At 55.8% G+C, this 70,708-nt stretch overlaps 1 protein-coding gene across 1 annotated transcript; it reads right to left on the bottom strand.

Annotated features, from left to right (window-relative positions):
- Positions 1–36,733: 36,733 nt before the first annotated feature.
- Positions 36,734–56,956, bottom strand: FOXO6 (forkhead box O6; the record flags this gene model as incomplete). Its single annotated transcript, XM_079697935.1, has 2 exons — positions 36,734–37,999; positions 56,543–56,956. The coding sequence occupies 2 exons, from the start codon at positions 56,954–56,956 to the stop codon at positions 36,734–36,736; spliced, it is 1,680 nt and encodes a 559-aa protein (XP_079554061.1).
- Between the last annotated feature and the right edge of the window lie 13,752 nt (positions 56,957–70,708).

Genomic DNA, 70,708 nt, shown 5'->3' with positions numbered 1-70,708 from the left:
GAATAAAATGAGATAGTGCATAGTAACAGCCGGAAGAGCGCCTGGCACTCACTAAGTGCTCAGTAGAGTTTAGCTCCTATTGGTGTGCCCAGCGCCCACTGCCCACTGTCGCTCAGCAAGGCCCTGGAGTCCACATCAGCGACCAGTGGGTGGAGCCAAGCGTGGCAGCAGTATCTACCTGGTGCCACCAGAGGGCACTATGACGCAGCCAAAGCTGCCCAGGTGCGCCAAGGGCTCCCTGACATCCTGCGGGGCAGTGCCGGCCAGAAGCCTGCCAGCTGGGAGGGCAAGAGCAGAGCCCCGGAGACCCGTGCAGTCCTTTCTCCAGGTGATGCCCCACACCACCTTGGCTTGATATTCTGTCCATTTCTAGCACAGTCTGTGACCAATAGCAACCCAAAGGGCACCTAAACCTTCCCAACAGGGTCGTCAGACCCATTCAACAGATGGGGAAACTGGAGCCTGAGAGAGAGAGAGGCCAGCTCCAGGTCATGAGATGACCTCTGGCCTCCCTGCTCAGACTGACCTCCCTGTACATCTCACTAAACATCATGGGTGTGACCTCCCCCACCCGCCCACAATCAAGGCTGGGAGCCAGCACCCATGTCCACCTGACACTCCTTGGCCAGGGGAGACACACCAGGGGAAGAAGCACATGTAATGGTGGGGAGACCTCAGGGATGGGGGGCTGGAGAAAGTGCTGGAGGTGCACAGAGAGAGAGAGACAAAGAAATATGAGGGGAAACGGGGGCAGGTGGGCATGGAAGACAGGGAGAAGTGGGAAAGACATTTGAAAGAGACAAGAAAAAGTGCCTGGGATAGAGAGAAAGAGATGGGCATGGGAAGGAGGGGGACAGAAAGAAAGAAGGGAGAAGAAAGAGAGATGCAGAGGCAGAAGGATGGAGAGAGAGGCAGAGAGAAGAGAAGTGGCGGGGGGGTGACAGAGAGAGATGGGAGACAGACACAGGAAGAAAGAGCTGTGGGCAGGGAAGCAGAGACCCATCCTCCTCCAAGGCCACCCGAAGCAGCTTCACTCTGGGCTGGAGCACGAGAAGCCCCCGTTCCCTCCCCCGGGCACTCAGCCAGAGCTTTTGCCCTCGCCCTTCTATCCCACCGCCCACCCGGGCAGGGCTTGCCCGCCAGACACCCCCTCTTGGGGGTCGTGGTTGAGCTGGTTCCCAAGGGCAGCTAAGGCAGACAGGCAGGGTCCCTGGGGCTGTGTTGCTAGGAGATCCAGCCAGGACCCCAGCCTGTCTCCTGAGCCTCTCCCAGGGTGAGGCTCAGCACTCACCTGTGGCAGGGCGGGGGCCTGGGTCCCCCCAGGTTTCACCCCACCTGGCGCTGGCAGACCTCTGCCCTGCATTCTCTTGGCAGAGGGAATGCACACTCGGTGACCCCACCATTTGCCAGGCCTCCCTGGCTCCTGCCCCAAGCCTCAGGCCTGCTGTGCTCCCGAGAAGCACTGGACTCCGCGGCTCGGGTTCAGGTTGCAGGAAGGCTTGTTCAAATCTCAACCTGCCTTTTTACCAGCTGTGTGCCCCTGGGCAAGTGACTCTCCCCCTCTGAGTCTCAGCTTCTCATCTTTAAACAAGGATAATAATAGTATCCATTTCATAGGGTCCTCCAGAGGAGGAAGAGCCGTCATGGGGGCACAGAGTGGGGGCGATGGGAGGCTGGTTTCAAGCTCTGTCCCTGAGCCGCCCGGGCTGCAGCTGGGAGCACCTCTCTGCAGTCCCCAATTGGCCCTGCCCTTGTTCTCCTTTGAGCGGGCTGGAGTCTGATTCACAGCAGCCTCTGGGGAAGAGGTTGCCCTGAGCTGAGCCCTCCCCCAGGGATCTCAGACAGACACCAGTAGGCACGAACCCCAGGGCCCAGGCAAAGCCATTCCCACATCCCTGTGTGCCGCTTTGGGGCCTTAGGTTAGAGCAACTTACCTCCCAGGCCCTGTTCCAGGCACCTTAGCAAACCCACAAGGGCCCCTGTGCAGATACGACCATTATCTCCATTCTACAGATGAAAACACAGAGGCACAGTGCTATGCCTTTGCCCAAACTCCCACAAACAGGTATGCGGGAGTTGGCAGCAGGCAGGCGGCTTCCAGAGCCCAGCTCTTAACCTCCAGCCCAGGTGTCAGCCTCCCCAGGGACGGCAGAGGGCCAGGGCTCCTCCCTGGTGCCCCTACCCCAGCTCTGGAGCCTGGCTTGGGCGGGGCCAGTGAGGAAGCCTTGAAGGCAGCAGAGGAGGGCCAGCCCCAGGCCAGGCTGCAGCTTGGGCCACCCAGCTTTGATTTACCATCTGCCTTCAGGCTGCTGCTCACTTCAGCCATAAATCTGCGGCTGCAGTGCTGGCCTGGCCCCTGGCAGGCTGCAGGGGGCAACTCCAGGGAGCGTTAGAACATGCCACCCAGAGAAGTCCCTTCCCCAGCCTGCCCTGGAGCTGCCTCTTGGGGGAGGTCTAAGAACCAGGCCTCCCTTACCACCGGCTAAGGCCTGGCTTCACCAGGATGCTCTGGGGTTCCAGGACCTGTGGCCATACAATGGGCATCTGGCCCAAAGCCCCTTCCCCGGGGCCTGTTCCCTGCCTGTGTCACCTTGCTGCCTCGGGCCTCAGCAGAGTCAGTCCGAGGCAGTGTGTGGGTTGGGGGACAAGGGGCCACTCCAGGCTCCATGCCTTCCAAGGCAAGCCCATGGCTTTGTGGAGGTAGACGCCTGACGTCAAGGCCAGCCCTCTCCCACTCTGGCCCCAGGAACACTGCAAAACCCTCGACCTTTCTCTTACAGTGTAATGAGATGAAAGAAGCCAGCATTGTGCCAGGCACCCAGTAGGAGCCCGTCCACTGATGCCAGCTCCCTTCCATTCCACCTCTATCCCCCCGTTGGCACTAGGCACAGAGTCAGGCTGGTCAGGAGACTTCTGGATACTTTTCCAGGACACTGGGCCCTTGGCCGGAAGCGCCTTGCCTGGGCTTCAAGAGATGGGTCCAGGGAGCTGAAGAGAGAGAGAGCCCGAAGGGACATGGAGTGGGATGGGGATGGGGGTGGGGCTACATGGAGTAGGGGGACACACATGCCAGCCGTGTGTCTAGGTAGTTTCCTGGGTGAACTTTCTACCAGCATCTCACCCCGCAGCTCCTGCTCTGTGTGTGGGCCTCTGGGGGCTCCTGGATTCCCCTTCCACTACTTGGCCTCCCTGGCCCCCATACAGGCACACCCTCCAAAGTGAGCTCAGACCCTTTCTGGCTACGCGACATTGTGCAAGTCACAGGGCTGTGAGTGGGACTGATGTAAGATAAAGGAGCATCTGAGATGCAGTTATGGTCTGGAGACCGGTGAGGTCTTGGGTCTCAGACTGTGTGTGAGAGACGGTGGGAGAGCGTGGGAGGGTGTGGCCAGGCCAGCTGAGGGCGGGGGGATGTGAGTATGCACATGTGTGCATGTGTGCTCACATGTGTGTCTCTGTGCACACACATGTGCTGTGTGCATTGCTCACGTGTATGCTCACACATGTGTGTGCGTGTGTACACACATGCATGTGCGTGCACATGTGTACAGTAGTGTGTATGCACATGTGCTTGTGTACGTGTCATATGAGTACACCATGTGTGTGCTCTGTGCACACGTGTGTGAGTGCACGCGTATATGTGTGGGTATGCACGAACATGCTGGGGCCGCAGCAGGTGGGTCTCCCTGGCTCCCCTGAACTCCTCCCCTCTTTGGTTCCTTGCCTCCTTTTCCCTCCATCCCTCTTCCTCAGCATCCACCTCTCCTTGCTTCCTTCCGACCCAGAGGCCCAGCTGCCCGGTATCCAGACAGCAGCCATGATCACGCTGTGTGCTCATGAGGACCCTCTAATCCTCTTAGCTCCCACTTAACCCCCCTGCCCCCAGGTGGAAGCAGCTCCTGCCCGCACTCAGCTGGCCTGGGGGCAACAAGGCAAAGGCTAATGGACTCCCAAGCCGGCCCTCAGCAGGTTAATTGGTAACAATGAACCCCAAATCCTCACTGGGGATTGAGAGGGACACTTGTCCATGAATAAGCCCCTTTCCTAGCCATGATCCCTTTGATCCAGGCAATCTCTTTTGAGATGGGGATTTGAATTGCACATTTGACAGTGAAGGGCATTGAGGCCTTGGAGAGGGAGGGGGCCTTTCTTGAGGTCACACAGCAGGTCAGTGGCAAAATTCACTCTGCTCGGGTCACTCCCATACCTGAGGCCTCAGGGAAGTGCATTGGGGTGCTCCCTGGGGGACACTCAAAATCCTAGGGCTCTGACATCTTGGAGGTTTCCTCCCTACCAGATCTCTGCTGAGCTCCTGGGGCTCCAAACCCCCAAGGCAGACCCCTCTCTTCCCTCTTGGCTCCACCCACCATCCCAAGGTTCCTGGCAGCCACCTCCTGGCAGACCTACCTTGCCTCCGTCCATCCCCTGGGGCCATGGGTTCTGTTCAGGACCACCGGGGTGACAGTCCAGCCTGCATGCCCGTCTCCCATGTGTCACCTTTCCGGAGCCCCAGTGGCTCATTTTGTACACAGCAGTCAGACTGGCATTCATCTGGTCTTGCTGTTGGGATCACGGAGAGAGCCAGCACTGCCCAAGCCACACCCCACCTGCCCCCGCCCCCAACCCACCCACGTCAGCACCTCTGCCTTCTCTTCACTCACGGCCCTCAGACACTCAGACCACCCTGGTTTCTTTCTGAGTTCTCATCACTCCCATGGTTTTCCTCTCCTTGTAGACCTTGCCCCCTCGGATCCCTGTGCCTAGAATGCTCCCTCCCTAAACTCTTTGCCTGCCAGACCCCTCAGTCCTAGACCTCAATGTCCCTGCCTCAGAGAATCTTCCCTGACTCCCCAAGCTAAACTAAGCATCCCTGTTATTCAGTCTCCAGGCACGTTTCACCCTTTGCCTGAGTATATCCCTTTACGTCTTTATTTGCTTCATATCAGTCTCCCCCACTAGAGTATAAGCTCCTTGCCGGAGGTCCATGGGACACGTAGGTCCCTGTATGTCCAACACAGGTCATAAAGAAGCCAGGCACATAGTAGAGTGTGGGTAAATATTTGGTGAATAAATGAAGGGTGGAGAGATGAACAGGCAAGATGTACCCCCACCACGCCTGCATGAATGAAGAGCTGGGTGGTGGAGAGGGTGGAGAGAGCTGTCCAGGTCCGGCAGAAGCAGCCCTACTCCCAGGGGAGGTGGGGGGAGGTACCACACACACCCCCAAAGCCAGCTCTCAGAGGAGTCGGCCAGTCCCGTGGCCTCCCATCCCCACCTTCCACCCCTGGTTCTGGGTTGGATGCCTGGCATCTGCCTCCTCAGGGCTCTCCTCCTTCCTCCAGGCCCCCCAGGGGACAAGACCCCTTTCCCCTAGACCCACGTAGACTCTGATTCTAGCCCAGGCCCTGACCCTCACTTGCTGTGTGGCCCCGGCACATCCCTGCCCATCTCAGCCTCGGCTTCCTCACCCACAGAGCAGGGGAGTTAAAAAGGATGATGTCTCTCTGTCTACCAGCTTCCACGGAGGCCCCCAATTGTCACCTCTTGGTGTTCACAGCCCTGGGTAATCACTGAAGGGGGCTGATCAGTGTAAACAATGGGATAACATGAAAATGAGAGTGTGGCTCCCGAGGCACAGAAAGACAGGGAGGCTTCAGCTGCTCCTTCTCGAACCACTCTCTCTGAGGAATCCAGCCACCATGTTGTGAGGACTCTCAAGCAGCCCACTGGAGAGGAACTGAGGCTTCCTGCCAACAACCAGCACCAACCAGCCGGGTGAGGGAGCTAGTCACCTTAGAAGCAGATCCTTCAGCCTCGGACAAACCTGCAGACGACCCCAGCCCCCGCCAAGACCTTGGCTGCATGAAAGACCCTGAGCTAGAACCGCTCAGCTAAGCCAACTCCAGATTCCTGATCCATAGAAGCTCTGTGAGATAATAAATATTTATTGTTTTAAGCCACAAAGCTTTAAGGTTACTGGCTACACAGAATAAAGTAACGAATACCCCTCCCATCCTCCACCCTCTGCTGCCTACCCTGATGGTTTGACTCACTGGCCTTTCAGAAAAGCCCCAGATTGATGTCGCCAATGTCAGACTCAACTAAGTTCAGGGGGGAGCTCATCATATCCCCCCATCTCTCTATTTCCACACTTAGCCATTGCCAACCTATTTCCCCCAGAATCAAAGACAGACACATGGGTGTGCCTTAGTGCCTTCCTTATCCCCAGCACCCAGTCACTGACAAACCTGGTCTCTTTTATCTCCTGCATATCCCCAGAATCTTCCCTCTCTTGGCCATGCCCAAGTGCCCTGGCCCAGCTCAGGCCATGCTCTCTCTCACCTGTTCAGCAGCCCCTCTCTGGTTTCCCTGCCTCCATCCTTGCTACTTCTACCAGGCAGCCATCCCCCACGCTGGCCACTAGCGGGAGAGACTTTCTAAAACATAGATCTGACCCTGTTGCTCACCTGCTCTGTAACTTTCTCCGAGTCCCCTGTTGCTTAAGGTCCAGACTGCTCAGCCTGGTGTTGAAGGCTTTTTATCATCTGCCCTTGCCCTTTACCTCTCCAGGCTCATCTCTAATTCCACTTTGTTTCAAATCAATGTTCCACTGATACTGAACCACCTGCAATTCTTGGAACACAAGAGTTTCATGCCTCCATGCCTTTGCTCACACTGCTTTCTCCACCTGGACTGCCCTCCCCTTCTTTACCTGGAAAACACCTACTAATCTGTCAAGCCCCAGCCATCTGATCTTCCCTGAAGAGCTGGTCTCTCTCTCGGCCCGCTGCATTTTGTTGGATTGCAACAATCCATTTACATGTCTTGTCTCCCATGGAGTGGCAACCTCAAAAGCAGGACGTGTCCTTTTCATCTCTGTATTCCCAGTACCTTGCTCAGAGTCCAGCATACAGAGTCCTTAAAAGTTCTTAAAATGGAAGAACTCTAGGTTGACCTTTAAGGTCAACACATTTAAAACCCACTTTGGATGGGAATATCTCTAAAAGGTATTACAGACTCCCCTGCCTTTTTTAAAATAGTTTTGGGGACATGATTGAACCTTGCTCAAGTGTATGATTTGCGTCAATACAGACACAGCGTTTTTCAGAAGAAGCCTTGGAGATCACAGTAGAGGAAGGACCTCAGGTCTGGAAAGATCAAGTGACTTGCCCAAGCACCTTGTGTGATAAATGTTAATGAATGTCTGGCCTGCAAGACGGTGACCTCCCTGCTTTCTTGAAGGATTTTGAGCCCTTGCCTCGCCCCTGAACTAAATGGCCCCGAATTCAGTGTCCTTTGAGATTTTTGCATGTTTTATAATCTTCCCATTTCAGCACTGTGCCAGTGTACCTGTTCCCCACTTTACCCTTCTAATTTTTTCCTTCTGATCCACTGGAGGCAGGAGAACCACGTAACCAAGCTTGATGGAGCCACATGGAAAGGAAGAGTTATGGCCCTGGCCTGAAATCTGGGAGCACCGCTCCCCTGGGGAGCGTGGCGGGATGATGGGGCTTTGTGATGCCTTCCTGCCTCCACTGTGCCCCAGATATGACAGCTGTCGAGAAAAAAGACTGAAAGGGTTGGGGTGGTTCTAGCTGAGTGAAATGTCAGCGTAACTAAGAGATCCTGCAGGCAACCCCCTCCCTGGGCAGGTGACTCCACAGGGGAGGGAAAAGAGGCAACTCCTGGACCCTGGGCTCCACCTAAAGGAAACTGCCTTCCCACACTCCCTTATCGGAGGCAAACCGCCTGGTGTGAGAGGTAAAAGGAAACGGTACCACTGGGCCAGGTTGGGGAGAGGGGGACTGGACAGGTGGGAATAGCTCTGCTTTATCCTGGGAGCAACCGGATGGGGGCAGAATGGGAGCAATGAACTAAGAGATGTGGATTCTGGTCCAGCTCCACCATTAACTGGATGCATGTCAAGGGGCAACTCAATTAACCCCTCTGGGTGTCAGTTTCAGAATGTGTGACATGGGGATATTCCCCACATCATGGGGCTGTAGTAGGATTAACAAAAATAACGTGTAAGAGGGCTTCCCTGGTGGCGCAGTGGTTGAGAGTCCACCTGCCGATGCAGGGGACACGGGTTCGTGCCCCGGTCCGGGAGGATCCCACATGCCACAGAGCGGCTGGGCCCGTGAGCCATGGCCGCTGAGCCTGCGCGTCCGGAGCCTGTGCTCCGCAATGGGAGAGGCCACAACAGTGAGAGGCCTGCATACCGCAAAAAAAAAAATAATAATAATAACGTGTAAGAACTTAGTAAATTCTAAAGTGCAGCACAAGGGAACATGGCCTTCATTCATTCATTCCACAGATACTTACTGATCACCTACTATGTGCCAGCCAGGCAAAGTTCCAGGAACTGGGGATGTAGCAGCGAACACGACAAAGCCCCGGTTCCCATGGAGCTGACATTCTGCAGAGGGAGACACATGATCGAGTAATAATGTACCAAGCGGTGTCTCAGTCAGAATGGGCGCAGTTATGCTGCCATCAGTGCCTTAAAGCCACTGAGAATCATTTCTCACTCACACTGCATGCTCTTGGAGGAAATCCCTGCAGGCCCACTCCACACTGTCCTCATTTGGGGACACAGGCTGAAGGAGGCTCCATTCCCAACTTCCACAAAAGGGAACATGGCAAATTGCATCAAAGTCCCAAAGCCCCTGACCCCAGTCCTGGGAGTGCTACAGGACACTTCTGTCCCATTTCACTTCCCACCAGCAAGTCACATGGTCACATTCATCTTCTCCAAGGGGTGGGGAAGTGCAGTCCTACTCTGTACCCAGAAGATTTAAGTGCAGCGTATTTGGTGGAAAGCATCAATGCCCACTATGGATAGATTCATGGCTAAGTACCAGGAAAAACATAAAGTAGTGTAAGGAGCTGGGTGGGTGGTGATGAGGGAGTCTAAGAAAGGCCCTCTGAGGAGGTCACATTGGAACAGATAAAGTCCAGAGCAATCCTGTAGGAAGAACACAGGACACGGGAAGGAGGAGCAAATGTCCTGGGGCAGGTGGAGAGCCAGGAGCCCAGTGGGCTGGAGCCATGAGCCAGGGGCAGGGCTGGAGAGAGAGAGGCATTCAGAGAAGGAAGAGGATCATTTGCCACTTTGTCGGTCTGGGTTTGGCCTTTCCTGAGAGAGATAAGATGTTACAGGTGGCTGCCAGCAAGCAGTACCCTTAGTGGATAAAGGGTAAACAGTCCCCGGAGCCAGAATGCCTGAGGCCAAGGCCCAGCTCCATCCCCTGCTAGCACAAGACCTTGGGCAAGTTACTTGACCTCTCTGAGCCTCAACTTCCTCTCCGTAATAACTGAGGGCAATAAAAAGACCTGCGTCACAGGGCTATTGTGATGATAACGTGCTCAAAACAGGGCCAGCGCATTGTGAGTACTATAGCAGCACTGGCTATCATTGCAATCGCTTTCCTCCTCAGCCTGGAGAAGTCCCTCCCTTCCGCTTTACCCCATCTCCCGGTCACCACCAGCACCCATCTCTAACAGGGATCTCATCTTCCCTCTCTTGAGTCCCAGAGCCTGTGAGACCTGAGTCCTTCCCCACCTCTCTGTCCTAGTGATGCTCTCCTCAGCTTCTGCATCTGCTAGGTGGGACCAATCCTCCCCTGCTCTCCAGGTGATGGACCCCCCCGCTCCCCAGTGAGCACAGACTCTCCCCCTGCCCCACAGCAGGTGGGTGCTCCTGCATGGCTGCTGGATGGATTCCTAGCTGCCTGTGTTTTCCGCCACCCACCCTAGGGGGGCTGGGAAGACTATGGGTCCCTCCCCTTCAGTCGCCCCCCACTAACCCAGCTCTGGCAGCCAAACTCTCTCGTGGGCAGGAGCTGGCACCTCACCCAGGAGGGGAGAACAGCTGCAGAGATGGTGGGAGAATTCCTCCCGCTGCTGGATTTGTAAAACAATTGATTAAAGACAATGCAATTAATTATTCCTTGATGAAATAGTGGAAATTACCCAAGAAAACGAAGATTTCAGCAGCAGAACATTAAATCCCTCTAATTATGTCATTCCTAAAAAAGGGGGAGGGGGATAAAAAGAATAGAAATGGTGGGTCAGAGGGAGGAAAAGAAGTGTAAAAATAGATGGGGTGACCCTGGGGCTCATGCCAGGTGAGTGGGTGGGGGGATGGAGGGGGTCACCACCCTGGTCTTGACCACATTGTTCAAGGGAAAAGTCTGAGGTGACAGAGCTCTCTGCAGGGGGTGGCGAGCACCCCCTGGCAGGCCAGACGCTGGGATACATGCCCTGGTGCATTAGCTCATTCTCACACTGAATCCTGGTGCCTCATCCCCATTTTACATAGGAGAGCATGAGGCTTGGAGAGGGCACGTGACTTGTCCAAAGATGCACAACTACTAATTAATAGAGGCAGGACTTGAACTCGGGTCTAACTCCAGAACCTGTACTTTTTCAACCCCACACCTGCTGGAGTCTACAGCAGTAGCCACTGCAGCTGCCCTTGGCAAAAGTGGCTCTGACTGCTAGCCCCCTGAGAATCTCAGTGGCCCCCTGAATCTCAGGGCTGGGTGTGGGGGGAAGGGTAACTGCCAGGTGCTGATATCTCTGCCAATGGGAATTTGGCCTGAGGTCCCCTGGGAAAGGATCTTTCTAGACTTCCATCCCCTCTGATCCCTCTGGATGTGCTTTTGCAGGCCAGGGAGGGGTGGCAAGTGGGACCTGCCATGGGCCTGGCCTGGCTCTCTCTCCCTGGGAGCTCCAGATGCTCCACTAGGGAGCTGATGGCCTAGATTCCAATCTAGGAATGGCTGGGGTTGCCATATAGCCTTGGGCAAGTTCCCTTGCTTTCCTGGACCTCAGTTTCCCTATCTGTAATAGTAGATATGGAGCCAGTGGATATATGGGTCCATTTGAGGATACTGGACCCAGCCCCGCCCCAGCTCCAATGGTGAACTCAGTTCCAAGAAACCAGAATCAGCTCTAGAGTGGGCAGGGGGAGGAGATGGACAAGGGAAGTCCCAGAGACAGCAGAGGAGGGGCTGTGGGTTCTAGCTTCTGGGGCTGGGCTAAAGGAACCAGGAGGAAGCCAGAGGCCCTGCAGTGGGCAGTGGGTGGGAGGCCGTAAGGGAGGGAACTGGGGTCGGGGTGGGAGGAGGGAAGAAGAGGAGCCTGGAATGCAGTCAAACCACTCACCCCCATTCCAGCCTCTGGAAACCAATCAAGGGGACCGGTTGTCGGGAATGGCCAGGTCCGGCAGGGCCTAAAGCAAAGGGCACTTGATTCTTAGCCCTGCCGAGGTTCTTTTTAGAGCTTATTCTGTTGTTACACTGCTCCTGGACCATATCTGAGCATAGCCCATAATGTTTCTGGACACTCTCAGGCACTATCAGTCTCATTTTTTTTATTGGGGTATAGTTGCTTTACAATGTTATGTTAGTTTCTGCTGTACAATGAAGTGAATCAGCTATGTGTATACCTATATCCCCTCCCTCTTGGACCTCCGTCCCACCCATCTGGGTCACCACAGAGCACCAAGCTGAGCTCCCTGTGCTATACAGCAGGTTCCCACCAGCTATCTATTTTACACGTGGTAGTGTATATATGTCAATCCCAGTCTCGCAATTCATCCCACCACCCCTTCCCCCGCACCCTGTCCACACGTCTGTTCTCTACGTCTGCGTCTCTATTCCTGCCCTGCAAATAGGTACTTTCCAATCTAATCTAGCATCAGAATTTCAATTTCTCATTCAGTCTAAACATTTCACCCTTTCCCTCTCTAGCTCAGGCCCAACCCAAGCTAAGAAACATTCAAAGGGGATGGGAGGCCTGGTCCTCCAGGAAGATTGGAGCTACCAGGCCCTCTCTGTAGAGCATTTCTTGTGGGTCTTTGGAGTTTCCCTCACTGGGATCCTTCAGCTGGTATTTCCCTGACATGGGCAATGATGTCTATAGCTGAGATCTCACAACTGTCCCCAGCTCCTTCTTCTGGGGGCTCATCCCACTCAGTCTCCAAGAGGTCACCTGGCCTTGGCAGGCAGACCCTTCATGCAGCATGTCTTGCTACGGCCTCTCCGACCCACAGAAGAGCCTGGGCTTGCCAGACTCTCTTCCCCGTTAGACAGTTCCAAGTCACCACCTCCTTCTAGACTCTTTTCAAGCCAGGGTCAGGCCTCGGCCACTGTGCCAACCAAATTCTTAGGGACACATGTCAGCTTTTCCAAATGCTTCTCCTGAAGGTCCCCTGCTCACCCATTTAAAGTGGGAGTAGGGGGACACACCCCACTCCTCCAAAGGCATCCTCACTGCCCATCTCCACCTGCCCCACCCTCGTCACTCTCACCTCCCTTTATGTAGCATGGAAGTGGGTACTGAGGGTCACAGAACCAGCTTGGGCCTTGCAAGACCTGAAGAGATTTACATCTCAATTTAAAATGTGGGTATTCTGGGCACCAATTACTCTCAGAAGCACTCCAAGCACGCCATGTCCCATTCGGACAGCCTGATATGAAAGCAAGCCCCAGCTCCTCTAGCTGGTTCCAACTCCTTCTTTGGCCACGTCCCCATCCCTGTCACCTATCCCAGGCCCAGCCCCGACCCTCTCCCTGTGGCAGGACCCCATAGCCTCAAGTCTGCTGTTGAGCAGCACCTTCACTCCAGCCATCCTACAGGGTCTGTGGAGACTGTGGCCCGAGCAGACCAGCTGCAGAGCCAGGCAGCAAACTCAGGCGCCAACTAGCAGGCCAGTGTTCCTTCCATCAGCTCAGCCCCCAGCCATCGCTCTCCGGGAGGGATGAGCTTATTGATGGAGGGGCTGGGGCGGGGAGGAATCCCTTCCCCTCTAATGCAGCAGCAACAGTTCCTGCAAGAGCAAGGTTGGGAGCTGGATAGATCTGGGTTTGAACCCTAGTTCTCCTACTTTCCAGCTGGCTGATTTGAGGCAAGTCACCTCATATTTCTGTACCTCGGTCTCCCCCTCTGTAAAATGGGTATGATAATACTGAACCCAGAGGTTTGCCAGGAAGGGTGAGTTGAGATGAAGTCTTAGCCAGGCACTGGCACAAAGTGGGTTAGTTCTCTTAGGACTCCCCCCTTGCAGTCAGGACACCGGGGTTCTACTTCAAACCCAGAGACCAATTTTCTAGGCAAACTGGGTCTTGAACTTCCCATTTGTGTCCTGGAGAGAAAAGCTGCAGTGTGGTGAGGCAGATAGTGGGGGCCTGAGAGGCTAAGAAGGGGCTTCTGGAAGAGAGTCTTAGAATTAGGGGTGGTAGGGGCACAGCCCAGATGGGAAGGGCTGTTCCTCCCGCCCATCAGCTCCTGGACCCCTCCCACAAGGGATGGCACTCTAGCCCCTCCCCCAGCTCCAGCACAGATGGCAGGAAGGAAATGCCAAGGCATGGAGGTAGGGAGGGGCCACCCAGCCCCCGGAGGCTCCAGCCCTTGCCAAGCTTCCCACAGGAGAAGGAAGCAAAAGCCCCCTCCCTTGCTATGGCACTGCCCTCTGAGAGCCACAGCCCACTGATGCCCTGGTGCCTTGTATCCTGTTGTCATGGTAACCAGGACTAGCTGATGTGCCGACAGGCAGACCAGGAGCTGCTACCACATGAATCACTTGAACTTGATGTGACAGACATAGGCGGGTGGCCTGCACAGAGGTGGAGGGAGGTGGTGCCCTGTGGGCAGGGGAGCTCAGGCTGAATCTCTCCAACCATGACAGGTTTAGGGGCTCCAGAAGCCCACGAGACCCTAGAGGTCCCCAACGAAGGTGAGGCTGGCCCTTGGACCAGCCATGAATCCTCTCCAAGCCCCTATTTCCTTATTTGTAAAATTGGGAGAATGGACTGGATGGTAAAGATCAAATAAAATAATGAGCAGGGGCTTGCTTTGTAAATTCAAACCTGACACAAACGGCTGTTGGGAGAGCTCAAAAGCTTGGTTCTCATACAGACTTGGGCTTCAGTCCCTCGTCTGCTCCTTGCTGGCGCCATGCCAGCCCCAACTTTCTGTTCTGTAGAATGGGGATAATACTGCCTCCTTCACTGGATTCAACTTTTCACTTAGCCATTTAATATTTATCAACCCCATCTACATACCAAGCACCACGTTAGGTCCTAGGGACACAAGAGTAAACGAGGCAGACCCATTTCCTGCCCTCACTGAGCTTACATTCTAGTGGGAGGGGCAGACCCTAAACAAGCACACAGACCAACAAAATATCTCAGGTTGTGATGAGACTCTGAGGAATGCAGACGAGGAACTGAGCTGCAGAGCAAATGGGCTGAGGGCTTATTTTAGGAAGGATGATCAGGATGGATTTTCTGAGAAGGCGACATCTCAGCTGAGACCTAAGTGATGAGAAGGGGCTGGACTCTCAAATGAAAGTTAGAGTGCTCCAGGCCAGGGACAGCAAGGCAAGCATCCTGAGGTGTGGTTGAAGCACAGGCGGAGGATGACTGTGGCAAAAGCAGGGCAAACAGGTTAAGTGTGAACAGGGATTTTATCTCAAATGCAATGGGCAGTGGAAAGCCAAGGAGCTTTGAGTAAAGAAGCAATGTGATTTGATTTCCACATACATGCTAAGGATGTTTTTGCTGCCAAGTGGAGAATGGGCCTTCCTTCGGCAGCCAGCCCAGGTAGAAGCCCGCTGCAGAGGTCCAGAGAAGAGAGGAGGATGGCGTGAACACCAGGTGGGGGTAGGAACAGAGATGGAGAGAAGTGGTCAGATTCAAGATAATTGTGGGAGGTAGATTCACCAGGACTTGTTCCTGGTCCAGATACGGGAGGTGAGGGAAAGGGGAGAAAGAAAGATAACATCTGGGCCTCTGGTCTGAGTATATGGTTGGTGATGTCAATTTCTAAGAGCAGGAAAACTGATTAGTTTGTCAAACATCTGCAAAGATGGGACTTAAGTTCATGAGAAAAGTCCAAGGGACTGAAGTCCTCTCTCCAGGGGAAAAACCACACTCATAACAGAGCAGCCTCAGGACAGGCCACTTCCCTCCCCCTGTCCCCAGGGGACTGCCCCAGCCTCTCTGGAAGAAGTGTTTGGCTACATGGCCAGGGGCCTCGGTTTGAACCCTGTTTTGAAAGTGACAGAAACGTAACTCCGACTTCCATAGGCACAGAGAAGGATTTAGTGGCTCGCAGAATGCAAGGAATTAACCCCTGGGAACCTGCCCTGCTCTCTGCCTCTCCCCACAGGCCAGCTCTTCCATTCCAGCCGCAGACCCACTTCTTCCCCAAGGCAGGAAGCACCGAATCCTCTGGAGTTTTTAAAAAGAGAAATCAACTTTTATTTTTAATTTTTTTCTCTTCAGTAGGCCACCTTTGGTCTAAAAATATTAAGAAATATGACAATAAACTGTGTGAAGAGGGAAAAGACTACTCCAAAAGCACATATATTTAAAAAAATTTTTTTCGCTGTTCTAAAAATGATTCACAATACAAAAGCAATAAAATTAATCTATAACAGGAAAAATATGAAAAAATTCATAATAGCATTCTCTCGATTTTTTTTTTTTTTTTTTTTTTTTGCGGTATGCGGGCCTCTCACTGTTGTGGCCTCTCCCGTTGCGGAGCACAGGCTCAGGACACGCAGGCTCAGCGGCCATGGCCCACAGGCCCAGCCGCTCCACGGCACATGGGATCCCCCCGGACCGGGGCACGAACCCGTATCCCCCGCATCGGCAGGCGGACTCTCAACCACTGCGCCACCAGGGAGGCCTCGATTTTTATATCCTATAACTTCCAATGACTCTCTTTCTAGCTGAAAAACTCTGAGAATTTTAATTGGCAAGGCTTGTATTATGTGCAACACTTGGGCCAATCAGCTATGCCAGGGGCTGGGTTTCTATAAGAACATGGCAGCTCACACTATGGCCACAGGGCTGGAGGGGGCTAGGGAAGAAGGGCTGTGATGCCCAAGAGACAGTGCAGAGCAGATAATACTCCCAATGTCTTTCACATGGTATGTGTCAGCTGAATTCCCAACCAGAGAGATGGAAGGGAACCATGAAAACAAGGAAAAACTTGCAAAAGTTTGGAAAACTGAGCAGTTGTTACTTGGAGGCCCAGGAAGGGCAGCCAGAGAAAAGCCCATGGTCCCAAAGCCATCTACTGAGAGCAGAGGATAAAAAACATTGTCCCGATGGAGTTTGTCTGTGTGAGAAGCCAGAGGAACAGTGTCCAGGCTCTTGGACTGGTTGGGTAGGGATCTAACTATGCATAACTGTAATATCTGGTAAAAGTTTGAGAAAGACCTTTATCTCCCCCAGAGACTGGGGCTGCCAGCAAAAGGGCTGCAGATGGAAGCTGAATTTGCAAAGCAGACAAAAGTGCAAGTTAGTCAATTGCTTTCTAATGAGTTTCAGGCTCTGGAGCCACTCACTAGCTGTGCAGCCTTGGATAAATTAGATTTCACATCTCTGAGCCCTGGTTTCCTCCGATTTTAAATGGTGAATGTGTAAAAAATAAAAACAAATAAGTAAAAGGTAAAGTGTAAATGTAAAGTGTAAAATGAAATCATGTATGAAGGAGAGTGCTTCTCTCATAAGGTCAAGTGAAGAGTAGATGATAGAATGCAGGTAAAATACCTGCTCCAGAGCCTAGCACATAGTACGTGCTCAATAATGTTATCTAATACTTTCATCACTGCTACAGAGGAGGTGTGTGAAGGGGGTAGGTCAGGGAGTGTTCCATTAACTTTTGAGTGCCTCTTAGAGGACAATTTCAATACAGGAGGCTTTAATTTGTGGCCATGACTCCACCCCAGGCAACTGTAATAGCAAATTCACTCTCTGATCACCTGCCACGTGCCAGGCACTCTGCTAGGAACTTCCATTATCTCATTTTTGAGCATTATCAGCAATGATTTGAGACAGTGTATCAGTTAGCTTTTGCTGCATAATAAATCACCCCCACATTCATAACTTAAGACAACAACCACTTACAAAGCTCATGATTCTATGGTTGGGAAATTCAGCTGGGCTATGCTTCTGGTCTTGGCTGGACCCACACATGAATCTGCAGTCCACTGCTAGTTAAGTGGCTCCACTTCTGAGAGTTGCCTGGCTGTCATCTGGGTGATGGGGATGACTGAGCCATGTGTCTCTATTCATCCAGTAGGATAGCCCAAGCTTTTTCACACAGCAGCTGGGCAGGGTTCCAAGAGAACATATGAAAGTGTTCAAGACCTCTTGAGGCTTGGGTTCAGAACTGGCACTGGCACTTCTACCGCATTCTGTTGGCCAAAGCAAGTCATAAGGTCATCCCAGATTCAAGGGGATGGGGAGAAGCTTCAAAGTTATATTGCATGGGGCATGCTCAGAAAGGGATGGAGAACTGTGGCCAATCTTGCAGTCTACCACAGATAGGGACTAGTATTACTGCCATTTCACACATAAGAAAATTGAGACTCAAAGAGGTAAAAATGTTTTGCCCAAATTATGCAGCTAGTAAGCGTGGCAGAGTCAGGATTTGAACTCAGGGGTCTCCATGCTCGACTGCATTGTGACATTCAAACTCCATTCTCTCAGGGGAAACTGGCACAATCCAAACAGCCGAATCTAACAGGCACCAGAGAGCTTGACTGAGAAGAGGGTGGCACAGGAGCAAAAAAAGTTGAGTTTGAGGCAGGACAAGACCGGAAGATTCAGACAGAGCCTGTGGTCATGACAAGGATGCCAGTTTTGCGACATGGACTTCAGCCTGCCTCACAAAGCCACAGAACTCAACAGGACAGGCCGGAGCTGACCGTCTTCCAGGCAGAACCCTTGCCTGGGCCTCTTGCTGGCAGGGGCCCACCGTGAGTCCGCGGTGAGGGAGCTGCCTCTGGTGTCTGCTACTGAGTTCCCTCACAGACCACGGGTGGCAGCAGCGCCGGCCAGAAGATGGAAGAAGTGTCACAGGTGAAAGTAGAGCTCTGTCCCCGCAAGAGCACACTGAGCTGGTCTCTGCTGGTGCCCAGGTGTGAGCAGAGGGGTACTGGGCTGGCCATGAGATGCCCCACCTCCTCACCTCCACTGTGACCGGCCCCTCCCCCACAGAGATCCCAGTGCCAGGAGCACAGCTGTGCCCAGCCAAGCTGCCGGGTGCCAAGCCAGGCCTGGCGGACTCCCTCTCATCTGTCTCTCTTTACCAGGAACAAATGGGAATGAGGGAATCAATTAACAAGGCTCCTTAGCCAAATGACTGCTGCTCCCTCCTTCCCCAGCCTGTTAACCCTTTGCTTCCAGGGCCGGGAAGGGCTGCCCTTGCTGGCCGACCTCGCTCAGCCCTGGAGCCCCCAGCTGGATGCTGTGCTCCTGCCTTGGCTGGGCCAAGTGCTGGCAGCAGCTGCCAAGCTGAGGGACCAGAGCCAGAAACCTCCATTCAGCCTCGGTGGAATTGGGGGTCAGTCTCCAAGGATACTCAGGGGCTCTGGCCCACAGGGCAGGCCTGGCCCTTTCTTTTCTCTCCAGAGACCTGGGCCCCTCTCCTGGATGAAAAACCCCTGAGAAGAAGGTTCAGGCCGGGAGGGTGGGTCACAGCCAAGCCTCACCTGGGGACCCCACCGGGAAAGGTAGGGGCCCAGGAGACAGGGCAGGACGCATCAGGCCTACTCCGTAAGCCCTGACAACTCAAACTTCAGAAGCAAATGGTCAGTCTAAGCATTCTCTCCGAGGAATTTAGACAGGCAACTGTGGTGGCCTGGTTGTCCGGAGTACTGGGTTCAAGTTCCGGCCCGAGAACTGACATGGGGTCTGACAACATTTGGAATGATTAATCAGTAGGCCACTCTTTCTCCCACCCCCTCTCACCGAATGTCTTTACTTGTTCTCCAGGGGTCTTCCACCACCGCCACCACTCCCTTCCCCCAACCCCACCTGCCAGCCTCGCCTCAGCACTCAGGCTTTGGCTTGAGCCACTGCATTACACAATTCAGGGACTGCCACACATAGCCTGATCCACCATATGCTGTGGCATTGGGGTCACAGAAAAACGTAGACGTGTGCTCTTGGCCTTTTACATTCAAAAGATACTCAGATTCTAAGTTCAGACCGAAAAAAATTGAATGCAGCTTGCATGGAGAGAGCTATCTGCGCCCACCCCCTAGATTGGATAAAAGACTCCAAAGGCTGGGAAGGGGGTGGTGAAAGGGACCAGAGAGGACAGGTCAGCAGGGAGGACCACCCACCGAGCCCTGACACTGGAGAGTGAGCTCTGGGCCCAGCCAAGGCCTGAGATACATGTCAATTCACCCATTCGTTCATTCATTTCACAAATGGACAGTGAGTGCCTTCTGTACTCTGGACACTGTTCTGGGCACAGTGGACAAGTGACAAGGGCCCTGGCCTTGGGCAGAGCGAGGCTGAGGATGTGAGAGTCACTCAGTGATGGCACTCAGCCATTTACCCACCTATTGTCCAGGAGGAGTGAAGCCGTCTGTGCGCTGTCTTGTCTCAGCACCCCGACCATGTCATCCAATGGACACAGCCCCTTCCTGCCTGGCTTCTGAACCCCAGGACATTTGCGAGCCCCCTGGGTGAAGGTGGGCCCAAGACAAGCTGGGGGCAATGGGGGAAGGGAGGAGAGGCCTGAGCTGGAGACTGCCCAGCAAGACAAGGTCATGCTGAAGCCACTGAGCTGCCCTTCCCTGCCCCTACAGTGTTTGCCAATTTCCCTTCTTCCTGCAGAAGGGAATCTGGGCTGCTGAAAACTCCAGAAACTCACCTTGGGCCTAAGTTCAAAACTCTCAAGCCACGGCTCCAACTGGTCCAGTGTGAATCATGAGTCCATCACTGAGCCAATCAGCACTGCCCAGGAGGGGGGAATCTGTAAAGGATGGCAGCTCCCATTCCAAAAGCAGGGTGAGCACAGTGGGGAAATGGTTCCCTGAAGACAAAACCACCGATGTCCACCACACTGACCTTGGGCATGTGGAGATACATTGAGCCTCACTCTTCTGACCTGTAAAATGGATCTAATGAGAGTGCCAGCCTCACTGGGCTGTCTTGAGGATTAAAGGAGATCATTCAGATGAGAGTGCTTCTCACACAGCAGGTACTGAAGAAATGGGAGTCATTTCTCTGGCCTCAGTCACCCCCTCTCTAAAATGGGTGGGTGTCCAGGTTCATCTCCCCAGCCCCGATGCCCCAAGATCCCAGGGCCCCGAGCCTGCATGATAAGCGTGAGTGAGCACAGACCCTCCTCTCAGAGGTCAAGAGCCCCCCTTTATTCCTCAGGACTGGGAAAATCCTCCTGCTGCTCTTCCCCTCCCCCACTTCAGACTCTCCCCCTCCTGTGACTCTCCCCAACCCTCTGGGTCCCTGCCTGGCGGGCGTCCTAGGGAAGAGCGCATGCAGGGCTGTGCAGGGCTGGGCCACCAGAGTGCAGATCCCAGTTCTGCCTGTCGCTTAAAGGCTGGGCGATCTTGGTCGGGTTCCTGAACCCCTCTGTGCCTCCTCCGTTTCCTTCTCTGTAACAATGGGCGTGCTAACAATAGGCACTGCCCCATGGGGTCGCTGTGTCTGTGGCCGGGCCGTGTAAGTATCAGCTATCCGAGCTCTCTCGCTGCTGGCTCTCACTCCACCCAGCTGCGTTAGTAGCTTGGATGGTAGAGGGAGCTGAGCACTGGGGACAGAGCAGTGCCCCAGACTGACTGCCGCAGCCCCGGCCTCCTCAGCCTCCTCGAGTTCCCTGCCTGGTGGCGGCAGACACATCAACAGGCAATTTCAGTGTAGCATGACCAGGGCCACTCTCTCTCGGGAAGCCTGCCGGGGGGGCGTGGTTAGTGTGCACAAGAAGGGGCCCGACACCAGGAGGGAGGCCAGGACCTGCTGCTGGGGCAGGGGACAACTGGAAGACAGTACAAGTGGGCTGCGTGAAGGGGGTTCAGGGTGGCGGTCCAAGCAGAGGGGCCAACAGTACAAGAAACTCAACCATGAGGGTGGGCCAGGAGACAGGTTGGCAGTGAGGACCCAGGGGGTGGCAGCTCCCACCAGACTGTGTGCCTGGGTGTGACTCTGTGTGATTGACTGGGGCCGTTATGTGTATGTGTGTGGCTGTGTGACCGACGGTGCGTTTGTGGGTTTGTTTCTGTGAGGGACTGTGTGTGAGGGTGTGAAATAGTGTGTTTAGAAGCGGGGCGGAGCTTGGCATGCCTGTTTGAGACACTTTAGGGTGTGACCACTGTGGGGGAAGTTGTATGCGTGTGATTGTGTGTCCATGGGTGTCCCTAAGCTGTAGCTATGTAGCTGGCTGGCTGTGACCAGGAGTGTCTCTATGTGAGGTGTGTGTATGTATTGAATATATACATAGATGTTGCATGTGTGTGTCTGTGTGTGGGTAGTGTGTGTGTGTGTCTTTGTGTAGGTGTGTGTGTGTGTGAGTGTGTGTGTGTGTCTGTGTGAGACATATGTATACTGCTGTCTGTGGAGTCCAGGGCAATGAGAGCTGCTCCTCCCTCTTCCAGCCCTGCTGCAGAAGACACACACACACACACACACACACTCACACACACACACACTCATGGGGCTGGGAGGGGTGGCTGCCCGTCGCTGCCACAGCCAGTCAGAACTTGCTAATTTGCATGTTAATGAAGCTCGGGAGCTTTCCAGCTCGAGACTGACAGGAGCCCCCGGCACCCCCCTACATCCTCCCCTGACGGGCCTGGGAGGGGGGAGTGGAGAGGGCTGAGAACCGGCAGAGGGAAGAAGAGGCGGAGGAGGCTCTGGGCTGAAGCTTCCCTTTCTCTCTCTCTCTCTCTCTCCTCCCCCACCCTGTGCAGGCCCCAGGCCCCTCCACGTGGCCGCCAGCCCCTTGGCCCCCTGCACTCTCCCTTCTGGCCCGGCTTAGGGAGAGGGGGCTGGAACAGAGCCCTGGGGCGCTGGCAGAGGCGGCTGCTCAGGGGTCCCCACGAGGTGAGGTGAGGCTGCCCTCCCCTGCCCCTCCAAGAAGCACCCAGCAAGCCACCTGGGGCAGACGCCGTGGGATGCACATCTGAGCGCGGCTTGGTGCCAACACAGCCAGCAGGCCCTTCCTCCTGCCCCCCACCGCCATCAGGCTTCAGTGTGGCAAAGGGGGTCCCCGTGAGCTCTTCGGCCCGAACCTCTAGAGAAAGGGCTCAGTCCGCGTGGGATCAGAGCTCCTGCCCAGAAACGGAGAGAGGGGGACAGGGTGGGGGGCAGGGACGGGGACGAGGACTCTGGAGATAAGATGTGTAGGGAGACCGGGGTACAAGTGGAGGGTGCCTTCCGCCCGGCCCCAACCGGGGGTGTGCTCCCAGGGAGGGAAGGCTGGGTGGCAGGTGGGAGGTCAGAGCCCTAGCAGCTTTGATCAACAGGTCAGTCCTGGTTGCGTGGCTGTCTCCTGCTCAGTGCATCCCCTCTGCATTCTTGTCTGTCCCAGAGCCCTTCACCCCTCCCATCCCCCCACACCCCTCCTGCCCCCTCCCCTCCTTCCTTTCTTAATCAGCCACATCCCACAGGAGGCTGGGCTCTCTGGGGAGCCCTCAGCAGCAGGCTCCTAGAAACACTGTCTGGTTTTGTCTCAGAGGTGTGTCCCCTGCCTTGGCAGACAGACGGTCTCTGGCTGGGGGTCCTGGCTGCTGCCTCCTCAGCTTGGCTCCCAGCGGGCATTTCCTCCCCTCCTTTGCCTCCCCTTCTCTCCCATCACTCTCGGCCCTGGGTCTGGCCCGCTGCCCCCACTGTCTCTCCCTGAGCCTGGGTCTCCATCTCTCCCTCCTTCTCTTCCCTGAATGCTCAAATATTCATATTCTATCCCCGCCCCCTCTCTCTGCCTTGCCCTGTAGGTCCCTGGGCACCCACCCCTGCCCCTGCCCTGGCCCCCAAGTGTCCCTTCACCAGAGCTGGGAGGCAGAGAGGTGAGGCTGCCTGAGGCCCTGGGTCTCTGCAGGTGAGAGGGGAGCCGGGCAGTTGCTGGTGTTAATTGCAGGGAGGATGTCTGGCAGAAATAAGGTGGTTTTTCTGCTTCAGTGACGACTGTTACAATCAAATTGTCCACAGACAATTAGCGGAGTGGGAGAAATAAGAATTAGATTTCTAATTATTTTCCCAGTAAAAGCCGCCCTGGACCCGGTGGGTGAGGGGGAAGGGCTCCTCAATGGAGCCAACAGGCACTCTGGTGGGCCCCGCTCCCCTGGGCAGGGGGCGCCTCATAGGAGCTCCCAAGGCAGGAAGGAAGGGGCAAGACTTGCCCAGCCAGGGGCTGAAAAGGGCAGAGAATCTGGCCATGTGGGTCCCAGAACCAGCCTCCATGGGACTTGCTGGCCCTTCCCGTTTTTGAGCCTTAGTTTGCTCGTTCCAAAATGGGGGAATCATCATTCCCAAGTAGCAGAATTGTGGTGAAGAGTCAAGGAGGTGAGGTGGCGACAGCGCCTGGCAGACATCGGCACGGCCCCGGCTCACACACACGTGTGTGGGCGTGCAAGCTCACACACTCACCCCCATACGGGAAGCCTCTCCTTCCACCTCCTCTGCCTCCCTGCATGGCAAGGCCTGTGTCTGTGACACAGGGAGGGGGCTCTTAGGGAAAAGAGAGAGTCTCACGCAGCCAAATTCCTCTCCCTCCTCCACATCTCTCAGATGAGGCTACCGATGGTGCCTCCTGCCTGGGGTGAAGTGAGGGTTCAGTGACACTATGTAGGGGGTGAGCCTCAGGCCCGGCCCAGGGCACATGCTCAGTAAACACGGCTGATGGTGAAAGTACTATCCAAGGCAGCCAGACCAGGTCTGTGAGGCTGCACACAGGGCTCTGTTCTGGAGTGTTCTGGGCTCACCAGACCCAGCCTTCATCGCGGGCCCAGACGCTCAGAGAGACGGACAGAAGACCTAGCTGAGAAGGACCCACCAGCAGATAGGACAGTCCTGGGCTCCTGTCTGGGCTGTGCCCTTTCTAGCTAGTCAGACAGCGTCTACTTCCCCTCTCTGAACCTCAGTTTTCTCCTCTGTAAAGTGGGAAGATTGCAGTGGCCTCCTCAAGGAGTTGCTTTGAGGCTGTGACAATAATTTGCTCCTGGAACGTGCTTTAGGGGAGGGAGGGGCTGGTGGCACAATCGCCTAGACTCGAACACAGTCGCCCCTCCCCCCTACGGCCCGCCACCTTTTCCGTGTCCTGCACACAGACTCGGGGAGCGAGGGTGGGAGCCTCTGGGCCACCCCCGGCCTTCAGGCCCTGCCCCCCCGTGCAGCTCAGCTCACTAAGGTCCTCAGGGCCCAGGCCTGATTGCAGCCAACGCACCTGCACACAGAAGAGCCCATGCACGTGCCACACCTGATGGCGCTCTCACTGTCACGTTTGTACATGCGTCGCACAGGCGTACAGGCACACACACACACACACACCCTTCCCGGGGCAGCCAGAACGTCCCGGAGTGAACTGAGGGGAAACTCACGGCCGCACCCACCAGGGCTGTGCTGAGGCACGCAGCTGCAGCCCGGCTGCAGGATCTGGCATGGGTGAGGGGAGCCGCTGGGAGCCCCAGCTGGGAGTCAGGCAGGAGGGGTTCTCAGCTGCCTCTTGGGCTCCAGGCCACCTTCCCACTTGTGGGGCCAGCTGGCTGGGCTTGGCAGGGTGGAGGTCACCTGCCGGGAGGTGGCAAGAGCCTCGGCCTGTATTGCTCTCCCCCTCCCCCATTGCCCTTCATTCAGCAACAGTGACGTGACCCCGCCCGCCTTCCCCCACCTTTGGTGCCGTCTTCCCCCGCCTTTCCCATCTCTTCATCTCTGCCTCTCTGACTCCCTCTGTCCCTTGCTGGGTCCCTGGATCTCAGTCTCTCTGGGCCTGGGTCTCCCCACCTACCCCGGTGCTGGGCTATGTAAATGTGGTATTTCCCGTCTCATCAGCAGGGCTGCCTGCCTGGCTCACATTTAATTTGATCCATGGCGGCGCCTCTGCGGAGCCACTCATCAAAGCAGGAAGACAATTAGGTGAATGTCAGGGTGGCCTAGGCCCCACGGGGGCGACCAGGGCCTGGGGCTGGGGCCCTGAGGGGTGAGGGGCAGGGGCCTGGCTGCAACCTTCGTCTCCCTAGGGGCCTGTCCATACTTGGCCCAGCGTCTGTGGGGTGGCCAGCTGCCTGGACGGCCCCAGTGAAGACCAGGCTCCCCTCTGCCCAGGACCTGGGGCACTGAGGGGCTGAGGGACATGGCTGGTGCCCCTGGACTTGCAGAACCCCTTCCCCACCCCCAGGCCACAGACGGCAAGGGGCCTGGGCATCCGTGTGACTACAGTCAGGTGGACTCCTGGGCTGGGCCCGAGTTGGGATCGGGAGAGCGTCCGAGCTCTGAGCTAGTTCAGGGTCCACTGGGAAAAGCATACATTCTTTCCACAGGCCCTGCCCGGCCCGCCCATGCCGGCCCCGAGCCAGCAGTCCTCTCCTGAGCTTCAGCCTGGCCTTTTATCCTCCCCATTCTGTCTCGCTTCCACTCCTTCTGTCTTTAGTTCTCTGGTTATCTTTATTTCTCTGGTCTCTCTCTTCTCTCTCTCTGCCTCTTTTCTCAGTCTCATCCCTTTATTCCCAAACTCTCCCTTTTCTGTGTCTTATACCCACCCCCACCCCCCGTCCCTCATCCTGTTCTCAGTCTCCTGGGGCCTTCTAGCCTCAGCTACTTATCTATATAATTCCCCATCCCTGTCCATGGCTGACCCTGCCCCACCCAAGGGGTCACCTAAGACTGACCTTCTAGGTAAATCCCAACACTTCTCCAGCCTTGGATTCCTCCCCACTGCCCTCCACCCCCCCTCCCCGGGGATCCCTGAGTCTCTGGCATCTCCCACCCTACTGGCTTCTTCCTTTTAGCTGTCAACACATTCAAGTCTCTCCCTTCTTAAAAACAATAATAATAATAAAATACGTTTTAAAGAAATACTCTCCTTGACAGCCCAACCTCTTCCACCACGGCCTTCTCTCTCCTTGCCCTCCAGGGAAGCTTCTGGGAGAGTTATCTACAGTTGCTTCTTGACCCACCCCAAGCTGGCTTCGGTACCCCTCGTGCCCTAGAAACAGTCCTCACAAAGGTCACCAACAACTTTCTTGTCACTCAATCCCACGGCCACACCTCACTTGGATGCCAGGACGGCATCAGAACAACTGACCTCTCCTCTCTTCTTGACTCTCCCTAACTCCCAAGACACCCTCTTGGCTTTGCCTCCACCCCTTTGGCTTGTCCCTTCTTGGACTCCACCTCTGCCCTGGCCTCTCACGGCTGCTCTCCATAGCTGTTCCAGGTCCTCTTCTCTGTTAATCCTTCACATGACCCCCTAAGTAATTTAATCCATGCCTCACCACCCCCCCAAGCTTCAGTCACCACCTGTATCCACACCTCTGACCTTCTGCTCTAGCCTAGGTCTTTTTCCTGTGCTTGGGACCCAACTATCCACTGCCTCCTGGTCCCTCCCTGCATGTTCCATGGCTCTCTCAAACCCAGGGCGGCCCAAACCAAGCTTTTCCTCTGACCCTACACCCTGTTCCTCCTCTTGGTTTCCCCAGCTTGATGACTAGCACCTTCATCTCCCAGTTTTCCAAGTCAGAAACCTGGAGGGCAAGCCAGAGCCCCCTTCCCCCACTACTTCCAAACAGGGGGTGATGATGGACAGCAGAGTCATCAAGTCTGCCTCCAAAACATTTCTCTTCTCTAAGGCCTTGAAAGTCCACCCTCACCTTCCCCATCCTCCCTAGGCAGACCTGCTCAAGCCAAGATGTTCTCATTATTCCCTTGCAGGCATCTTATGCTTCTCCACCCATAGGTGTTTACTACTCTTTATCCCCACATGGAATGCCTGCTTTCTCTTCTTTGCCTAACCCATGCCAATTCCATCTTGCCCCTCTTCTTGAAAGCCTAGCTCCAGCCCCCTGCAAGGAAGTCTCTCCTCTCTGCCCCAGCTGGCAGGATCTTCTCTCATCCTAAGCTCCTGGACCCTTCTTGTCTTGTCCACGCCTGGACACACAGCATCATCTCCACTCTTCCTCCTGCACACACGTACTTCTACATTTCCCAGGCTCCTTTATGGTAAGTGAGCCATGTGACTGCTCCTGGCCAATGAGCTGTGGACAAAGGTAAAATGGTCACTTCCTGGCCAAAGCATACAGGAGTTAGTGCACGACCTTCTAGCTGCTACAGCAACCAAGAAAGCCTCTTTTGAGATGATGGAGCCTCAAGATCAAAGCAGCATGGAAAGCTGACTCTCCCCATGAAGGACAAGAGCCCTCAGATGCCTGGACCTGCAGCAGACTTTGCATAAGCAAAAAATAAACTTTTATTGCGTTCATCCACTGAGATTGAGGGGTTATTGGTTACCGCATCATACAGCCTCTCCTATCCAGACAAATACAGCCCTTTCTGAGTGTTATATCCCCATCTCTAGTCTGAGGATAACCTTCTGCTCCTCACAGGGTGGTTGTGAGGATTAAAGTATTGAAAGATCCACACTCCTGAGTTCCTGCTACAAGCCAGACTCAGTGTAAGTGCCAGACTATGAGATATCCTAGCTGGGCATGTGTTATGAACCGAATGTTTGTATCCCCCCCAAATTCATATGTTGAAGCCCTAATCCCCAATGCGATGGTGTTTGGAGGTGGGGGGCCTTTGGGAGGTAATTAGGTTTATATGAGATCATAAGGATGGAGCCCTCCATGATGGTATTAGTGCCCTCATGAGAAGAGGAAACATCAACCATTTGCAAGCCAGGAAGTGTTCTCACCAAGAACCAAACCTGCAAACACCTTGATCTTGGACTTCCCAGCCTCCAGATCTGTCAGAAATGTTTGTTGTTTGAGACACCCATTCTGCGGTATTTTACTATAGCAGCCCAAGCAGACTACGACAGCAGAGCTCCATTTATCAGAGAGAAAAGAAGCTAGCTACATTCAGCTGCTCAGGTTGGATACTGAAAAATTCCGGGGGTGGGGCAGGGGCACTGACAATGTGGAAGTCACTCCCTGGAGCTGTGAACTGTAGTAACCCTGTCGTACTCCCAGTCCCAGTGCTGTTTTGAACCCGCTGATAAACATGGAGACTAATTTTGTTATTACAAAAGGAAGAATTGGGGGTAGGGGGGCTTGAAAAGGACACAGGAGAAACAGGAACAATGGTTATAATTTCATAATATTAATATAATAATAATAATGTCAGGAAAATTTCACAACATGCTACTATGTGCCAGGTACTGCTCCAAGCCCTTTACTTAACATTTATTCATTTATTTCTCACAACAACAGCCCTGTGAGATAAATATCACCTTACTGATGAGCAAATCAAGGTAGAGATAAGATAGGTAAATTACCCAAAATCATGTGGCTTATAAATAGCAAAGCTAAGATTTGAATCTGGGCATTTCGTTTTCAGAATTGCTCTTAACCCTTTTACTATATGGGTTCCTGGGATGAGGGCAGTGTGGGGTTCCTCAGCCCCCTCCACTCTTTACATCTTCCATCCCTGCAAGCCCCATCCCCTGCTACCTTGGCCTTGATGCAGAGCCCAGTACCACTTTGGCATCCAAAGGGCAGGGGATGTGAAATATCCAGAGGCCACCCCTTTGGCCTGGCATTGATAATTCATGATGGGAGGGATGGAGGGGAGAATTCTCCAAACATGTTCAAGGGTGGCAGATGGGCATAAACAGGAGTTTGGGCAGGACCAACTCCAAGCCTGAATCCTTTGGGCATAATAATAAAATAATAAATGCAAATGTGACCTCCCATGTGCTCGTAGGTCCTTCAGTTCTGTGACACATCATGCCACAGACAGGAACTCATTTAATTCTTACATCAACCCATTTCACAGATGAAGAAACCAAGGGTCAGAGAAGCCAGTTGCCCAAAGTCATTCAGCCATTAGGTAGCAGCGTCTGGCAGACCCCAGGGCTCAGGCACTGTCCACATCTCCAGCTACGCTCAGAAGTGCCAGCCCTCCTAAGAGAACCCCCCATGTCCCCAAGGGTACCTCCTACTGGGAACCAGGGTATCCAGGTCTCCTGCAGCCTGGCAGAGGTCTATCTGCCAGGGTGAGCCTCTGCCTCACCCGCCCACCCGTGCGCTAGGGACAGAAGGGGGACTTTATGTGCAATCTGCCTGACTCTCCAGAAAGCACTTAGGTTTACGATGTGCATGAGACTGATCGCCAGTTGGCGCAGCTCCCGCTCGCTCAGTGCCAGCCCAGCGCTGGCAGGAGGCTGCCCTCCCACCCCCCTTCTCAAGGAGCATCAAAGCCGCCTGCCAAGGCCCCTCGTGAGGGTCCTTCTCCACTAACAAGTGCCGAGTGGAGGGGGGAGCTCTGCCCAAAGGCCTTCCCACGACACATATACCCCCGCCCCATGGTAGTTAAATAGCTCCGGGTTTTATGCCAATTCCTGCCTCTTCTGCTTCCCCTCTAACGAGCTGATGCTTTCAAAGGCCCCACTAATTGGTGTTTGCACCTCACACACCACGATACTTTGGTAGTCACTTAGGACGTGGGTCCATCCATCACACCCACGGTACAGAAGGTTGCTCACCTCACTGCATCAGGGTGCCCAGCCTATGTGCTTTTGCTCCTGTGTGCACATGGGGGCATGCCCATGTGCCTTGTCTCATACATGAAGGATGTGTCTGCACAGGCATACTTATGTGCACATGTGTGTATAAATGCCCCTTTGGAATATCTCTTGTGTATCTACGTGTTTGTATGTCAGTGCATGTGCACAGGCAAACACTATCATCTGTGCACATGGAAGTATGCGCTTGTGTGTGTGTGCAGTTCCCTGGGTGGGTGTGTTTGTGTGCATATGTGATAGAGCTTGTGTGTGTTTAGGCATGCACTTATGTGCTTTGTGTGTGTGTGTGTGTGTGTGTGTGGACATCTGCTTACAGGCAGGCATGTTCATGTGAATTTTTGCAAGTCAACTAATAAGGTATATGTTCATGCCCAAGTGCATCTGTAGTTGTGTGGGCTTGTGTGCCTAAGCACAGGGAAGGGTAGACATGTGCATTTGTGTCCATAGAGGTGGGATGCAGGGATGAGGGAATCTCTGGTTGGGGTATCTACATGGCATGCATGTACTTGGGCATTTGTATATGACATGTGGAGAAAAAGTGTAACACAGAAGTCAAGGGCTCACAGGCTTTGGGTTTGAGGCCTGGCTCTGCCATTTTCTAGCTGTGTGACTTTGGGATGATCAATGAACCTCTCTAATCACCAGTTTGCTCATCTGTACAATGGAGAGAATAAAAACATCTATCTCATATTGTTGTTATGAGGATCACATGAGATAATACACACAGAGGGCTAGTCCGATCTTCCCTGCCTGCTGGGAACACCCACAGTGTGTAGAGACCGCCCCCCACCAGCCTTGTCTGGCCTCAACACAGAGCTGGCTGCCCAGGAGAGACCCTGCAGGCACCTGGGGAGAGAAATGGCCAGGCCCAGACCACACAGTAACAGCTACAACCTCTGAGATCTTTGTCACATCCAAAGTGAGTTCACACTTTTATTACCTACCTTTGACAGGTGGGAAACTGAGGTGCAGGAGTAGGTAGGAGCTGGTGGCAGCGCAGGGACTTGCTGTCAGAAGACACAGCCTACAGCAGAGCTGTGGGAAGCCGAGACGTCCCTCATTTCCAAGGGAGAGGGGACGGCTTCAAGAGGGTGGAGTAATGCACACCTTCGTGAACCCCATGCACCAATACACAAACCCGGAGCAGAGGGGTTTCCTTACCTGTCCCAGCCTGGGGAGCCTGCCTCAGGGGAGCATCCCTGTTGGGGACTCAGGCTGAGTACGGCAACCCCCAAGGTGCCCAGCCCTGTCCCTTCTGTAAACACAGCTCTAGTGGATCCATAACATTTACTCACCAAGACACTGAGGCCCAGAGAGCAGAAGGAGTTTGCTCAAGCTCATAGGACAGAAAAGAACTAGAGCAGTAGCCCCCAGGAGGCAGGCCCTGATTCTCACCCCTTGCTCTCCTCATTCACCATGCAGCCTCAACTGGCACTGACCAGGCTGGTGAATCATGGGTTGGGACAGAGACCTCCCCACGGGGAGGTCATAGGGCCTTCAAACCCATCTGGCGGTCAGCCCAAGAGTCCACTGTGTCCCCATTTGGGGGGACATGGCCTCTAGACCTGGGCTCCTGCAACCACTATGTGTTACTTTTTTTTTCCCTCATATTTTGCAGGGTGATTTTTTATGTTACTTTTTAAATTTAACAAACATGAAAACTTAAAAAACAATCACAACCAGTAGCAGCAGCAGCACCGCACCCTTGCCAGTTGACATTGCCACTGTCATTAATACCGCCATCCCCCAGAGTCATCACCACCTCCAGCATCAGTCTGACTGTGCCCCCCCCAACCAATTCCCACCCCTTAGGCTGTCGTTACCCCCAGCCCTTCATTAATGACTCGGAATTGGTCTTCTGCCACCCTTTGCATTTCATTTCTCCTCCCACTCCCAGGCTCGTTCCAGGCTCACTTGACCTGAAGCCCTCCCCAGATCTGCATCCCTTCCTGCTCCCCTGAGCCCCTGGCCTCGCCTGTCCTGCAGAAACTGCGGGCTGGGCTTTGGCCCTGAAGTCCTCACTGGGGGCTGGCAGCCAACAAGGGAGCCAGGAGGGGCAGGAGTGCCGAGCGCCCCCTTCCCCAGGGCTGGTGCCCCACCCATCCAGCCGGCGGCCTGTCTGCCTTCCTGAGCTCATTAACTGCAGGTCACCATTCAGCAGGAAAGACAAGGCGTGGGTTCTGCGGGCGTTCATTAGCCGTGAGAGGAACAGTGTGTGTGAAATTAGCAGTCACCTGAGGACCTCGATAATTTCATAATTAGGAGGCCTAATGGCTCCAGCTCTGGAAGCCAAATGACTTAACCCCTTGCCTGCTGGGCGCCTAACCCCCAGCCCAAGCCTGCAGTCCCCTCCCTGTGACCCAATCGTGTTCATTTCTGCCACCCCCTTCCCAGCACGAGGGTTGGCACAGAGGGGGTGTGAAAGCAAAGTTTATGGAGAAAATGAATGAATGAACAAAAGGGTATCTGAATGGGGAAAGAGCTTCAGCCCCTGCTGCAGATGATCAGGGGAGGAATGACTCTCCATCTGCAGGAGTAGGTGTGTGGCTGTGTGCGTGCCTGTGTGTGTGTGTGCGTGCGCGTGCATGTGCACACATGCAGGCATAAGGGCACACAGACGTGTGGATCTGTGCTGTCTGCTTCTAAGAACCTTGTGTGTGTGTGCACACTCACATCTATGATATTCATTCTGCTGCCTCCTGTGCTCTGTGGGTGCTCTGTGATGGGGCCCCACGTGCCTTCCTTGAAGCCAGCCTCCCCTGGTACCATCTAAATAACGGCGACCCCATAATTTCTACATGGGGCAGTTGGTGGGAAAAGCAGGCCTAGGGAGCTGCCCTGAACCTGCATTTGCATAGCAAGTACACTATTTTAATTTAGACTGAATGTTCCGTTTGGGGGTCTGGTGTTAATAAGGATGGGGGGCACTAAAGTCACACCCTGTAGTATGTGGAGCTGATCCTGACAGCCTCCGAAGACCCCCAGCCTCTCTCAGCCTGCTCCCCTTCCTCCCAACCTTGCCCTGGTCCCGAAGAGGTGGAGGCTGAGGTGGAAGATGGGGTGCACTGGAGTCCGGGTTGGACCAGGCCCTCCCCAGTCTGGGCACAAGTGATTTTGAGGCTCTGGTGACCCTGCCTCCCTCCCCAAATTGTTGAGCAATGGTTGGGGAAGAGGTGAATGTGGTGAGAGGGGAGGGGAATGAAGAAAGGGAGAAGAGATGTGAGAAGAACAAGAAAGGGATGGAGGACAGGAGGGTGAGAGAGAAGAAAAGAGGAGAGAGAAGATGGGAGGGGAGGGGCGAGGAGGAGAGGCAAGGAGGCTGAGAGCATTATCAGCACTTAAAAAGCGAGCAGCTCGGTTCTTCTTTGGCACAAATAATGGCTTTTTATGAATAAATCATGTGTCAGACGCCTCCCAGGGAGTGGGCATGGAGGGGGGCGCGTCTGCTGGGCTCCAAGTCTGGCAGGGAAGGGCCAGTTGCGGACCCCCAGCTGCAGGGGTATTGCCCCCTTTCTCCTGATGGGTCCCAGCAGGACAGAGCTGTCTCTGGAATTACCACTGGCCTGAGCCAGGCGGAGCTCAGCCATTACTCTGAGGTGGTCCTGCTGCTCCCTGTGCAAGAGTCTGGCCCATCCCAGGGTTGGGAGGGTTCCTCTGTTCCGCTCTCCTCCCCTCTCGCAGCAGAGCTGCCCAGAAGATGCTCCTGGCAGGGGGACACCAGCTCTAGTCCACCGGGAGAGAGGGATGTGCCAAGACAGGCAGACACACCCAGAGAGGGAGGCGTGCAGCACGTACAGCTCACACAGGCATGGTCTCCACAGCCCCGGGCACACATGTGGGCACACTTGCAGATGGAAACACCATCATTCCCACCACACATACATACACACACACACACACACACACACACAAATGCTCAGGCATGTGCACACTCAGACAAGGAGACCCCAACCATCACTCAGCCTGCCCCTTCCCAGCATGTGCGCGCGCACGCACGCACACGCACCGGCCCACATGGACAGATGCATATGGGGCTTCATGGACACACACAGACCTGCACACGCACAACAGCAGCCCACCCTCCATCAGCCTAGGGTGGGGGCAGCTTTGCAGCCCAGATGGAGCCCAGACCCAGCTGGGCTGTCCCTGAGTCTGGTTGTGGGGTGGGGCTGGGGCATCACTCCCAAGGGAGAGCTCATCTCTGTGCTCACCACCCGGCGAGGACACCTACCACACCCCGCAGGGAGGTCTCGCCACCCTCCGCCATCTGAACCCAGAACCAGTACAGGTCCTGCTGGCTCTGATCTCCTTTGTTCCTCTGCTCACAGCCACCTCCCCAGAGGCAGTGGGGGCCACAGGACAGCCTGGGCATTGGAGGTACACATTCGGGCAGGAACCCCAGCTCTGGCCCTCGACAGGAGTGTGACCTCAGAGAATAATTCCAATTTTATTTGCTCCTCAAAACAAATCTGAGACTGGTGCTACTGCCCCATCTTTCAGACCAAGAAAGTGAGGCTCTAAGAAGTAAGAGTGTTGGGCACTCCTTTCTAGGACCAGGCCTTTTCACAAACCCTAGGAGCCCACAGTGTCCTGGTCTTCCTCCCCTCCCTACGCTGCTCCTACTCAGCCAGTGCATTTCTCTTCCTGTGCCAAGGTGCACTAAGGTGTTCCTCTGAGCAGACCTGGGTCGCCTGCTCGTCCCACTCCGCACCACCCGCCAAGCCACTCCCAACACCTCCATGACAACCTCCATACTCTTACTTCTCTGACCTCCCTCTCCAGCTCAGACACCTTTCTGGGCTTCTGACCCCATTATCCAGCTGGACATCTCTGGGCCACCATGTTGCCCAATGCCAAGGAATGCCATTCACACAGTACATAGGCTCCCAAACCTCCCTCCCAAATCTCAAGGGGTCCCATAAGGCATAACTCAAATTGAGCCTGTCTGAGGCTGAGCACACCATCTTCCCCAGGGCTCCTCCTGCCTTGAAGTTCCCCATCTCAGTGAATGGCCTTGTCTGCCCAAGTGCCCAACCAGAATCAGGCATCATTTGATCCTCATTCCCCATATCCGATTCACAACCAAGGCTCAATGACGCTACAGCCAAAATATATGTGAACTCATCCTTCCCCCTCCAGCCTCACTTCCCTCCCCTGTCCCTCCTGGTTTGAGTCACCATCAGCATCTCTGGCTTGGCCACTGACCCTCTCCCATTGTTGCCCCTTCTGGCCCACTTGCCTCCCCATCATTGTTCATCTTTCCACCTCTGAGCTTTGGCCATGCTAAATTGCTTCTTGTTCTGGAACCCAAATGATCTCTTGACTCTGGATCTCTGATCATGCCATTCCCTCTGTCTGAATCCCTTCCCTTCCCAATGCCAACTCATCCTTCAAGGCTGAGACAGCACCCCCTCTGGGCCCCTTCCCTGACTCCTCAAGCCCAGGATGGGTGCAGCTGTCTCATTCATTCCCACAACAGCCCCCTGCCTCCTCCATTCTTTACATCTCTGATCTAAAATCGCCCATTTACTCATCTCTGTCCCCATCGAGTCTCTAAATTCCTTGAGAGCAGACGTTGTGCCTCTGTTGCTCTCCATGGTAGCCCCAGTGCTTGGTATAAGACCTGGCACATAGCAGGTGCTCACTAAATTTTCCATGGATGAATGAATGGATGCAGGACCTGTGCTGCCACTTTACATATGTTTTCTCATTTACTGCTCACAAGAAGTCCATGCAATAGGTGTACTAGCCTGTGGTCTAGACCAGGAAAGCAAGGCTATGGAGGCTGAAAACTTGTCCAAGGTCACACAGCTGGAAAAAGCAGGGAATAAATTCAAACAGAAGTTTGTGTGCCTTCAAAGGCCTCCTTTCCACCATCGCTGCCTGCCTTCCTAAGCCATTTTCCCTCTCTGACCATTTTCTCATCTGTACAACGGGAACAAAAATTATACCTAATACAGGACCTGGCATGAACACGTTCTCAGTTAATATCTGTGCCTTCTCTCCCAACTCTGAAGCTTATTCAGGACAGAATATCCCCAGGCCAGAAACTTCCTGCACGCACATGTTCACAGAAACAGGTGCAGAGCTCCACACAGGCACATCTCCAGCATCCAAAACTCAGTAGGCGCTTAACCAATGTGTGTTGAGCAGACAGACATCAGTGAATGCTGACACAGACTCAGACACAAAGCCACAATGGGCTCGGGCACAGGGACCCCCGCCTCCATGGTCCCTACCAATTATCCTCTTCCTCCGCAGCTCCCCCTACTAGCCCAAGGCGCGAGAAATATTTAAAACAATTTTATTCATGAAAATATGCTGTACAATGCACTCTACACGGCCTCGACACGGCACACACGCACACGCACACGCTGACGGCACGGCCACGGTACACTGCCTACGATATGCGCCGGGGACGCCGCGCCCACAGACCGCCCCGACCGGACACTTATAAATATGGGAGAGAGGAGCCAGGACTGGCACGGAGAAAGGGGTGTCGGGTTGGGGGGTGGATCCGGAGCTGAGGCCCACTGGGGAGGCTGAGACCAGTACTGGGGGATGGGGACGAGCGGAAAGGGAGAGGGACTTCCACCTGGGAGGGGAGAAACTGAGGCGGGCAAGGATGGGTGGGCGGGGCTGAACTGCGGGGCTGGAGGTGGGAGAGTGGTTTGGGGCCGAAGGAGGACAGCTCAGGGTGAACAGCCAATAGGTAGGTGTGAGTGTGTTTCCGGGAGGGGTTCCTGGCTTGGGGTGGGTGAGGCTAAGACCAGTGGGAACGTGTCAATTGGGAATCAGATTCGACTTTGGGGTGGGCGATTCGTCACGCGGGGGCCCCTTCAAAGGAAACTGAAGATTCGGAGACGCCCCCCCACCCCGCCCGCCCCGCCCCATCTCCCGGTTGGCCTCCCAGACCAGCACGGCCCACCTCATTCCTCCCTACTCCCACCCAGCCCGGAATCCAACCTCCACTCCCAGGCTTCCCGCCCTTGGGAGGAGGGGGAGCGGGTCTTAGGAGTCTGGGCAAGAATGGCAGGGTGCCCCAGCCCCTCCCTACCACTTCCCTCAGCGGTCAGCTTCCGAGGGATGTCTCTAGCTGGGATGGGGCTGCCTCCTGGATCCCCTCTGTGGAACGGGAATGGGAGTGGGGACCCGGGGATCAGGATGGGAAGACAGAGGCCCCTGGGGGGGCGGGGCAGGGCACCGGGGGCGCGGGAGGCGGCCCTCAGCCCGGCACCCAGCTCTGGTTGGGGGGCGGGGCCCCAGCCAGGCCGGGCGGCGGCGGCGGCAGGGCCGAGTCGAAGTTGAAGTCCATTTCGTCGCTGTCCATGAAGTCGTTGAGGATGATGGACTCGACGTCGCACTCGAGGCTCCCGCTGAACATGTCGAGGTCCAGGTCGGCCGGGAAGCGGTCGGGCGCGGCACCCAGCGGCCCTGCGGCGGCGGCCGCGTACGGCCCCTGCAGCGCGTCCAGCAGGAGGCCGCCGGGGGGGCCCCCGAAGACGGCCGCGTGGCCCGGCGGCGCCACTCCCGCCGCGCCCGCCTCGCCGGGCAGCGTCATAAGGCTGATGGGGTGGGCTAAGGCACTGCGCGAGGGCGCCGGCGGCGCGTACGGGGCCACCCCCTTGCCCGGGTAGGTGGTGGCCGCGCCCGCCAGCGCCAGCTCCCCGGGCGCGCCCAGCACCGGGCCGGGCCTGGGCGCGGGTGGCGGTGGCGGCAGCAGCGCGGGCAGCGCCCCCGGGCGGTAGGGCGCGGCGGCCGGCGCAAAGCTGGCCTGCTTGTTCTCCTGGATGGTCTGCATGGGCAGGCGGCGCAGCGCGCCCAGCGCCGGCGGCCCGAAGCCCCCGCCCCCGCCGTAGGCACCGCCCTTGCAGCCGCCGAAGTAGGCGGGCGTCCCGGCGCGGGCCCGCGGCCCGTACGCATCCTGCGAGCCGTCCAGCAGCGCCTCCGGCAGCCCCGCCCCGCCGCCGCCGTGCAGGCCCAGCGGGCCCCCGAGCTCGGCCAGGCGGGTCAGCTCCCCCTGGCAGCGCGCACCCAGCGCGGGCGACAACGCGCTCGCCGGGCTCGGGTACATGAGCGGCGACGACGGCGCCAGGGCCTCCAGGGCCTCGTCGTCCTCCAGTTCGGCCGCCTCCCCGAGCAGGGGTCTCCCGCCGCCGCGGAAGTCGGCCCACGCCTCGTAGTCGTCGCTGGCGTGCGAGGCCGGGCTCGTGGCCCACTTGGCCGCGGCAGGCACGGGTCCCGGGGCTGGCGCGCCCTGGGGACTGTCGTCGGGGCTTCGCTCCGGTGCTTGCAGCTGCTTCTTCTTGCTGGCCTTGCCCTTGATGCGCAGGAACTTGGCCCCGTTGTCCATGGACACGGCCCTGCGCCGCGGGGTCTTGCCCGTCTTTCCGCCCTCAGGGTTCAGCATCCACCAGGAGCTCTTGCCTGTGCCCTCGTTCTGCACGCGGATGAACCGGGTGTGCAGAGACAGGTTGTGCCGGATGGAGTTCTGTGGCCAGAGACAAGAAGGATAGGGGTGGGGGAGTGGGAAGTGGGGGGGTAATTGATGGGAAGAGGAGTGGGAGAAAATATAGAGAAGCGAGAGTATAAGAGAACGGGAGAGGAGCCAAAAGGCGGAGGGGGAGGAAATAGGGAAGATGAAAGGGTAAAGGGGAGAAGGGGGGGGAACAGATGTAAGTACCAGGTCGGACAAACTCAGACTCTCCATCCTCTACCCCAGACCCGCCCCATCCTTCCCGCTCCCCTGCCCCACACAGGCACTGTCTGTAGGGTGAGGCCAGAGCTTTGGGTCTAGCCTTTCCAGGGAGGCAACTCCTAAGGGACCTGCAGTGGGGGAGCAAGACCCCCCCACACACACTCCCCAACTCAGCCAAGCCCCGCCCGGGGCTAGCCAGGCTGCCAGGGCCCCCTAGCAGATTATGTAAGGGCTCATGCCGCTGCGGCTCATTTGTCCGCTCCCCACCACCCTGCCAGCCTGGCATGGCGCCAGGAGCCCGAAAACCCAGGGCTCCAGAAATCAATCTCGCGGTGACTGATTAAGCCCTGTTTAGAACTAATTGCTCTTTCGTGTGTGGGGAGAATAAATTACCTGCTTTAATTTCGTGTCTTTAAAATGCAACTGCAGGTAGAGAAGACTGTTAACCCTTTGCTGGGAGGGCCTGACCAGGGAAAGCAGAATAGGCTGGGTGTCCCCAAGGTGGGTAGAGGCCCAGACTTTCCCCCAACTTTTCTGAGCTTCTGTGAACTCCACAGAGGCCTTGGATCCCAGCAAGCCCCTCAAAGCACATCCACTGGCCATGAAGGCCCCAGACCCCGCCTCTGCTCACTGCCCACCTTCAGGTCAGCCCAGGTCTCCTCTGGGCTGCAGCCCTCCCCTCCCCTCCCCTCCCCACCCACCTGATGCTCTGCCCTCAAAGCCCCTTACTGGTGGAACCTTCACAAAATCTCCACAAAGCAGGTGGCATCAGGCCCATTTACAGACAAGAAGACCGAGGCTCAGAGAGGTGAAGTGGTTTGCCCGAGGCCACAGAGCCCTTCGGCTGCCCCTGGTCCTTCCCTGGGCTCCACCTTAGGCGCACCTATACATATCCTCTTCTAAATTTCTGTTGGGCCCCATATCACTGCCTGCTTTTGCCAGGCCTGTCCTAGGGACAGAGGAAGGCTGGGGAGTCCACAGCTCCACTGAGCTGGCTCCCCGCAAGAACCTGGAGGAGTAGATCTTCTGCAGGGCCTACCATGCCCCACCTCTGAGGCCTCCCTGCTGGTGGCCTGGACCTCCTGGCTCAGGCACTACTGTGGAAACAGCAGGGGTTTGGGTATCTGCAGGGCTGGGCAGGATGCCTGGCTCTTTTCAGCCACCTAGCTATGTGACCATGGCTATTGACTCCATCTCTAGGAGCCCATGCCTCAGTGAGCTCCTCTGAAAAAAATGGGCGACATCCAGTAACCACCTCAGAAGGCTGTTAGATCATTACCTGAGATAACGTGTGTGGGTGTTTGGTGAACACACCAGGTGCCCATAAACGCTGGTTAAATCCCTCACTCTGGCCAGAAGACCTCACTTCTTAGATCACTCCACAGACCCGCTCTGTCTCTACAATCCTTAGTATCAGGCCCTGAGTGTAACTGCACTGGGCACGAACAGCTCTGGGGAGCTGGCATTACCCCATCTCATGTACCAGGGAATGGAGGCCAGAGGCATGATGTAACTTGCCCTCGGTCCCACAGGCGGCAATGCCAGGTACCACTCCAGATCTGCCCGGCATACGGACCTGCTCTCATCCGCCCAGCTCCAGAACCTCTGATCCACAAGGGCTCTCCCTCCTGCCTCCTTCCGGCCTGTCTCCAGAAGGAGGGGTCCTCCCTGCTGCCCAGGGCACCCTCCCACCCCTCACCCCCCAGTTCCAGGTACTCACCTGACCCTTCAGGGCCCCAGGCTCCCTATCTCTGGCACTTTCTGGTCTTGGGAGATAACAGCTAGGGCTTCAAGGCCCGTCCCAGCATTGTCCTGCCTGGTTTCTCCTGGGGCCCTGAGAGGAGGGGAGCTGGACCCCCAGGGAGTGGTGCTCCCAGGAGTAGAAACCCCCTCTCCTGCTCCCGCCCCTGCACCTGGCTCCCCAGCCCCTTCCCAACACCTGTGTTGGTTGGGGGGGCCTCAGAGGCCTCAGTTCTCCTCCCCTGGGGGATTATCTGCCTTACCAGAGGCTCCACCTCCCAGCTTCTCCAGCTGGAGGTCAGTCGGGCTACACCTCTTTATCAGTGTCACTATGTGCCAGCCCCGTTTTGAGTGCTTGGGGGTGGGGGGAGGAGGAAGGACACCGCCAAGTACGGGCACCTCCCGAGTACCTGCCAGGTCAGCCCTGAGTACTGGAAGTACTTGATCTCACGTGATCATTCTATCTGTCTCCATACAACGCAGGGATTGTGAGGCCTATTCAAGATGAGGCGAGTGAGGCTCAGAGAGGTTAAGTAAGTTGAAAAGATCACACAGTTTAAGTGGCCGAGCCAGGCATTGATTTCAGGTTAGTCTCATTCTGAGTCTAAAGGACCTCACGATCCACCATGGCAGAGAGAACAAGTCAGAGAACTTCCAAAGAATCTTAGGAAACCAGTCCTCCATTTCTTCTGAAACTTTCCATGACGTAACCAACCCTAGAAGCTGGCAGTATGGGAAGCTGGGGGCATGTTAAAAGGTCAAAATTCCCTACAAGCCTTGTGCTTCCTTTGTAGAATTCAAAGGAATCTTGCACTGTACTCTGTAATACTTCCAAATTTTCTGAATATCAATAAAAATGTTTTAGATTACCACCAAGAACACATGTTCCAGGCCTATGAAGGTCTGCATCCTTCCCTGCTCTGTTCCCTGCCCAGCCAGGTACCCCTGAGCCCCAGCCCAAAACCACAGCTGGTCGGACCCAGAGAGAAAAAAGGACTTGCCCCAGTTCACCCAGGGATTCGAGCCCAGGCCTCCTGACCCCCAGCTTGGTGGCCCTCGTCCCCCGGCAAGCCTGAGCTGGGGCCAGTCCCTCCTCCTCTCTGGGCCTGTTTCCCTCCCCATAAATTGATGAGATGGGCCACTGGATTCTAGGCACCTTTTCAGTCTGACAATAAAAAATTCTTGGAATCATTCAGTCCAGAGGTTTTCAAACTTTTGGTTTTTTTAAAGCAGTGGAACCTTTTTAGTGAATGGAATCTAATGCAAAACTTGAGCGTTCAACACTCAAGCCATCGGAGGTGCGGCAGGGGTACCTGGAGCCCTGCCTGCTCAGCACCCTCCCTTGGCACTCTCACTGACAACGAGGCCCTCGGGGAGGGATTCTGCAGGCCAGATGGATGGGGCAGTTGAGGCCTAGAAAGGTGCCGTGCCTTGCCCAGGGTCACCCAAGGAGGTGGCCCAGAGCTGGGCGAGGACCTAGGCCTTGGTCTTCTGAGCCAGGCTCTTCACCAGGTGTGCACCAGGGCTGTGCCCCAGGAGGCAAGGCCAGGCCCTGCAGCCCATTCTGGCTACTCAGGTCCCAGCCACCTGGTACCCATCAGAGCTCCCGGCCAAGATCCAACGGCAAGCGCCAATCACATCTCGCCCACAAGGCCTCCTGGGAGGTCAGAGGCCACGGAGGAGGTGAGGGAGACGCCTCTACCAGGCAGCAGTAACCAGGGCTCCCTCTCAGAGTCACCTAGCAACCCGCCACCACAGCTACGGCCCCGGCATGCCCCGATTCCCCTGGTGTGCAAGCTGGGCCCTGCTTCTGGGGCCTCACACCTCCCACACCTCCATGCAGGCCTGGGGCAGGTTCCCAGGGGAGATGGGACCTCCCTGAGTCAGTGCCTCAGAGACCATCAAGGGGCAGAGGGAAGGGACAGCAGGTTACATCCCATGCCCATCCTACTCTCCCTCAGAACCTGGGCGAGAGGCCAGCCCCCTGGGGCCTCAGGCGCCAGGGAGAAGAGGCTGGTACAGGACAAAGAGCATGGGCTCTGGTGTTGGATCTGGATTCCAGTCTTGGCTTCAACACCCACAAACAATGGAGCAAAAGATGCTTTGAACCTCCATTTCCTCAAACAGCTACCTGCTTGCACCCTGTTTCCCTCCAGGGAGCAGCTGGAGGGATCCTGTAAATAACGTGGACCACATCCAGTCCTGCCCAGAACACTCTGATGCCCCCATCTCACTCAGAGTAAAGAACAAAGGCCTTGCCATAGCCCACAAGCCCTCCATGACCTCCCAGGCTCCTCCCCTGACCCTGTCCTGCTGCCAGGCACCGGCCGGGCACCATCCCACCTTGGGGCCTCGGTCGCAGGGGCAACACTGTTCACCCAGATACCCACATCCATCTCTTATCTCCTTCAAGTCTCTGTTCAGACGTCACCTATGTGAGAAGCCCCATCCCGCCCACTCTTTTAACAAGTGCTTCTCTGCCTTGCCATTTCTTGGCCCCCTTAGCCTGCTCTGAGTTTTTCTAAAGCAATTAGCGCTTTCTAAAGTACCATATAATTTCTTTATAGTCTGTGTTTATTATTGATTGTCTGGTTTCCCTTATATTAGAAAATAAGTTCCATGAGGGATTTTTGTCCCGCCTTTTTTTCTTGTAACCGGACCCCATGTGTTTGGTATATGCTAGGCATTTCATAAATTTTTGCTGAATGAAGGAGAGGCAGAAAAGCGGGGGAACATTGTGTGGCAGGGAGAATTAATGAGACTGCCAGAGTGGCTGGCACACGATAGGGGCTTCTCCAAACTGGGCTGAGAGAGGGGAATACAGGACGGAATGGGAGGCAAGCATGGGGTGGAGAAAGGCAGGAGCGGTCGGAGCCACAGAAGGAAGCGCAGAGAGGAGGAGGGGCTTCTGTGCAAGGGGAAGAAGGGCTCCCAGGGTGAACAAGGCAGCTGCCCACCCCAAGCCCCACCTGCTCGCTCCTGCTCCCCAGATTGACTTGGGGAACCCAAGGCTTGCTGTGGCCAAGTTCTCTCACAGCCTGGACCACGTGGGCCAGAAGACGCTGCAGCAGCCCCTGTGGGAACAGAATAACCTCGTCCTTGCTGATGCTGCCTCCCTCGTGGACAGGGTCTGAGCCATTTGGTAGTGGCAGCTCATCTATCCGAGAGGACACCCTCATCTATTCCCAGGACACCCTTCGCCCACGAGCGGTAATGCATTCATCTGACAGCACAACCCCATTTATCCAGCACACCAGTCCCATTTATCCAGCAAGTACAACCTCATTCGCTAACAGCACTCCATTCACCTGACGGGGCCCCTCATTTATCCAGCAGGACACCCTCATTTATCCTCCAAGTCGGAGGCTCTCCTTCCTCCTGTGGTGTGGCTGTGTTCTCTGATGGTGCAACCCGACTGATCCAGCAGGACATCATCTCTGCTACAAGTACACTTCATCCCCTGATAGTACAACCTCATTTATCTAATAATGCAGCCTCACCTTGCCTCCAAGTACCACCTCATTCGCTGACAGTACACCTCGTTTATCTTCCAGCACAACCTCATTTCTCCTCCCAGCATAGCTTCACTCCCTGATCGCTCAAGCTCATCCAATCTTACTTCTCCAGCCAGAGCCCACCAGATCTCAGGGCTGAAGAGTAGGGGCAAAGAGGGGGAGTTTGGAGAGAGAAGAAGGGTCCCACCATTTGCTGTCCCCTGCCTAGAGAGGGCTGCAGGGCACTATGACTATGTCCAATCTCCCCAGGCCCTAAAGGGCCCATGGACTTTGAGTTCTAGGTTGCTCGGCCCAGCCAGCCCTCGACCACTGCCCCACCTCCCATTTGGTTCCCCTCGAGAGCTAAAGAGGGCCCACGGGATGGATTTCCTTCAGCTCTCCAACAGGGGAAAAACCCCCACCTGATTCGATTTGTAGCATTTGCTGATTTCTGTGGTATGGATACTCCCATCGTAGCCAATTTTAAGCTGGCAGCATGATGTCATTGAGTGCAGAACTGGGGAGAAGTGTGCATGATCAGCTCTCACGAGCCAGTGCAAGCCAGCTTTTGCACACCACTGGCCCGTGCTCAAATACCGAGGCAGGAGAAGGGCACCACCTACCATGTGCCAGACCGAAGCTAGATTCTTTAGATACGTTTCTTCTTTGAATCCTAAAAACCATGCAAACTGTGAGCAGGTAATGCTATTTTACAAAGTGTGTGTGCGGGGCGGGGGTGGGGGGGAGAACTGAGGCTCAGGTGGGTTAAATGACTCCTGAGGCCATGAAGCTGCGAAGTGATGGAGCCAGGTCTGGGTCTCGGGGCTGTTGGATTCCAAAGCTAAGGCTCTTCCTACCCACACCACCCATGGGGCGGGGAGCACTGCCCTGCTGCCCACCTCAGAGGCCATCCCTGCCCTGGTTCTCAAGCCCAAGCTTCCTGGCTTTCATCAGAGACAGGAGACTCAAGTCTTGTGCTCCCCACCCACAAGCCCTGTGCTACCTCCTGGCCTCTGGCACCAAGGGGATTCCAGGACCCTCCCAGTTCAGTCCTGGGTCTTGCGTCCAGCCAGCCAGCCCAAAACCAGGTATGGATTCCTCTCCAGGTTCCATCGCTGTCCAAGATTCAGCCCGGCCCCTGCCTCAGGAAGCTGACCCCAACTACCCAGTGGGGATGGTGATCCAGCTCCAACCTCTAGTGCCTTCCTGAGCAGAGATCACCTGTGGGGTGTGTGAGCGCTCTGATCCCCTCCATGACTCCCATTTCCTCTCTCCCCACTTCCTTCCCTCCTTTCCTGCATAAAGAAGGGTTAAGGGCTAGAGTTGGAATCCCAACTTCATCCATGTGACCTTGGGCCTCCCCCCTAAAAGAGGGTAACTATCGCAACGTCCGTGGGGGAGGGAGCGTGGCTGGGAACTGGATGAGATCCCACAGGTCAAGAGTCTTCCGGACTCCCTGTCTCAGCCCCAGGCACAGCTGTTGTACCACACCCCACCCCCTCTGGCCCAGGAACACACCTGACTCAGAGAGAGCCACAGACTCTGGGGGCGGGTGGCCGGTGGTGGGGGGGCGGGGAAGGGTCACTGGCTCTGCTGCCTGGAGTACTCAGTCCAGACAGGATTCTTGGCAGAAGGGGTGACCTGGATGACCTCAGGGCCCTGAGGCCACATGCAAACCCTTGGTACTAGGGTGTGTAGTGAAGGAGGGGTAGAAGGGCAGGTGGGGGCATCAGAGCCACAGGTGTTGACAGGTGGATGGGCTTGGGGTCAGCAGAGGAACAGAAGTGGGCAGCCAGGGGCCAGGAGGAACCAAATGTCCAAAGCAAGGCATGAGGTCAAGGGACAGGCCCTGGCGCCCCCCATCCCTGCCACCGCAGAGACAACAGAACCCACACACCCAGCCTGGACAGCACACAAATCAGCAGCAGAAGTCCCAGCTCACCCCTACTCAAAAGCCCATGGCTCCTCATCCTGCCAGCGCTTGCGTCCAACTCCAGACTGACATTCAAGGGCCCTCCGATGCTCTCCAGCTTCATTACCTCCATTCCCTTAAACCCATCTGGGACTCCAGCCACCCTGGATGCCTCACACCTCCATGCCTTCACACACTCTGCTCCGTGTGCCCTTCCCTCGCTCTCTGCTCAAGTGGTTCCTGCTGCTCCATCAGGGCTAGCTGTGCAGCATCTTCCTAGCCCCCTCTGCAAGCCCCGAAGATAGCTGCTCCCCGCTCAGTGCTACTGCAAAAATCTACCTGCACGCTGGAGTATAACTGTAGGTGAGTCTGCCTCCCCACTTGAACTCTGTGGGGCAATCCTTGGCTCACAGCAAGTCAACACATTGGTTGGAACTCTCAGCAGCCATGAACCACTCAGGCCTGGCAACTCTGTGTCGTTTCTGTTCAACAAGACCTCAGGCCCGAGCTCCAGGCCTTGCCTCCTCCCTCCCAGTTTCCCCTCCAGTTCCTGCTGCCTCTGCCATCTCCCTACTTCTCCCCTGGCTTCTCGGGAGACTTCAGCAAAGTGAGAAAGGAAAGAAACTACCATTTGCTGAGCATTCGGTGCACGCGGGCTTCTCACCGTTGTGGCCTCTCCCGTTGCAGAGCACAGGCTCTGGACGCGCAGGCTCAGCGGCCATGGCCCATGGGCCCAGCCGCTCCGCGGCTTGTGGGATCTTCCCGGACCGGGTCACGAACCCGCGTCCCCTGCATCGGCAGGCGGACTCTCAACCACTGCGCCACCAGGGAAGCCCAACAATTAAAATCTTACTGAGTATCTGTAACAAACCTCTGAGTTGGTTTATTATCCTGATTTATAGATGAGAAACTGAGGCTTCAAGAAACAACTGACCTGCCCAGGTGGGTAAGTGTTGAGGCAGGAATTCACACCCAGAGCCCTTGCTCTTCCTACGACCCTGAGAGGCCTCTAGGGAGGAGCCTAGGCCAGACAGAAGCTCCCCTGGGGAGGGGGCACCAGGAGCTGTCCACACTGGCTCAGCAACCCCTCCACAGACTCTTCCCTCCCTCTTCCAGGACTAAAGGGGATCCCTAAATGCCAGGCCATTCAGGCCTCTCCCAGCCTCTCCTCATTGGAGCCCCTTCCCTCCCTCTGCCGGCAGCACATCCCACACCCCTGCCCCCGGCCCTGGGAGCAGCTGCGGTGACCTCACCCAGTCCTGCCCCGGGCCTGGCTCTGGGGAGGGCTCAGCAGCTGTGCCCCAGCCCTACAGGCCGGCTCCTGGGGGGGAAGGTGGGGGAAGAGTGGGCATGGTGCCAAGAGGACCATCTGCTGTCCCAGGGGCATGGCCACCCGCATAGACACTGCCCTCGTCCCCAGAGGCTGCCCTTGGCCCTCTGTCTCCATGCCAAGGGGCTCCAGGAGCTCGGGGCAGCCCACCCAGACCGGGGCACCAGCCCTCATCTGCCATCTGTCTTCTCCTGGAGCCTGAGAGGCCCTTGCAGGGCATGTTGGAGCACGAATGTCCGCTGAAAAATGAACAAGTGCTCAGGGTAAGCTCTGGGGGCAGAGGCCAGAGGCCAGGGCTGGGTGTGCTGAGCACTGCCTGCCCCAGCACCAGCCCTGCCGAGCCAGGAGCAGGTGACCCCCTAGGGGCTTGAGGTGGTGGGGGGGCCCTCCATCCACTCACATCTGCTCAGCTGGCAGGTGCCTCTGGCTGAGGGCAAGCCCCTTCCCCCACGGCCCCAGCTCAGGTTACAAAAGAAGGCAAGGCCAGCTGAGGACAGGGGGAGGGGACTGGAGGGGTGGAGGAGGCATCACAACTTCCCAGAGTGTTGGGGGAGGTGAACTCGGATCCCTAGATGAGACTGAGGGCCATAGAGGGAAGGACCATGCCCAAGGTCACACAGACAGCCAGTGGGCAAAGAGGAGCCAGCGTCCAGGGGCAGGGAGCCCCGGATTCGAGGGTGACCTTGAGTAAATCACTGGCCTCATCTGTAAAAACACAGTGCCTAAAACCTGCCTGCTTGCCTTCCAAGGCCATGGGGAAGGCTCTGTAGGCTAGAGAGCAATGGCTGGACCTAAGGGCAGGATGAAGTGGACATCCTGATCTTCTGACACCCCAGAGACAGAAAGGAAGGGACTAGAAGAAGAAATCCTACCCCCGACCCCAAACACATACACAAGTCAGTGTCTCTCAGGGATCAGGGCCCAAGACCCCTACCCTACACAGCACGTGTGGAGGTATCTCCTTTTCTTTCCCAGAGCAATGAGTAACAAAAATGGTATTTGCTAAGATTTCACTGGGGACTTTACATGTAACTCTCCTTACATGCAATTCTCACAACAAAGCTTGGACATAAGTCTTATTATTATCCCACTTTGCAGAGGGGGAAACTGAGGCTAGGTTGCCCAAGGCCACACAGAGGGTAAGTGGCAGAACTAGGACCGCTCCTCCCTGCTTGCCTCCAGACTCCTACCCACACCACTTTGTCTTACCTCTGAGATCCTCAAGGCACCAAAGGGTGCTGCTTGGCACCTCAGGCCTGGCATCTTGGAAGCTTGGGGCCTCCACCCTCTCTCAGGCTCATCTTCTCCCCTGGACCCCAGTATTGGGCCCACATTGGGCACCTGAGCCAGTCTCTCCCCCCACCCCAACCCTCCATACCATCCTTTCTGCCCATGCCATTCCTCATCCCCCACAGCTTGGAGTGCCAGCTCCTTGGTGTGGCATTCAAGGCCATTCGCCATATGGCCCCTGCTTGCTTCCCCATCCTCAAGTCCTGCTGGGCTCCGGCTAACACAGCCAGACCCTGTGGGTCTCCTAAAGAGTCCTGAGGGTTTGACTCCTTCGCCTGGTTCTCCCCGCTCACCTCCAAATACCCATAGCTCATTATCTGGCCCTCCATCATGACCCTGGGTAGTTTTTATCCTCCTCTTATCTCCCCAGCTGGACCTGCAGGCATTTCGAGGGCAGGGAGCCAGTCTGGTTCCTCTGAGCAGTGCTGCACACTGAGTGCCCAGTGGGTGTAGGCCTGGATTAAAGTGAGTGGAGGAAGCGGCCATCAGCCCTGGGGCCTGCAGATGGAGGGGGGTGGACAATGTCAGCTCCCTCCCTCTGGCAGCTCTGGATTTGAGAAAGGGTGCCAGGGATCCCCGAGCCACCCCCGAGGCTGGAAGCCCCAGGGCCAAACTCTAAGGGAAATCAGAGAGACAGTGCTAGGGCTGGGGGGCAGGCGGGTAGCGGCCAGCCTGGACTGGCCTGGCCAGAGCACTCGGTTAGGGAGGAGAAGCCCAGGGGAGTTTCATTTCTGTCCCTTGCAGTGGGATACTGTGAGAGCCACTTTGTTTCTCTCAGCCTCACTTTCCTCATCTGCAAACTGGGGATAGTAGCAGTACCAGCTTCACGGTTTGCGGTGAAAATTAAATGGAAGCACACCTGTCATGGCATGTGGTGGTTGCATCCTGAGCTGGAAGAGTTCTGTGTGGCTGAAGCAAGGGTCAGAAGATGGCTGGGGTGAGTGACGTGGCTGTACAGGTTGACTGGGGCCAGGTGGCCAAGGCCTGGAGTGGCACACTACAGCCCCAGGACTGGATCCTGTGAGACCAGCACCGCGCTGTACACATGGTCTCGCCTCCCCCACCAGATGGGGAGCTAGCAGAGAGCAGGGGCTGTGACTTTCCACTTCCTTGTGGGCCAGCGCCAGAGAGGCCTGCTGAGTACACGACGGTTCCCCTCCCTCCAGCAGGCAAAAGCTCTCAGTGGCAGAGCGCATCAGACATGGAGGGCGGGCGAATGTATTGTGGTGTTTCAATCCCTTGGAGCTGACTGCATGGGGCTCAGTTCCCTGGAGGACCCGGAAAAGAATGAGGAGGAGAGATGTGGGCTCAATCTGGGCAGCCTGTTTAGAGAAGAAGGTGGTCCGCCCTGGGAGCAGAAGACGGGAGGGGGACTTCCCTGGAGGTCCAGTGGTTAAGAGTCCATGCTTCCACTGCAGGGGTTGCAGGTTCAGTCCCTGGTCAGGGAACTAAGATTCCGCAATCAGAAGCAGAGGAAGCTACCATCTAAGGCACCGGTTCAGAATCCGACCCGTCATCAGACAGACCTGTTAAAATATAGATTCCAAAGTCCACCCACTGAGAGTCTGATACAGAGGGTCTGAGACAGGGGCTGCAGATTGTACTACCTAAAAGCTTCTAGGTGACTATGATAATCAGCCAGCTCTGCCAACAACTAAGGATTTAAGGCAGATTCTCAGAAAGACACATTGGGTTCCAGAATCACCTGGGAGGTAGGATTTTGTTCAAACTACCCAAGCACCCACCTAGTTTCTGAGGGGTGTCCCCGGGGTTCAATCCATGAGAGTCGATAGCAGCCTTGGTGAGCATGTAACAATGGCAGTGGTTTGGGTTGAGAACTCCAGTGTCAGGTATAAAGATGGCAGTGTGAGGGCTGCCTGGGATCAGAGGCAGCAGGGAAAGTGGGAGGGAGGGCAGGGCCTGGACAAGGCCAGCAGAGGGCCCAGGGGTCCAAACAGAGCAGTTTGGGCTTGGTTGGCTCCCAGGGGAACTGAGGAGCCCTGGAGCGTTCTGGAGCGACCATGAGTGAGCCCTGGGGCAGGAGGGCTGGCTGGGGTGTGGGCTGATACTGCACTGGCATTGGAAGATGGCGAAACATGGAGGAAACAGGTCTGCATCTAAATCTAGGCTCAGCCTCGTCTCAGCTATGCTACCTTGGCCAAGTGACTTCATCTTTCTGAGCTTCCATTTCCTCAACTGCAAAATGGGGCTATTAACACATACCTGGCAGGACACAGGGAGGATGAAATGAGAGGATTTATGTGAAGTGCCCAACTGACTGCCTAGCACCCAGGCGTTAATCCTCTGATTTCTCGTTCCCCTTCCCAAAAGAGGCATCCCCCTTAGAGACCAGAAAGGCTTCTCTGCAAAGAGGGAGGCCTGGAGGGGGGGGGCGGGGGGGAGGGTGTGGGAGGCCCCTCCCCCACACGCCACCTGGCCCCCCTCCCACCTCCACATATGGGTTGGGGGGTGGGGAGAGGCAGCAGACAGCCAAACCCTCCCAAACAGGAGTTGGTTTCCATGGTAACCAGGATGCCAGGAGGAAGGGGGGCGCTCCAGATCCAGCTGTCCCCCTTGTCCCCCTGAGCGCCCTACCAGGGCCCCAGAGCCTCTGCTAATGCCCACCTAACACCCTCTACCCCCCATATGCCTGCTCTGGTAGCCAGCTGGGATTGCCAGGAGCACTCCCTTCACTGTGCCCAGAGTTTGTCTGCCACCTGGGTACTGCCAGGGGCAGGGTAGGCAGCCCCAAGCAGGAGTCCCCAGTTTGAGTCCGTCCACACCTGTACTCACGTGCTTCCACCCATGATAAGTCCCATTAGGTACTCTATGCTCTCGGTCCCAGCTAAACCCTCATGGCTCCTAGAGCCAGAGGGTTTGTCAGTCGCAGCCCCAAAAGGGCCGCAGACTGAGTGAGTTAAGGCCCTTTGGACACAGATGAGAACACTGAGGACCAGAAGGGGGGAGAGCTTTGCTCCAGCTCACACACACGAGATCAGGGTCCCCTACAGGTGCTCTCTCACCACTCACCAACTCCCGACTCCACAGCTCCAAGAGACCCCCAAGGGCTGAACTAGGACACCCTGAGTGATGCTCCAGAGAGATGGGTCATTGCCAGGGAGAAGGAAGGAAGGCCTAACAACTTGAAGGTCTTGTCTAGCAACAGAATGGGCAGTCCCAGAGCTTGCGGGCTCCAGGTCCCTGGGAGTGTGTGAGAAAGGGATTGATCTGGGAAGGAGGCTTGGAAGCGGGTGATGGGCTCCACCTCTTTTGGAGATCCAAAGTCAGAATCAGAGGTGGAAGGAGTGGGCACCAATGTGTACCTGTTTCTCAGGCACCCACTCCCAAGTTGGGAGGCAGGCCACAGGCTGCAAATAGGAAAGGGGTGCTGAGGAGTCAGCCACAAGTTAAGCGAGACAGTGAGGTGAGGAGGGGGCTCCCACTGCTATAGCTGGTGCACCCATATCCCAGAGGCTCACATCCACACACGCAGTCCACGACCACACCCTCACCCTTCACAAGACATAGAGAGAGGGGCTTCAGTAGCCCCGAGGACCCCACGGAGTGGCCACCACCAGCTGCCACTCAAAGATAGGAGAGGGTGGGCTGCAAGAAACAAGCCTGCACCCTTTCCAAATCCCTCCTCTCCAGCCCCAATGGCACAGGAGGAAATGCTTGAGTTTGGGGGACAGGACGGGGTTCAATTCCCAGGTCTGCCACTTCTTAGGGATGTGACCCTAAGACAAGTCACTTCTCCACCTGGGAAACCGGGATGCTAACACCCACCTGGAAGGATGGAGGCCAGGGTTTGAGGGGATGTGGGCTTGGCTGGTGGGCGCCTGCTCCCCGGCGCTCTGAGCCCTTCCCCCTCTCTGGCAGAGCCCCTCCACTCCACTCAGTCCTGAGCTGGGTCCTCAGGGCGTGCAGAGAGGGGAGCCCCAAACCGCAGAAAGTGGCGGCTGGGGGGCGCTGAACTTTCGAACCCGCACACACCTCCCCCCCCAAGCGCCGTTCATTACCTTAACAGGAGTTAAAAATAACCGTCTCATCTCTTTAAATTAGTCTGTCTGCAATTACCGCCTGGCACGGCGCTGCCCGCCATCGTCCCGCTGGAGCGGCGCCAGGTGGCAGGCGGGGCCCTCACCCTGTCTGTCGGTCTGTCTGTCTGCCTCCAGGTCCCCCCCTTCTCCCCGCAGAGGCGCAGCCACCCCAGGGGCCTCCCGGCGGCCCTGCCTCCCAAGCTCCCCAAGTTTCTGGGGAGGGGGCCGCCGGGCGGGCCACGCGGCTGGCAGAGTGTGGGGCCTTCGGGGAGCAGAGGACTGGGGGGGAGGGGCGCCGTGGCGAGGGAGGGGCGCCGGGAGGCCCGGGAAGCCGGAAGGGCCCGCCGCGCGCCAGCGCTCGTGGGTGGGTGTGAGCAGGTGGCCGTGGGAGTCTGCCGGGCGTGCCAGCAACTGTGCCAGGAGCGGCTGGCACGGGCTCGTGCCCAGGAGGCGGGCAGCTGCCAGCCCCCCGCTCGTGCAGCGCGGGGGGTGAGGACACCCCCAACCCGGGCTCACACCGCCTCTTCCCGCACCTCCACCAGCCCTCGGGGCTGGGGATCCCCGGAGGACAAAGAAGAAGGAGGGAGCCCTGCTGGAACGGGCTGGGGGGAGGAGAGAAGGGGGAGCCCCTGCACGCACAACCACCGCTCAGTCGAGCTGTAGCAGGACCCTCCTCCCGGCCTCTCAGATCAGTCCCTCCCCTCTAGCCCCCACCCCACCTAGGACCTACTGGCCCGCCGGGGCCGGATGGGGGGGACACCCCTCCCTCCTGATCCCACCCCACAACAGCCAAGCTGCTCCAGGCACTGAGGGAGAAGGGAAATCCCCATCCACTGGGCTCCTCCCCCACCAGTCCCAGGGACAGGAATGGGAGGCACCCAGGCCTGGCCTGGGAGCTCCCAGGGGAGCTGACAGCCTGGAAACACAAAAGCAGGCGGAATAACTCCAAGGGCGCTAAGTGGAAGGAGGACCAGGACCCAGAGCAGCCTGGAAGGCTTCCCGGAGGAGGAAGGTGGGGCTAGAGTGTCTGAGAGGAAGTAGGAGGCTCTACCTGGATGTGGGATATCCACACTTTTGGGACACTGGAGAGGGAGGGAGACTCCTGTCCAAGCCCTCATCCCAGGCCTGGAGACCCTCTGCCCTGAAGGCAACACTACCAGCCTCTCTGGTGGAGTTCCCAGCACCAAGCCCAGACTCTCTTCGGGCTTCAGCCTGTTGGGCGCCTTAGGCCTGCTGTTGATCTTGCCTCCTCCAATTCCTCTCGGCAACACCTCTGAACTATCTTCCCACATCACAGGTGGGACCACAGGGCAAAGGCCAAGCACAGGGCCCTCACTCGGCCTTTCCCACGCCACAGCCCTGCCATCCCATGGTCCTAGCCCTGCCTAGGAGCCCTTGGTTCCAGCCTGGCACACCCAACAGTCTCCCAAACCCAACATATGCAATTCCACCTCCTTGCCTTTGCGTATGCAGTCAATATCCCTTGGAAGACTTTCTCCCAAATTCTACCCACCCACCCCACCCAGTGAAGACAGACCAGATCAAGTGCCATCTTCTCTGTGAGGGCTTGCCTGGCTCCCCAGGGGATCTACCCCACTTTCCCCACACCCCTACTCCTACCCCCACTCCCCGGCCCCCAGTCCTGCGTGCAAGACAGAGGGCTTGCGTGTGGAACTGGCTGAGCCCTGATGCATCCTGAAAGCAGGTGCAACGCCTTCCCCTTCGGTCCCCCCACTCCATCTAACACAGGGTTCCATACACTCCAGGGACTCAAGTGCAACACTTACGTGGGGGAGGGGAGGGAGGAAGGAACAATGGGGTCCCTGGCCCCAGCCCTGGCACCTTCGGTGTACCACAGGCTCTGCTAACCCTGAGGGTGGCTGGGAGTTGGGAACGGCCCCGCCACCAGGGCCCTGGAGGGACTGACTGGGAATGGGGAAACAGGCATTAGGAGGGACAGGAATGAGAGGGGAAGGCGGCTCCCTGGGGAGCTGGATGGGGGTGGGGTAGAAGGAGGACAGCCACTGAGGGGATGAGATGGGAAAGGCCAGGGGCCTCTCTGAACAGCCCTCCTCCAGTGCCTTGGGGGTCTCTGCCAGGGCCTAGGTCAGGAGCCCAAGGCTGAGGCTCCCTCACCAATGCCCTAGCCCAGGACAAGCATTCCTGGGCCCAGGCGCAGGGAGAACCAGTGTGTCCCCGGCAGCGTGGTGCAGTGGAAACTGCATCCAGTGGGCAGGCGGGAGGCCTGGGCCATCATCCAGGGCCTGCCGCTCACTGATGACCTGAGAAGAGTCCCATTCCCTTCTAGGGCCTCAGTCTCACAGTCTGAGAAATGAACTCATGGGACTAAATTATCTCCAAGTACCTTCCCAATCACAGTCTAGGATTTAGATCTGCCCCTGTTTGAAAGCTGTCAGTGTCCCCCTCCCACATCCAGTGGCAGCAGGACACTATTCCAGAGGCTCTGGGTCTCTGGAGGGAGACACATCTGGACTGGAATCCAGTTTTCCCACCTACTGACTGTGTGACCTTGGGCAGTTCACTCCTCCACTCCCTGCCTCAGTGCCCAGCCCTATAAGTAGTGACAGTAAAACCCACCTCAGGGAGTGCAGAGAGCATTAAAGGAGACACCTGGCACAGATTCCTGAAGGTGCCTGGCACAGGGCTTGGCCCTAAGACCCTCAGTGAACTGCAGTTCTCTCCCAGCCTCAAGCCTCATGTTCCCTCTTGCCATCTTCCCCATCATCCCTCACCCATCAAGCCCAGCTGGAGCTCTGCCTCCCGCAGGAAGCCCTCCTGGCTTATTCTGGCCCATAGTACCCTCCCTGGCCTCAGCACCCTCTTCACTATCCACCTATTTCTTCACTCTTTTACCAGACATGCACTGGTATTCCCAGTGCCAGGCTCTATGCTCGGTGCCGTGGGCACAGAGATTGTTCTGACACTACCACCGTCTTCCAAAGCGGGTGGGGAAGGGAAATGAGACAGGACACAAAAGACTAAGACCTATGACAGGCAGGGAGAGGGCCAGAGAAGAAGGAGTCCTGAGCTAGCTAAAAAGGGTTAGGGAAGGCTTCCTGGAAGAGGCATCTGAACTCTGTGCCCTTGAGGACAGGGACTATCTACAGGGAGAAGTGAAGGGTGGGACAGTACATGGGAGGGAGGTGGGAGCAAAGCACAAGGGCAGGACCCATTTAGGAGGAACAAGCGTTCCAGAGAGGGATGAGCCCAAGGGGACCGGAGAGAGGATGGAGAAGGAGACTCATGTCGGCCCCTCCAGCCTGTGTCCCCACCCAGTAGTGGCCAGAGACAGACAGAGAAGCTGCCAGCGTAAAGCCTGAGAGCCATGGGCTCCCAGGGCAGAGCACCGTGGCCCCTACAGTGCAGCCACTGGGCATCTTGAGCTGTCCATGTCTGCAAGCCTCCCCTCCTCCCCCAGCACGCCTCCTTCCCCTGACCCTGCCTATAGGCACCACCAGCCAGAGCCCCTTCCCTCCATTCAGGCATGCCTCCCTCATAGAGACGCCCCTCTCCCACAGGGAGTCTCACAGCTCACAGGCCCTGGGCATGGCCCGACCCCCACCCCACCCCAGTCTCCTCTTCCCCAAAGGCATCGACTATCCCCATGCCCCAACAAGTTGGCCAGAGGAGGGTCTGGAGGCCCCAATCCAGTCAAGACCTTGTCCTCGCCCAAGATGGCTCCCCCCCTTTCCATTGGTTGGTACTGAGGCCTCCCTGGGGTGCCCCTCCCGGGGTGCCCCTCCCCTCTCCCCCTCCCCCAGGTGCATCTGGGCTCAGAAAGCCAGGGAAGTGGAAGACAGCCTGGGGTGGTCATGGACAGATCCCCAGGTCTCAATACCTTGCCCCCACACCAGCAGGGATCATCACCAGCCCACCATGCTGATCCAGGCAAGGGGGGCAGCAGCTGCCCCATGGAGAACTCAGATCTCAGGTCACCTGACCAGTTCCCCACCCTAGGCTGGCTGGTGCCCTAGAGTGAACTCCTGGCACCACAGAAAGAACTGTGGGCCGAGGGTCGCATTCCTCACCCTGAGGCCAGCTCCAGGGAGGGCAGTGGGAAAGATTTGGGAGGAAAGCAGCCACTGGCCTCAAGTCATTATTTCAGCTCTTTAAGGAGGGTGCCCTGGTGGAGAGGGTAAAACAAGAGTAACACAAAGCAAACTCGTGGGGTTAAGAGGAGGGTCCCCAGGGTCTGAGGCCTGAGACTAGGTTCTTCTGCTATGCCCCCAAGGATGGGATGAGGGTGTCCCTCGAGAGTGCCTCAAAGTGGCAGTCCCTTGTCACCCCACCAGACCTCCCACCTCGCATCCAGAGCATGCACACAGCTGCTCCCAGCACGCCCCCGCCTGTCTGCCGGCCGGCCCCACGCCCTGGGCACACACTCTGTGACTCCTGGGGGTGCCCCAGGGCCTCCCTCTAGACCGCCCGCCGGGAGCCCAGACGCATCTAGCAGCCCCTGGAAGCCCCAGCTGACGACTCCAGACCCCCTCCCCTGCCGGACGCCCCCACCTTCCAGCCGGCCGAGCTGTTGCTGTCGCCTTTATCCTTGAAGTAGGGCACGTAACGGACCATCCAGTCGTAGATCTGCGAGAGCGTGAGCCGCTTGTCCGGGGCGCTCTCGATGGCTTTGGTGATGAGGTCGGCGTAGGACAGGTTCCCCCACGCGTTCCGCCGGGAGCTCTTCGCTTTCCGCAGAGGTCCGACCTCCGCGCCCAACGGCGGCGCTGGGGCCATCGGCGGGGCCGTGGCTCGGCGCTCCGGCCCGCAGTCCTCAGCGCCCTCGGCCACCCCTGAACCCAGCGCTCCGTCCTCGTCGCCGACCAAGTCTGGCTGCGGCAGGGGCCAGGTACACGAGCGCGGTCGGCTCTGCGGCGCGAAGTCCGGGTCCACGTCCACCTGATGCGCTCGCAGCTTCGCAGCCATGGTCCCGCCCGGCTCGGGCGAGGAGGGGAGGGGGGCTCCGCGGATGGTGGGCGGGCGGCTCTGGGATCTGCGCGCCCCGGGGAGGCCCGCGGGAGGGGTCCCTGGCGGCGCCGGCTCAACCGCGGGGCGCCATGGGCCGGGTCCCGGAGACAGGGGGCTGGACGCGCTGGGAAGCCCAAAGGGAGGGAGAGGTGGGGGCAGTGAGGGAGCGGCGGCCCCGGAGCCCAGCGGGCACACACCTCGCCCAGCCCCGCTTCTAGCACCTGCCGCCTGCCTGCGCCTGCAGCCACCACCGCCACCGTCTTTGCCGCCGCTCCCCCGGCGCCGGCCCCGCACGCGGGCCCCGCTCTCCCGGGACGGGGCCGGATTGCACCATGCCGGAGCCCGAGCCCGTGCCGGAGCCCGCGCCGCCGCCGCCCCGTGAATGCCGCCGCCGCCGCCGCCGCTCCGGCTCCAGCGCCAGCTCCCGCGCCTGCCGCGCTCAGCGCCGGCTGCACCTCGGATGGGCGGGGGACGGGGAGGGGGCGGGCCCGGCGCGGGAGAGGGCGGGGCTTGCCCGCCCGCGGCCGCGGAATCCTCAGCCGGCCGGGTGCCCCGCCCTCGGGCTGGAGGTGGGGGGGCGGGGCTCCCGTCTGGGGGCGACCCTGCCGCAGCCCCAGCACGCAACAGCGCCGCCTACGGAGCAGGGGAGGAGCGGCGGGTGCGACCCCGCCCCCTGCTTTGAGCTGGGGGAGGGGGCGCGGGGGCGAGGCCCGAGCTCTCTCATTGGTCCGCAGCAGGGCTGTCCCGCCCACGGACTCGGCAGGATCCCTCCCCGAAGCGCGTCAGCGGGTTATTGTTACAACCCGGGGTTTCCCGGGGCAACGGGGATGGGGCGGGGCTCAGAGCACTTGGCTCCGCCTTCTATTCCTGGGAGGAATGCCCCGCCCCTGTTTCTAGACACCCCCCCCTCACCCCCACCCCCACCCCACCCCACCCCCGCCCCGGTGTTTCCAAGTCTTCATTCCAGAAACCTGGTGGGGTGGATGATGGAGCTCTCCTCTTCTTTGTGCCGTGGGCTGGAGAAAGGGAGAGGGTCAAGAATACCTGTGTTCTGGGTCAGGCTTGGCCACAATTTTGGCTTCTCCATCTGCAAGTTGTTTTTCGTGGGCTTTCAGGGTGCCTGAAGTTTAACGTGTAGTAGAATCAACCTGGCGAGCTTGTTAAAACATATTGCTGTGCCCCAGTCTGGTAAGTCTGGGTTGGGGCTTGAGACTCTGCATTTCTGAGAAGTTTCCAGGTGATGCACCCTGGACCACACTTTGCAAACCACTGCTTTAGAGTCTGTGGGAGGCTCTTGCAGGGGCTGTTGGAGCAAACACTTGCCCCAAGTTTCATCCTGTTTGGGGAGAAGTTGCTCGTTCATTTAACAGATATTTATTGAGCACCTTTGATGCACCAGGCACTGTTGGGGCTACTAAGGCAAGAGCAGCAGCAGAGACAGACGAGGTCCCTCCCTCATAGGCTAGTGGAGAAGTCAGATGTAAGTCAGATCATCATACAGCCTCAGAAGGAAGAGGCCGGCTGAGCAGTTGGGCAGCCCATTACCTCATCCCACAGGGCCCTAGGCTAGGTTTCCAGCCAACATTCCACCTGCCAGCCTTTGCTTGGTGCACCCCCTCTGCCTAAAACACCCTTTACCCTCCTCAAGGTCCTCATCGAAGATATTCCCATTCCTCAAAACTCAGCTCAACTCATCCCTGACACCCAACTCCCAGCACTTGTCCTTGTCCCTTGCTTGCCCAGACCACTGCTGCTCTGCCAGTAATATCTATGTCCCTTTAGCCCAATATTTCTCTTTTGCCAGTCAGGAAACTGAGGCCCAGAGTGGGCAGGTGTCTTGCCCAGATGGAATGGCCAGGACTAGAATCTAAGCTCACCAGCCAGTACCACATTCCTGGAGAGGCTGGAGACTGCAACTTGCAGAAAGTTCTCTGGGCAGTGGGAAGGCTGGACCCAGGCCACAGGAGACACCCCTCTCTCAAAAATTCCTTCCTTTCAGCTTAGGTCCCAAGGAGTAGGGCCAAGGGTGAGGGTGTGGGCAGGGCTGGAGGGGCCCCTCCTCACCGCCCCCCCCCCCAGGGTGGGAGCAGGTCCAGCTTGCAAATGCCTGGCGTGGCATCTGCCTGAGTCACATCCCGAAGGCAAGGGTGGGCATGGGAACCATTGGCTGTCCCCTTTCTGCTTACATATACACACACACCCTCCAGGTGGTTCTGTTTAGAGTCAGAAGGGCCCTGAAATCACTGCTGGACCCCCTCCCACAGTTTTCATATGCCCTCCCTGCCTGGGGAGCCCATGCTGAGGGCTGCCCCCTCAGGTACCCTGGAAGCCAGGCAGGCCTCCTGCTAGTCTTCAGCCCTGGCTTAGCCTGCTCTGTGAGACGGGGCCTGCTGGGGGCCATACCAGAGCTGGGAGGATCCTTAGCTGGGGGCCCTGGCACAGGCTGCCACTGTGGGGCTGGGAAGCCAGGTTGGCAGAGACGCCCTGGAGGCTGACTCAGGCTCTGCTCTGGCCCCTGCCCCTCCCAGTGTCCACAGCTGCTGCCTGGAATCTCCTCTGGGACCCACACTGGCACACTCAGCCCCCGCTCCCCCCCCGCCACACACACACACTCACACCTACCATGCACACCAATGCTCATTTTTCTCTATTCACAACTTGGTTCCTGCTCACATGTTCATTGTGAGGCTGTATAACATACTGATTAAGAGTATGGACAAGTTCCTTAATTGCCCAAAGCCACTATTTCCTAATCTATAAACGAGCATCATCATAGCACGAACTTCGGAGGCTATTTGAAGAATTCCGTAAAATCGTGAATGTCAGCACCAGGCTCAGAGTAAGTGCTCAATAATCCTAGCTGTTTTTATTACTGTTGGTGTTGCCCCTACATATCTTCCCTCCCTATTTGTCCCAGGTCACACTGTCCCACCTGCTCTCACCATGCACGCACTGGTGTCCACTCACACACTCGGGCTCACTCACATGCACATTTGCCTATGTCCCTTACACGTGTGTCTCAATTCCGCAGACCCTCAAGTTCCTGTGGTTCCAACCCCAGGGCCTTCCCACTCCCCTTCCCTCCTCCACACTGGCTCTCAAGCTCCCAGTTACCCTCCCTACCACTCCCACATTCATTCCTGCTCACGGACAAGCCCCCACTTGCTCACCCTCGCTTTCCTCCTCCTTCCACACACAGGCACGTTTGCTTCTGCTCACACCTTCCCTTGTACTTAAACTCACTCGCATTCCAATGCACACACACTCGCTCACTCACACACAGACACGTGCTTTACGCGGTCAACTTACACTTGGATCACAAAACCTGTGCACATACACCCGAACGATCCCAGGGCACGCCTCGGTACCTCAGTTGTCCATCCCTCCCAGTGACAAGCAGGCACTACCCCCCTCTCCCGAGGCACACTGCCCTCGGCAGATCCCTTCCTGGGCCACGCAGTGACCCCCCCAGCCCCGCAGGACTGTATCCTCCGGCTGCTTCCCCTCCTCCAGTCTCAGCTCCCCAGCCCCTCCCAGCTCTCAGAATAGCCCCTGCCGCTGTCGCCACCGCCACCTCCACTGCTGCCACTGCTGAGCTGTCAGGGCCCGCCAGAGCCCGCTTCCCCAGCACGGTGCCAGCTGTCTCGGCTCACTCGGGGCAAGTGAGGACAGAGGACAGGCTTCTCTGAGGTCTGATGGGCGTAGCTGCTCTGCACCCCCGAGAACCCCCTTCCAGAGCCCACCTGGAAGACAGTCAGCTTTCGGGGGAGCCCACTGCCACTTGCCCAGCATTTTCCCAGTCCCCAAAGGACTTTGCCTGTGTCCCTTTTGGTCCTCAAAAGCCCAGAGAGGGCTGCCTCCCCTTCATGGACGAGATAAGCCGAGGTCTGGGGGGAGGGGTTTGGTCAAGGCAGAGCAGTGAGTTGGGAGCAGAGCCAGACCAGGGCCAGCCATTCCTAGCCCCTCCTGGGGGACTCGAGGGGACCCTCCCCTAAACTGCACAGAGAGCAAGAGCCACCCCCCTGCCCCCACCTGCCGGTACTGAGAGCAGAGCCTGGTTGACATTTGATGCCACAGTTGTCAGGAAAAGAGAACAGCACAGGGGTGATGTCTGGGGACGCCTCTGGAGGGGGAGGGGCTGGTGCCCAGAGGAGGCCTCCAGGGGTAGAAGGGGGAGCGTCTGCAGAAGCCAGAGGGGACATCAGGACAGCTGGGAGAGCCTCCAAGACAGGCTCAGGCCTGGCCCAGGGACAGTGTCAGGGAGTGGGCGGGGCTGAGCTGAGGCTGAGCGGCTGAGGGGGACAGTGCAGCCTGGGAGGGCACTGAGGCAAGGCCCGAGGCGCCGTCAGCTGCCTTCACAGTCCAGGCCTGGGCCAGGGAGTCCTGCGGGCTCGGGGAGGTGGTTTAGACCCATGACTGCTCAGTGCCCAAAAGCATGGGGCCCAGGTCAAGAGGGCCTTGTGTCCTCCTGGGCCAGGGGTCTGTACCACCACCGACAGTGGCAGAGAAGTAGTGCTGAAGTGAGCTACTCTGATAGGCCAAGCCTGTCGCACCCACCATCCCACTTAACGCTATATCCTTATCCCCCTAAGTTTTATTGAGCACTTGCTAAGTGCCAGCCCCTGCAGAGTACCTGCCAGGCATGATAATCCTTGGGAGCAAGAACTCTGCCCATCTTGTTCACTGCTGTGTCCCCAGGAGCCAAAGCAGGGGCTGGCACAGAGACTTTCAATAAACATTTGTTGAACGGCAGGATAAACTCATTGTATTCTCACAACCACCCAAGAGGCAGACACTATTATTCCCATTTTCTAGATGAAGAAAGTGAGGCTCAGAGTAGGGAAGTGAGTAGCCTGCTTCCCTGAGACTCAAACTGGAGTCTGTGTTTGCTCCTTGCACAGCACTAGAGGTAGGGGAAAATGAGCTTCGGGGCAAATCACTTCCCTTCTCTGAGCCTCACTTTGCTCATCTGTGAAATGGGAATGGCTATACTTACCTGTAGGGGATGATTAAGACCACCTGTGTAAGGTGCACAGCACGGAGCCGGCAAAGAGCAAATGCCAGACAAATGTATGCCCCCCTCATCCTACTCCATGTTGGGCTTGCCTGATATTCTAAATTTCCACACAACCACACCTGGTATCCATGATGCCTGTAAGTCACCCCTCTTTCTGTACAACAGGAAGGAGGCACATTAGTTTGCTGGGGCTGCTGTAACAAAGTACCGAAGCAGCTTAAAGGGACAGGAATTTATTGTCTCACAGTTCTGGAGACTAACAGCCTGAAATCAAGGTGTTGGCAGTGCCACGCTCTCTCTGAAGCCTCTAGGGGTGAATCCGTCCTCCCCTCTTCTAGCTTCTGGTGGTTGCTGGCAATCCTGGCGTTCCTCATCTGATAGACACATCACTCCTCAGCCTCCGTCTTCACGCGGCGTTCTTTTCCGTCTCTTCTCCATGTCTTCACGTGACATTGTCCTCTCTGTGTCTGTCTCCTGCTTATGATGACACCAGCCACACTGGATTTAGGGCCCACCCTACTCCACTGTAACCTAATCTTAACTAATTACATCAGCAAAGACTTTATTTCCAAAGAAGATTCAATGCTGAGGTTCCAGGAAGGGCGTGGATTGTGGGTGCGGGGAGACACTATTCAAACCCAGTGCAAGAGGTGTAATGGAAAAGGTGTAGGATTTGGAGACCATCAGGACCAGGTTCGAATTTCACCTCCTTTACTAGGAGGCTGTTTGACTGTAGACTTCTCTGAGTCTCGTTTCTTACCCCTGTAGAGCGAGGACAACAACTCTGACCTCCCAGGGACGTTGAAAGGAAAAGATGAAATGAGCACTTGACAGCCATGCCCAGCAGAAGAAGACCCGCATCTCACTGTGGCCTCACTGCCCTGGCCCGCCCCGTCCTGCCCACGTGACCTCTCCTCGGGATTGTCCTGACCTAGCCTGTCAGTTTCCTGATCCAGTGATCCTATCAGAACACTGAGCTGCAGAGTTCTGCTCCTGGCCCTGCTAAGTCACTTCTCTGTTCCTCAGAGCCTCTGTTTTCTGATCAAACAGGTGAGAGGCCTGGAGCAGGTGATCTCAAAGGTTCCATCTGAAGCTGATGCTCGCAGAGCCCTGATACCTCCTCACAAAATGTTAAAGTAGTCTGGAATTCTATAGAGCAGTGCCTGTTCACAGAAGGAGTCCTAGGGAAAGGAGTGAGGTTTCTAGGAGAAGGTTGCCTCTTCCACCTGCCCTCGTCTTGCCAGGTCCCCTGCAGCCCACCAGACCATGGAGGCAGCAGACTCCCCCAAGCCAGTGAGACTCTACCTGTGAGGAGCCCCCAGAGGGCAGCCCACGGCCCACTGGGTTTGCTCCTTCTCCCCTCGGCCGCAGCCACAGCCCCATTGCTGGATGACAGGTAGCTGTGGAGAGAGGCAAGTGCCAGCCCCATCAAGGACTCCCTGTGTGACCCTGGACTGGTCCCTTACCTCAGTTTCCCCATCTGCAAATTGGGGATCACAACACCTACCTCCAGAGTGGGCAGGAGAATGAAAGGAGATGATGTGGAGAAAGAGCTACGTAACCTCTGGGGCGTTATAAGGATGTCTCTCTCTGGCCTTCAGCATGGCCTTGCCCTCTGTCTCCTGGGCCCATGCAAACATCACCACCTCCCCAGCCTGACTCTCGGCCTGAGGACCCACAGCATGAGGCGTGCTGGGAAGAGAGGCTGTGGAATCCCAGTGAATTAGGATAATCAGAGCAACCGGCCCCCCTGAGATGCCGGCTGATAGGAGGAGGGAGGAGGCCAACAGTGACAGAAGGCCTCCTGTGTGCCAGGCACCGGGCCATGTGCTCTCGCTCATTTCATCCTGACAGCCACACTCTGGAGCCATCGGCACTATTCCCATTTTGCAGATGGGGAAACTGAGAGCATCTGCTAAGGAAACTGAGGCAGCAGCTGCTGGGGAAACCTCAGAGGGTGGTTGTGAAAATGATATAATAATAATATTTAATAAATATCATCATCGGGGACTTCCCTGGTGGTGCAGTGGTTAAGAATCCTCCTGCCAATACAGGGGACACGGGTTCGAGCCCTGGTCTGGGAAGATCCCACATGCCGCGGAGCAGCTAACCCCCGAGCCACAACTACTGAGCCCGCATGCCATAACGACTGAAGCCCCTGTGCCTAGAGCCTGCAACAAAGAGAAGCCACCGCAATGAGCGCCCATGCACTGCAACGAAGAGTAGGCCCCGCTCGCCGCAACTAGAGAGAAAGCCCTCGCTCAGCAACGAAGACCCAACACAGTCAAAAATAAATAAATAAATAAAGTAAATGTATAAAAATAAATAAGTAAATAAATATCATAATCATCATCATCATTATCAAGTGCTTACTTATCTTATTTATCAAGTGTAGCCTCTATGCTAACTGATTCCATGGTTCTCCCTTGAGCCTTAATTAACCCTGAGAGGTTGGTATTATTTTAGAAGAGGCAGCAGAGGCTCAGAGAAGTAAAATAACTTCTCCCAGGTCACAGAGCCAAGAGCTAAGACAGAGTTTTCCAACCCCAAACCTGATGTTTTCACCACTGCAACTGCTTTCTCTCACCTTGTTGCTGTCTACACAGGTGAGTAATGCCCCGAAGTGGTGGCACAGACTGCCCAAGCCAAGTGCAGCTGACAGGGTAGCAGGGATGGGATATGCCATTGTTTCCATCCATGTTTTGTGAAACATGCTCAGCCCACACCCTTAATTTCTACTTTTTAATCATTGCAATTTGATACTTAGACTAAGTGAGGAGAAGCCAAAAATGTAGTCCATGCAAATGATACCACTTTCCTAAGCTCTCATCACCCAGGAGCCCAGAGATGGACCCCTCGGGTAGCCCTGCCCTGCCCTGCCCAGCACCCTGGGACCTGGGTCCAGCCCCAGCCTTCCTTGCAGCTGCTTCTCTGCTGCTCCTCTGGGTGCTCTGCATGGCCCAAGCGTGGCCTACACTACAATGACTGCAACTCTAGCTGCAGGCCCAGGCCAGCTGAATGTATCCACGTTCTGCAGCTGCCTTTCGGAGACTTCCTCACCCAGTAGAGGGACCTAATGCCATATACACTCACCCCAGGCCTGGCTGCCTTCTGTGTTCTTGTCTTTAGCCTTCATTTTATCTCCTGGACTCCCCTTCATGGCTCAGCATCAACCCAGAAAAGCCCCTGGTCCTATTCCCCGAGAGACTGAAAATCTTTTTGCAATAAAAGGGTCTCCTTTACACACTTGTGTAAAAGTGCATGGGGGGAGGGGAGGAGTTGGGCTGCAGCCAAGCTGCCCAGTGAACACCCTGGGCCATCAGGGCAATAAATGCTTCAGAATCACTAAAAAAAAAAAAAAAAGAGCACAGGAATTGAGCCCAACAGGCCCAGGTTAGCTTCCTGGCTCTAACTCGGTGACCTCGGGCACTTCTTCTCGCTGAGCCTCAGTTCCTTATCCTTAGGCAGCTTTGGCAATACCTACTTCACAGGACTATTGTGAGGATGATGACAATAATGACCAAGGTAATAACAAGAATACTTATCAAGGGCCTAACAAGTGCTAGCTCTATGCTAAGTGATTCCATGGTTCTCACTGATCCTTTATCAGCTGGAGAGATTGCTATTATTTTATTGTCATCCCCATTTCACAGATGAAGACGTAGTTAACAGAAGTTTCTGGCATATATTAGGCACTTGACAAGTATTAGTTCTGTCTTACAGCTTTTGTTTTTTTCAACAGTCAAAATTCATAAACTAAATCAGCTACGTTCAAGCCATGCTGGGGTACACAGCCGTTGTTCCCACCTAGGACATCTATATGTGTCCAGCTTGCTCTGTGACTCCAGCTTGGAAAACTGCATGCCTGGACAGTTCCTTGTTCTGAGATATCTCATCCTCAGACCCTCCCAGCTGAACCTGTGAAGAGGCTGCATTAGGATCAGGAGACATGGCCCCAGGGCCAGCCCTGCTGATGTTTCTCTACACTCTTTTGTGCCTCAGTTGCTTTGTTTATGTCTCAGGGGAGGGTGGTTGGAAAGGAGTGGTAGATAGCAGGTGCTCCGAAACTGTTGGTCCACAGCCTCTCCATCCAATTTAGTCATGTGAATCAGTCAGAGTTAAAGATCAATCCAAAATACTGACCAGCCCAATACACAAGGGAGCCATAAACACAGGGAACCAACCAAGGGTCAAGTGCGGAGAGAAGGGGGCATGGGCTCTACTTGTGGGGCTGGACGTGCCCTTTGTCCCCCAGTGCAGCAGGTGCAACCCACTTTGCCTGCTGGGAAGCATAATTACCCCTTGTATTCTATTGGAGTAGCTATCCTCAGTTTAGGTTTATGGTTCATCTCTTCTCCCATTTTAAAACAAAACCCTTACTCCTTTCCCTCGGTTGATTGTGCTATTGTTATCGTATGTGCCATTTTATATAAACTGGAATCTCCCCCAAGTCCCTTTTTTGGAAGTGGACGTGGAATGAAGGATGGATGAGGGTGAGAAGCACAGGTGCAGGAAGTAAGTCACATGTAGGGTAAAGACGGAACCAAGGCATCATCCACTCCCACCCGACGAACTCCCAGCATCCTTCCAAACTCCCAGCCTTCTTCCTCTGAGAAGATTCCCAGACCCCTGTGGACATATCAGTCCTTCCTCCTCTGTTCCTGGTGCCTGTTTCTTGTTCCGCTCACGCTGGGCTGTACTTACCTGTTCCCACATCTGTTTACTGGTCTGTGAGGTCCTCTAGCACTGGGTCTTATCCTACTCATGTCTCAGATCCTGCACAGGACCTGAATGGGGGGAGGGAGGGGGTGGGGAAAGGGAATAAGAGAGGCTTCACAAAGGTGAAACATTTGAGATGGGTCTCCTGATAATTCCCTGAGCACTTATTAGATGCCAAGTGAGCTTTCCAAGAATAGGAATGACATATCCAGAAAAACATGTACCTAAAGGACCTCCTACAGAGACAGGCACATGATAAGCACTCAAGAAGCGACAGCCATGGTTACAGTAGGGAAACACTGGAGGCCACCTGGAGGAGATTAGGTTATGCCACAACCACGCAGAGGAAAACTATGTAGCTCTTAAATAGAATAACTAGCACCTCCAGGTGCTAACACAGAAAGGTGGCCATAATGTGACATTAAGTGGAAAAAGTAGTAGTGCCTACAGCATGCCAGGCACTGTGTGTAATATGATTGTTTCTATCAATTCTATACATGTACATTATATTTGCATGTATGGATGCACATATATAAAAAGTGCTATATATATATAAAAAGGATTCTCCCAAATTGTTAAGGTTAGTTAGTTCCAATCAAGAGCCAATATTGGGGGTTGGGGAGAGCCTTCCGTTTTACTTTATATAGTCTTGCATTATTGAATAGTTTTATAACAAATTAAGAACAATGAAAGAAAAAAGAAGTAAATGCTATAATGAGTGCCCCAGGAAGAGTCCAGCTGACAACCCCAGTGACTTGGCAAAGGGGTCCAGCAGCCTGGTCTCTTTGCCTCCATCACCTCCATCACCTCCGCTGAGTGCAGAGGGTAGGTAGACACTGAGTCTGATGGGGAGGCCCATAGGAAAGGTTCCAGGAAACCAGGGAAACCAGAGTTAGGTAAATTGCCCTCCACTGAGGAGGGATGTGACTGGTGATCCCTCTGGAGACACAGGGGTCAGGTCAGATCCATGAGTATCAGCCCCAAGCTTAGGAGACTGATCCTGTGCTGGAGCTGAGCCCTGCTCTCTATGTGGGCCTTGAGACAGAGTCATGAGGACAAGACCCCATGCTCTCAGATCAGGCGGGAGCCTTAGAAATCATTAAGCCCTTTGCCCCCTCGTCCCATTATCTGGATGGGAACTTAGTCCCTGAGACGGTGTAAGACATCTGTGTAGGGGCAGAGCTGGCCAGAATGCAGGCAGCTACATAGTTTTCCTCTGCGTGGTTGTGGCATAACGTAATCTCCTCCAGGTGATTCTAAATGGGAGATTTTCCAGGCTCCCTCAGAGCCTCCCAGGTGGGAGGGGCATGGTGAGTAGAAAGAGTATGGATCTTGGAGACAGACAGACCTGGTTCTGGACCTTGATGCCCACCCTTGAGACCCTAGATCCTCAACCGCCTCCTCAGGAAAATGGGGACAACACTGCCTATCTGAGGGTAATTGTGAGAACTGAAGACAAGTTTAGTAGGACTTAATATGTGGTGTTAGGGGTGAGTGGTGTCTTTAAGAAGAGATGGGAATTTGTGGTTAAGGACAAGGGTAGCTGGAGATTTGGACTCTGGTCTTTAGGGTTCACGGCCTGATATAACTTAGAGAGTAAAATCTACACCCAGTCCAGGCAAGAAAAGGTGGAAGAGGGTAGCAGTTAAGAACTTGGGTCTGGAGTAAGTCCCTGATGCAAATTCTAGTTCATTGCTAATCATGTGCCATCTCTAGGCCTCACATTCTTCATCATAAAAATGGGGATAATAGTAGTTCTTACCTTTCAGGCTTACCATGAAGATTAAATGAAGTAATGCATGTATTAGTAAATTACCTAGTACAGTGCCTGGCACTGTTTGGGGTTATAAGGCAGAGGCACTCAAGCCCTTTCTACCTGAGAGAAAAGGATCCAGAGTTCCTAATAGACATCAGGTTATGGCTGGAAGAAGAGACCATCAGAAACAGGAGGTGTGTGGCTTTGGCAGCCACAAGGTGGAGTGGTGCAGAGGGCAAAGGCCTAAGAGTCAGACAGATTTGAGATGAATACTAGCATCACCATCTTAGCTGTGTAACTTCTAACAAGTCACTGCACTTCTCCAAGCTTCAGTTTCCTTATCCCCCAAAATGGATTGCTGTGCCTGTGACTGCTTGACCAGAACATATGAGAGTAAAACTCCAGATTACTTTGCCCAAGGCTCCCTCCCTCCATCTGCTTCTTCCCCAGCTCCTCTCTCCCGACCACCATCTCACAGTCTCCAGAACAGAGCACTGGGCTTGGAGTCTCAAAGACTTGCTTTCCAGACCCAGAACATCAGCTGTTACCTGTGGGACTTTGAGCAAATCACTGTGCTTGGCAGAACCTCAGTTTCCATGTCTGGGATGGGGAGATTCCTCCGTCCTCCATCCAGGTTACTGTGAGTAACGACTGAGGCAATAAATGTGAACATATGTGAACGTGCCTCACCCAGTACTTTGAATAAACGTTCACTGTTCACTATGACTGAATCTTTACAGTATTTTTTTTTTTTTTTGGCCACTTACATTTTACAAGTCATTTTAAGAACAACTTAATCTTACTCTCCATAGCCAAATGATCACCTTGAAACTGAACATGGAAAGAACATGTATATTGAGTCCAGGGCCTGGCTTAGATCTTGGCTCTAGCTCGTAGCCTTGGGCAAGGCCCTTCATCTCCCTGAGTCCTAGTTCTCTTAGCTAGAAAGAGGCACCGACTTTTTTTTTTTTTTTTGCGGTACACGGGCCTCTTGCTGTTGTGGCCTCTCCCGTTGTGGAGCACAGGCTCCGGACGCGCAGGCTCAGCGGCCATGGCTCACGGGCCCAGCTGCTCCGCAGCATGTGGGATCCTCCCGGACCGGGGCACAAACCTGTGTCCCCTGCATCAGCAGGCAGACTCTCAACCACTGCACCACCAGGGAAGCCCGAGGCACTGAGTTTATCTGAAGGAAACCAAAACACTACTTCAAAAAGATATCTGCACCCCCATGTTCATTGCAGTATTATTTACAATAGCCAAGACATGGAAGCAAGCTTAGTGTCCATAGATTGAAGAATGGATAAAGAAAATGAGATGTGCGCGCACGCGCGCACACACAGACACACACAGGATTATTATTCAGCCATAAAAGGAGGAAATCCTGCCATTTGTGACAACATGGATGGAACTTGTGGGTATTATGCTAAGTGAAATAAGTCAGACAGAGAAAAACAAATACTGTATGAACTCACTTATATGTAGAATCTAAGAAAAAACTAACTCATAGATATGGAGAAGAGATTGGTGGTTGCCAGAGGTGGGGAGTGGGGCGTGGGCAAAATGGATAAAGGTGGTCACAAGTTACAAACTTCCAGTTATAAGACATGTAAGGTACAGCATGATGACTATAGCTAACAATACTCTTGTCTATTTGAAAGTTGCAAAGAGAGTAGACCTTAAAAGCTCTCATCACAAAAAAAAAAATAGTTATAACTAGTGTGGTGTGGGTGGTAACTAAGCTTACTGCAGGAATCACTTTGTGATGTACCCATATATCAAATCATTATGTTGTACACCTACAACTAATACAATATTATATGTCAATTATATACTATTTTTTTTTAAAAAGAGGCAATAATAATACCTACTTCACAGGGTTGTTGTGAGGCTGATAATGACAATAATAATAATAATAACAAAAACAGAAGTAGGGGAGGGCTGGGACCTGGCCTCACAATCACCCACCAGGGTAGGCCAGCTCTGGAGCGGTAGACCAGATACCCAGGCAGATGGAGGTGTTTCCATTGAGCAGACCATCACTTGCAAACACACCTAAAAACATTGCCATCGCCTGTGCTTCAGCTGTTACTCCAGGTGAGAGGGGGAGCAGGCTTGGGGGCTGCAAGTATGAAATTGGGTTCCCAGGTAACTCTCTGCACAGCCTCTTGGCAGACAATAGCAGCCTCTTGAAGCAAGGTCTGGAGTTTGGCTGGGAGGG

The sequence above is a fragment of the Hyperoodon ampullatus genome (assembly GCF_949752795.1).
Source record: "Hyperoodon ampullatus genome assembly, chromosome: 2".
Taxonomy (NCBI): Eukaryota; Metazoa; Chordata; class Mammalia; order Artiodactyla; family Ziphiidae; genus Hyperoodon; species Hyperoodon ampullatus.
This window is presented reverse-complemented; position numbering and strand designations above follow the sequence as displayed.